The 72089-nt window shown below is 41.8% G+C and overlaps 1 protein-coding gene across 1 annotated transcript; it reads left to right on the forward strand.

The window, feature by feature from the left end:
* The first annotated feature begins 2557 nt into the window (after positions 1-2557).
* On the forward strand, positions 2558-40314 carry LOC138789294 (17-beta-hydroxysteroid dehydrogenase type 2-like). Its single transcript, XM_069967898.1, has 5 exons — positions 2558-2828; positions 28021-28233; positions 29926-30111; positions 37821-37958; positions 39594-40314. Exons 1-5 carry the CDS (start codon positions 2558-2560, stop codon positions 39956-39958), a joined length of 1173 nt encoding a protein of 390 aa, XP_069823999.1. The 3' UTR covers positions 39959-40314.
* Positions 40315-72089: the final 31775 nt, after the last annotated feature.

Here is a 72089-nt window from a genome sequence, read left to right on the forward strand (position 1 = left end):
ATGAAACTAGAGAGGAAAAAGCACACAAAGCATTAAGGTTGTAGTCACACAGTGCTTTTTAGAAAACAAAACAAAAAAACACTATCAGGGTACGTTCACACTTAACGGATCCGCAGCAGATTTCATTTAAATAACTGAACACAGCATCAAATCTGCACCATCAAATCTGCTGCGGATCCTGTAGGTGTGAACGCACCCTCAAGCAGGATATGGTGTTAGTTGAGGGAACAAGCAAGCTAAGCAAGTCCCTCAGCAACGGCACACACAAGCCTTCATAATGAACATGACTGATATTAACATTTGTGCCAGACAAAAAAAATAAAATCGACAAAGTTATAAAGGTATAGTACACTCGGTACAGTGATATCATGTGAGAAAAATAATATTACATTACATCATTTTTACATTTTTGCTCGGCCCAATCTTTCAATGTGAACTTTAAACATGTTCTCAAATCGTCGTTGGTCGTTTGCTAAAAATCTGCAGATTGCTTCGTGTAAACAGTCTCATTGGGATGAACGGCCACTGGATCTTTCATTTTGATCTTTCAATATGTTCTCAAATTGTCATTGGTCGTTCGCTAAAAATCTGCAGATCGTTTCGTGTAAACAGTCTCATTGATATGAGACCCCCCACCGGGTGGTATTTGTATTCCCAGATGGCCTTAGCCCTTTTGTGGGACAATGCCCTCCCGAGTGATCAATGTGATTTGTAACTTCACAATCCGCTGCGGATACTTGCCCATTCACTTCAATGGGCTGCCGTACTCGCAACGGCATTGCCATCATGCTGCGAGTATGTCACACTCAGTGTCATTAACCCCTGCGGTACCAGGTCCCCACTCTGGCTTGCTTTGGGGGCTCAAGGCATCCAATACCGTTGCAAGTATGTAAGCCCATTGAAGTGAATGGGCAAGTATCCACAGCGAGAAATGTGCTGCGGATACGTTATGTGTGAAGCTACCCTAATGGTGCGTTTACACAGGCAGATTTATCTGACAGATTCTGGAAGCCAAAGCCAGGAATGGATTTGAAAAGAGGAGAAATATCAGTCTTTCCTTTATGACCCGTTCCCTGTTTATAGTCTGTTTCTGGCTTTGGCTTCAAAAATCTGTCAGATAAATCTGTCTGTGTAAACGCACTATAAGGCTTCTCTAACATATTTTTTTTTATTTTGACCATTTTTTAAGCAGTGTGAACCCAGCTTAATCTTAGCATTTCCAGTTGGTTCACCAGATTTGCCAGGTCTTCCATAAAGTTTGCGTCCATACATTTATTTTTTCTTTTAGGCTATGTTTACTCATAGTATTTCCATTAGTCTTTGGTTTAGTATTTTTTTTAACTCAAAGCAAAGTTTTTTTTTTTTTAGAATACATTAAGGGTATGTGCACACTAAGGAATCCGGGGGATCACCCGCCACGTATTCCGCAGCTTGCCCCCCACCCCCCATCCATCTCCACCTGTGCCATAGACTCCATTCTATGCACAGGCAGATTCTGACATTTGCCCGAAGAATGAACCTGTCTATGGGACCGGCGGAGATGCATGCGGGGGTAAGCTGCGGAATACATGGTGATCCGCCCGGATTTCTTAGTGTGCACATACCTAAACTGCAAATTATATTTTGCCCTTTAATTTCCACTCCTTCTTTATGTTGCAGAAAGACTGAAGGAAATACCGTGTGAACATAGCCTGATGCTGTGTTCCTCCTATTTAATTTGATTACAGACAATGTTTTAGAACAAGGGACCGAAATACTGTTTGTGATTATTATTGACGTGCGCCATTTTGAAACAACAGACTTTCATTTATTTATTTACTTTTTTTCTTTTAAAACAACCACAAACATTAAAAGTATGGCAAAACAGCCTTTAATCCTCACAAAAACGTTATGTTGTGACGTCCCTGGAAGCCATGAGTTGATTCCCTTACACCCCTTATTTGCTGGAATAGTTGCTGGGAAAAGCTTCGCTCACACATACAAGATGAGCAGGTGTAGTGCATTTCTGGGAGTTTGCACTGCCTACACCACATGAAACTAGTGCCAGACATTAGTGTAAACTGCATGCTAGTGTGAGAGCTGCTCACCAGAATGAAGGATCCTGCACCACTTTCATAAATACACCGACGTAAACCAAGCCAAGATTAGTAAATGTGGGCCAATGTGCAGAATCCTGAATAGTCAGCAATGTACCTTTATCAGCTGGGGCTGTTTCAAGTGTCTGCTACTGTCTGAGAAACTTTTTGTTGCTTTTCTCCAGTTTTAAGTGATCACTCCCTTGTCCTGTACCTCCTATCCTTTTGCTTCTTCTCCTGCCGTCACATCTTAGTAATGAATGGGTTATTTAAACTTCCAAAACAAGTGAGTGAAGTGAGGGAGGAGTCTGCATGTCAAACAAAGGGGGGGGGGGGGGTTGTTAAAAACATACACATAAAAGAGGTGGAAAGGCAATAAATATTTATGGCAGCAAGTTACTAACAACTCCTGCAATTTGTCCCATTGAGTGAAGTATTCCTAAGTGTTATCACAACTGGCTGCGTTACTCTGGAGTATGGAAATGGTCCAGTGTGACTCTGCGCTCTCATACCTCGTACTTAGTGCTCTCTTCAGTGGATTAGTCATTCACAAATTAATCAGAAACAAGGTGAAGATAGAAAATGCTGCTGTGTCTTGTCTGCTGTCCCTGCTCTTACTGGAGATCATCTGTTGCTGCATCCTCTGCAGCCGCCTGGGTCTCATCCTCTTCATCTTGGCATGTGCCATCTATTACATCTCCATACCTGTGCGAATGATGCTAACACCTCAGGACAAGACGGTGCTCATCACAGGTAAGAGGATTCCAGTATACAGTACTAGAGGTTATTAATACTTGTCTTGTCTTATGCTCTTTACGAAAGGAATAGCAGTTGCTTTAGAGCCCACATTGATATACATATGAACTGCATAAATATCAGAACCTTGATATATTAAGGGACTGCATAAATAGCAATTCCCTAAGTTACCTATCATCATCCACCCCCTTCCCTGTATCCATCCCCTCCTTGTATATCCCCCTTCCCTGTATCCATCCCCTCCTTGTATAACCCCCTTCCTTGTATCCATCCTCTTCTTGTATATCCCCCTTCCCTGTATCCATCCCCTCCTTGTATATCCCCCTACCCTGCATCCATCCCCTCCTTGTATATCCCCCTACCCTGCATCTCTCCCCTCCTTGTATATCCCCCTTCCTTGCATCCATCCCCTCCTTGTATAACCCCCTTCCCTGTATCCATCCCCTCCTTGTATATCCCTCCTCCCTGCATCCATCCCCTCCTTGTATACCCCTCTTCTTGTATATCCCCCTTCCCTGCATCCATCCCCTCCTTGTATACCCCCTTCCTTGTATCCATCCCCTCCTTGTATACCCCCCTTCCCTGTATCCATCCCCTCCTTGTATATCCCCCTTTCCTGTATCCATCCCCTCCTTGTATAACCCCCTTCCCTGTATCCATCCCCTCCTTATATATCCCCCTTCCCTGCATCCATCCCCTCCTTGTATACCCCCCTTCCCTGTATCCATCCCCTCCTTGTATACCCCCCTTCCCTGTATCCATCCCCTCCTTGTATACCCCTCTTCCCTGCTTCCACCCCCTCCTTGTATACCCCCCTTCCCTGCATCCATCCCTTCCTTGGTTCAACTTGATGGACATGCGTCTTTTTTCAACCGTATAAACTATGTAGCTATGTTAGTTGGACATACCTACACTATATTAGGCGATTGCATAATTGCAAAGATATGAAGTCCCCACTGATATAGTAGAGAATGACATACTGTAAGTAACATATGCTTTTAAAGAACATAAAGTAATTATAGAGAACTGAATAAATCCCATTGCCTTTTGGTAAACTGATGCTGGTAGGAGAAAGAATGGCATAAAAACCAATTACTTCTGATTACCCCACACCATTAGTAAATTAGAATAAGCAATATCTGATAAACTTATGTCATACACTATAATAGGAGGTAGTTGGCTGCATAAAAAGCAGTTCTCTTCAGTGACTTGAGTATAACTGCATCACCACCACAGTATTTTAGAGAACCTATATAAATGTACATTATAGAATAGCATAAATGACAATTCCCACTGGCAAAATGTACAATGATATATTAGAGCTTTATGGAAGTAGCAATACCTTTGAATGACCCGTGACCCTGTCTTCCAGAATTGCATGACTAACAATTACCTTTAGTGAACACAAGCATATTGAAAAGAAATAAAAAGAAAAAAATCTGAAATTAGTAACTCAAATTGAGTTTGCTTTACTAGTGGCTAGCTGAGACAGTTTGAAGTGCTGTGGAATCTATTGGCGCTATACAAATAATAATTATTATTATACTATACTATACAAAACTATACTATACAAATAATAATAATAATAATTATTATTATTATTATTATTATTATTAGATAGTACACTGAAATTTCTTTAATCCGCCATCCAATAATTTAGAAAATTTGAAATGAGACAATAAGCATTTACTCTCTGCTGATGGTAACATGTACATATTAGCATTCTCTTTGAGCAGTGTTCCTAGACCCCTATTCTTACAAGTAAATGCTATTTTCTTTTCTAGCACTGTACAATAATTCATAAAATCTATACATCTGGCACCCATTTTACACTTTATGGGTATTCACAGATACATAGAAAATGCTATACCTTATCTGAATCCGGAAAACTGGAGAGAGAAAAAAATAAAATCATAGAACAGGAAACTGGGATAAAACTGTGTGTTTTTCCCTTGTAAAAACTGCATCACCGAACAGACTAGTAAATTCTTGTCTTGCATTCTGATGTTTCTAAGGCCATGTTCACACAATGTATAAAACAACGTCTGCTGTTCACAGTGGCCATCAAATTAATGTTGGTGTCATTGATTTGCAGCTGTTATTTAGTGAACAGGGGCCATAATTTTACGTTGTGTACGCATACATTTTTTTCACTGTCCTTTCACTGTATTTTACATACTTTACACCATAACAGTGTTAAATAGCGGCCCTGTTGAACCGAAACTTGAATAATGGACCAGCCAAAATATGTTAAACAGAAGCTATTATTTGATAATCAAAACAACAACAGTTATTTCGAGTATCAAATAATGGCAGTTGAAGATCGTAGTGTGAACATGGCCTAAACCTGTTTAAAAACCTAAAAATGTTTGTTATTTAATTAAATAAATCGAAATACAGATTATTAAAGAGGGCTTAAAGAAATTTATATATAAGGGTAATAAGGGTAATGCACCATGGATCAGAAATAGTATTTCTCACAGCTTTGTACCCATTTCTAGGTGACATTGCTCCTTTTTTGTGGAGCTACCTGGTTCTCCTAGCCTGTAATTATGTTGCCTGGTCTAGGCCGCATATTGCGGTGATATTGTTATGCTGCCCACTTCTGGCATCCCAGGGGGCCTAAAGCCCCCTGGGACTTTGAGACGGAATGGCAGGTCAGGGAGCCTACAGCTTCTTGCTGGGCCATTGGATTCAACTATGTCTGCATTCTGAGTAAGGCAGGGTTCACACTACGTTTTTCCTATCCGTTTAACAATTTATGAAAAAAAACGGATGCAAAAAAGGATTCCATTGTATGCCATCCGTTTGGATCTGCTTTACCATCGACTTCCATATTAAAAAAAAGTATCGAAATGTATGCGTTTTTTTTTTACGTACACAAAAATAGGGTTGACTACGTATTTCTGTCCGTTAAAAGTAATCAAATAAAAACGGATACGTTAAACAGATAGGAAAAACGTAGTGTGAACCCAGCCTAAGTGGATATGTCCAATGCTAGGGAAGATGAAGCAGGGGTCCGCTCTAAAGGACAAGCACTTTTAGCATCCAAGGATGATCCTTTAAAATACTCTCCTTAACCCTCAATTTAGTATGATAGATAAACAAAGGAGAAATAGTGGGCAGTTCATGTGATATACAGTGCAGAGGATTTTCATTCTGACTAACCAGCTTTATTTGTCTCTTATACAGTAGTGCAGATTAGTTGATACGGGCAAAGTAATTTACACCATCAGGTAAAAGGAAAAAATCCTAAACCATCTGTCCTTTATAACAGTTTACCTCATCTAGGTAACAGACCTAACTACCCACTACTTCAAAATATACATCTGTCCACACCAATGATCCTGACCCCACAGGCTGGCTTTACCTATTTTTCCGCAGGATGAGAGTAAGGGCTCTATTAGACAAGGTGATTATTGGGTGACTAGGCTGATTTTGTTTTGTGCAACAGGCCCAGTAATACTTGTTTGTTGGCTGATCACATTGTTTTTGCAGGACTAAAAATTGTTAAGCAGCTGCTTATTGCCCTGTGTAAAGAAGGGATGTGCTGCTAACAATGATGAAAGTGGAGGGCTGCACGAACAATCTAGCTATTAGTCATGTGGACCTGCCTGGCTGATAGTTGTGGTGTATAATGGCTTCTTAAAGCTGTGTTCACGCATTGCAGTTTCATTACAGTACTGCATCATTTTATTGTGGTATTGCATCATTTCACAACATTACTGCAATGAAAATTCAACAGGTGTGAACATAGCCTAAACAATCGCTGATCTACAATATAATTGTACTGCATGGACAATTACTGTGTAGTTAAACCACATGTGTTTTTACCTTAAAATTGCCTCAAACACATTTAAATTTGTTTTGAGATGCAACACAAGGGCTCAAATTTAGGAAGATGTCAAAGAGGGATCTGGGTACTTACATAATATCAGGACTCAGTTTGGGTACATCAATTTGGAACAGGGCAGATTTCAAAGGTCTTAATGTTAGAGATCAAAATTTAAATATTGTAGGTGGGTTGGAGCAGTATTTGAGGGAAGAGTGGATTTTAACACTCTAGCTGAAGTGAAGATCGATATTCAGGACATTTACACGATCGCTGCAGATTTGCAGAGTATTCAGAAATTGGTGAGTGCACTGAATGATTGACTTAATTATAATAATGTGCCCAAAGCGATGACTTCTCAGTGAACTCCTAAGCCTAGGTCTTCAAGTAGTAAAGAGAGGAGAATGGCCAAGAATATTGGACTCTAGTTTGGTGCTCAAGTTGGTGAGGGAAAATAGACTGAGTTGTAAAAAGCTCGCCTTGGCCAGGATAAGAGGCCTCCAAAACATCTGTAACAAGAAACAAGTCTGGAAGAGTATTATACCATTTACTGTTGACATTCCTGTATGGACATTACCACCCACCCCTGTCTACACAGTCATTGTGCTTGGAGAATTGGAGGTGAGTAATGGCACGTCTGTGATTAAACAACTTATTCCTCAGAACAAAGTTCTGATTAGAGAAGAACGAGTGAGGAAGTCGATAGATTCTAACTGCTGTGACCAATAGGATCGAGCCTGGTTGTGTTCCTGTACGCCAGAACCACTAGAGAACATAGATAGTTGTGCTGCAACGCATGCTGGAAGCTGTCTTGTTCAAGTACAGTGCCAGGTACCTCTGACAGGGTGGGGTGGGAATCTGACAAGAGGACTGTTAACTATAGGAGGGAAAGACATTAAAGCTGACATCAAACTGGATTAAGTTTCTATGGACATTGTTCAAGACGACCTAGGTGATTGGAAGGCCATGAATTATGTTTAATTTAATTATTGTTTAAAAACATTTCACCTCTACAAATCAAATTAGGCACATTATTTAGAAGGGATGATAGACAAATTATAGAATTGGAGACATTAAAGAGGATGTACCATCAGGTACACCCTCTTTAATCTGACCCAGGGATAGAACGGCGCTGTCACGGGGAAGCCGGTGCCGCAGTCCATTTTTTGAACCGCGGCCTGGTTCCCGTGTACGGTTCCGTTCTATCCACGGGTCCCAGGCCGGAGCTGAAGCACAGGAGGTGTGCTTGCCCGCCCCCAGTGGGAGGAATAGGGCTCCATTGATTCTAATGAAGCCGTGTCATAGAGGGAAGGGAATTCCCTCCTGTGCTTCAGCTGTGGCCCAGGGCCCGTGGATAGGACAGCGCCATACGCGGGAACCGGGCCGCGCTTCAAAAAACAGACTGCGGCACTGGCTTCCCTGTGACTGCGCCGTTCTATCCCTGGGTCAGATTAAAGAGGGTGTACCTGATGGTACATCCTCTTTAATGTCTCCAATTCTATAATTTTTCTCTTTAATGTCTCCAATTCTATAATTTTTCTATCATCCCTTCTAAATAATGTGCCCAATTTGATTTGTAGAGGTGAAATTTTTTTAAACAACGGATATTTAATGGCCTTCCAATCACCTAGGTCGTCTTGAACAATGTCCATAATATTCCCAATTCTAAAAAAAAATGACAAGGAATTTCGAGAGGCTTGGTGGAGTATCCCATACAATACCTACACTCACCCATTATTATCGCTTCAATTTGTGTTAATATGTGTTTTGTTTGGACTGTTTTATTATTGGAAGAAACAGATTAAGCGGCTGCAAGAGACAGAAAATTTTTTACATTGGCAGCCATGATAAATCATAAAGTTTGAATGTTCTGTGTTGTGAATCGATTCTGGTAAGAACAGATTCAAGTGGGGGAGTGTAGGGGGGAAAAAAAAAAAAATAAAAAAAAAAATATATATATATATATATATATATATATATAATCTATATCTGTGTAAAGTACATAGGGGTACAACATTGGTTAAATGACATAGGATAGCATTTTATTATACTTCAAAGACTGGATGGGGCCTTCCACATTCATGCATTTTATGGCTCCTTCTAAACTCTGATGTGTAGATTGGAGCAGGATAATATGGAAGAATGTAGATTTGATAAACATCACACTCCTTGCTGATAAGCAGGATTTGGGGCATTTGGTGGAGGTAACTTCAAAGATCACTCTTGTTTTCCCTGGTAGGTTTTATTTTTTAGATAACACATCACTAAACAATTGGCCAACCATGGAACCTTCCCTCAAAAATCTTTAAAGGAAGGAAATCTGCATAGTTACTGACACACCAGATTATCCTGCTCCTGTCTAATCAAATGTTCTTCAATGTTAAATGGCATAAAAACTGGGTGAAAATCTTCTGGGTATTGTGGTACATTCATTTATAACCCTTTTTATGGCAATTGTGTAAAATAGCACTATTTTTGCAGAAATGTTATTAAATTTGCAGCAAACATAGCGCTGTTTGATCGCAATTGTACAATTCAAATCAATGCATAATTAATGCTTATTATGATAATCCAGATGGAAGAAGGGCACTCGTCCAAAACAGCTGTCCCAGGACACATGCCCACACCTGTCCTCCCGCTGTTACTCAAGGTGAAATAAACCAAATTACTCTATGTATAAGTGGATAAGTGCTGGATTTACTCTGATCTTTACTATAATAAAGTACTGGTTGCAGTAATATTAGTGGTAAAGTAGTAGTAGTAGTAATATTAATAGTAGTGGTAGAGTAGTAGTACCTGTACCTCCCAACTTGTGTCATTTGTTACTTATAATTATGTAAAATAAGGATATCCTGATATTTAGTGCTCTTACATTTTAGATGAAGCTTCTTAGACTAGGTATTTTCCATCCGATTAGTCAGTGACTGACTCATGGTTAATAAATATGTCTGACCAACGATTATTAAAGAAGCATTACTACAGAGAGAACACTATGTACTATAAGTAGGGATTTTGTAGGCCCCATTTAAAAGGCATCCATATTTGTTCATTTGAAACCCATTCATGGATGAATGCATACATTGATAGACTACATTGATAAAATAAACCACAGGAAATTCCTGCAAATGGAAGTCTTATATTCTACCATCTCATAAAACAGCCTTTGTTCTAAAATGTTACTCTTAGCTATGCACACGTTTGCGTAACCTATATGTGAAAAATGTTTCCTAAAGGTTAAGTTTCATTGGAGAAATACATTACAGTGTCTGTCGAAAACAATGGAAAACACATGAAAAATGTGATGTGATGTCATGCAGGAAGTGTTTTCTTTTTTTTTCCAGACACAGTGCTCTCTGCTGACATCTCTGTCTGAGACAGGAACTGCCCTGAGCAGGACAGGTTTTCTATAGGGATTCAACAGAGAGCACTATGTCAGACTAAAAAGGAAACAACAGTTCCTGCAGAACATACGGCAGCTAATAAGTACTGGAAGACGAGATTTTTTAAAAGAAGTAAATTACAAATCTATATAACTTTCTGACACCAGTTGATTTGAAAGAAGGAGGGGAAGTGCACGTGGGGACGTTCACGCTGGCCTGATGGAGAGCAGGCAGGATCGTGGACAGGTTAAGGACCTGAGAGGCCTGAGATTGCAGCGCTGGACCCCTGTACATATGCTCCAGCGTCCGCCTGTGGCACACAGGGAGAAGAGCAGGTGCAGCGGCGTCCCGTGCTCAGCCCTAACATATTTATTCGGAGTCCATCACAGTTCCACATACATTGTCCATTACAATGCACCCATATCTTCATATAGTTCCCCTTTAAAAGATCATTCAGCCATCGGTTATCTCTTCCGACTAGCTCCCATCCTCAACATACATAGAATCATTCGACACGGCCAAGCATTCCAGTTTTCTCTATAGGGAGGGTAAATCACAGTAAGAGCGCTCTCGTTGCTGCATTTTTTCCCTCAAAACAAATGGGCCAAGTGGTTAATTTCCATCATGGCCCACCACCATCTCTACCCACCTCCATCATCTGCTGGTGGACGGTCAGGAAAACCCCATTATACCGTATGCCAATAGCCGAACCTGATGTGGGTGGTGGTTATGGGCGACTAAAGTGTATGGGAACCTTTAGGCTAGGTTCACACTTTATTTTTGCTGTCCATTTAACATATATATTAAAAAGAGGAAAATTGATCCAAAAATGGATAGTAGGAACAGGCGGTGCTGTAGGCCATACTGCTCAATCTGTTTCCCATTGACCTACATTATAAAAAAATGAAATGGATCTTTTTTTTTCTTTTACGTACACAAAAATGTGGTTGAACATCTTTTTCTGTGCATTAAAACTAAACTTACTGAAACAGATAAAGTGAAACAGATGGCAAAATGCAGTGTGAACCTAGCCTTAGACATGAGTACTTATCGTAGATGTGACTTCTGTACATACATACAAGTATGTTGTGGGTCTAAAAACTTGAAACCTCATTTCATTATATCACAACATGAAATTTATGACAACATGAAATTTATGCTAAGTCACAAGCCATGTGTTTTTATGCTGAGTAAATTAGGGTGGAGGACTATGAGAAGATAAAGAGTTTTCACGTGCAAACATCTCTTATCTATGAAGAGTAGGCAAAAGGGTGCTGAGAGTTACAAAAAATGCTTTGTTTTTTTTTTCTGTGCCATAAATACTGGAGAATGGCTTGCAGTAACATTGGTTAATGGCCTTTTTACGTGGCAATTATTGGCCATTTGTAAGAATGTTCATTCTCTGTTTCAGTGTTATTATTAAATTTTCAGTAAACAATACAAACCAGTGCAGTGTAATGGTTGAATATAACATCATATAAAATACATTAAAGCGTACAAAACTAGTACAACAATACAGCTGCTGGCGGAGCAATACAATATTTGACACTTGTAAACCAAAGAAACAGAAGTACCACAATAACAGGATTTACTAAGGGAGTTATTAAAGTACTATACTGTGAAACATGGGTTAGGGCCCTATTTCACAGAGCGATAGTCGACCGAATTATACTATTATTGCTCTGTGTAATAGAGACAACGATGAGCCGATAAAACGATCATCAGCTGACGGGCGTAGCTAGGATTCATGGGGGGCCCCACAGCAAAAAACTGTACGGGGCCCCATGAATCCTGTATGCTCCCCCACCCCACTGCCAAACACAGACAATGACGCACATATATACACACAGCGGCACCATTAACATATATACAGATACGCCACTGACATACACACATACACTCACCGGCCACTTTATTAGGTACACCTGTCCAACTGCACGTTACCACTTAATTTGTAATCAGCCAATCACATGGCGGCAACTCAGTGCATTTAGGCATGTAGATCTCCTGCAGTTCAAACCGAGCATCAGTATGGGGAAGAAAGGTGATTTGAGTGCCTTTGAACGTGGAATTGTTGTTGGTGCCAGAAGGGCTGGTCTGAGTATTTCAGAAACTGCTGATCTACTGGGATTTTCACGCACAACCATCTCTAGGGTTTACAGAGAATGGTCCGAAAAAGAAAAAACATCCAGTGAGTGGCAGTTCTGTGGGCGGAAATGCCTTGTTGATGCCAGAGGTCAGAGGAGAATGGGCAGACTGGTTCGAGCTGATAGAAAGGCAACAGTGACTCAAATAGCCAACCGTTACAACCAAGGTAGGCAGAAGAGCATCTCTGAACGCACAGTACGTCGAACTTTGAGGCAGATGGGCTACAGTAGCAGAAGACCACCCATTACTAGCATGGTGTACCTAATAAAGTGGCCGGTGAGTGTATATACGCTGTAATGTGATTACACTAGTGCTGATGTATACACCATGAGTAGACTGTGCATAGGGAAATCATCTCAGTGTAAGGGTGCGTTCACACCTACAGGATTCGCAGGAGATCTGCAGCAGATCCGCAGCAGATTTGATGGTGCAGATTTGATGCTGTGTTCAGTTATTTAAATGAAATCTGCTGCGGATCCGGTAAGTGTGAACGTACCCTAATAAGAAATACTGAACCAGAAATAAAAGAAAATGCAGCAGATATTAATGGTGGGTTCTTTTATTAGAGCCCAGCTTTAATAGAAGCTGCTGCAGAACATTTTTGGGAGCAAATCTGTCAATCACTTGAGACACTGCTGACATACACAAACACACACATATACATCAGTGTTACAGACACTACTGACACACACACACACACACACACATAACCACAGATGCATACACATACTGACATATAAATATATATACAGATACATATATATACACACACTGACATATACATATATACCCACAGATACATACATACATACACTCACTGACACACATACACAGCACTTATAGCTCCCAGGCTTCCCCCCTCCTCCTCCTGTAGTCTGGGCTGATCTTCACATAGAAGTATTCAGGACCTTTGGGTCATGTGACCATAAGGTCCTTCATCCCTCTCCTGTGCCGTGCAGGACCTGGCAGGTTCTGCTACTCTGTTCCTCTCCTTTTGATGTTCAGCCCGCTCACCCGGCACTACAGTGAGGGGACTGAACAGTGCAGTGGCGTGTTCCTCTTCCTCTCTGGACCCCTGGGAGAGCGGGGTACAGTGGTTGGCTGTCAGTGGCATACAGTACCTACCATGAAGGCAGGGCAGGCTTCTTCGGGCCCCCTTCCTGCAGGGGCCCCATAGCAGTCGCCTTTCCTGCCTTCATGGTAGCTACGCCACTGTCAGCTGATCGTTTCTTTAGGCCAAACAGTTTACATTACCTGTCCACATTTCTGGTGTTCTTCTGCACTCTGCTTTCTTTCCGTTCCCGCGCTGCAGCTTCAGAGCAGCCTGCTGACAGTTCGCTCAGCCACTGGCCACAATGGTTCTTCTCAGACAGGCTACTCTGAAGCTGCAGTACGTGGGACCGGGGAGGGGAACGTAGACAGGTATTGTAAACTGTATGGGCAAAGGTTGCACTGACATCACTAACGATGTCCGTGCAGTCCTTGCTAAACGATTATCAGGCCATGTAATAGACCCAGTAAACGAGCGCCGATCTAGCAGATCAGCGCTTATTTACAGTATTGATCACTTTAATAGTACCCTTACTGTAAAAATAGTTTCCAAATGAGTGTCAAAGCCTGTATTTGCACCTGCAATTCCATACCTATAATCACATGTCCTAAATCAGTAGCATACCTGAATGGGTGTAAGAGGGAGAAGGATATGTGCTTGCATTAATTTGATGGGGGAGGGTTGTTACTGAGGCAATGTGTCAGCAACGCCCACAATTTCCAATTATCTTGGGTATTGTCATATAATACCTTGCTCCTCTACACTGTTTCCTCATAAATATAAGTGGTATTTATCATACCCACTAATTCTTCATTAGGAGGAGTAAAGGGGGACTTCCTGTAACTAGTCAGTGCTAATATCCCTTGAATAAACTTTGGCAAGTCAGTGCTCTTTATGGCTGTGGGATTTCATTACAGCCTATAAAAATCAGAACCAGCTATGGTGACCAGTTTATTGGAAAGGGCCATGATAACAAAAAAAAAAATAAACAATAATAATAATAATACGAAATGTAAATTGCAGAAATGCTTTATTTCACATCTACTGTTGATTTAGATTTAGAAAATTATAACAGTGACACTTTAAATATTTGTGATTGATGCATATAGCTGTCCCCCATTCTTTCAAGGAGAATGAATTGATGAGTTCTTTCTCCCATGTTTAGTATGGGTGTGATTTATGGAGGGATGTATAGTCACAGAATTCATCATATATTGGCCGTAGCTCTTTCTGGTGTGCGTTCAAATATCTAAAGACTGACCTGACTGCACGAAGTCCAGAGGGTCTCTGATTATTTCTTAAATGTCACAGCTGAAGATACTTATAAAAGCCTCCCCAAGACAGAGAGTATTAAGATATAAAGTATTGAAATGAATCAATGAACATTACCTTTTATTAGATGGGCAACATTAACTATACCTTTTCCGAGCCAAGCCAAGGATCAATATCCAGGATTTGTGCTTGGAAGAAGGACGACGGTATAGATTCCAGAGGTTACCACTCCCTCCCCCATGTCTGTGTAGGGATGATGCCAGAGCAGCTCTCCCTCCCCCTTACACGGGAGCACCCCTCCCCTGATCCGGTCTGCTCGCACCTTCACCCCGGATAGAGCTGCCCCAGCTGCCATGGTCAGTGATTGCCTCACAATGTCCTCTTGTTCCGCAGCTCCTGAGGTTTTTTCTCGCCCAGCCGAGCCACAGGAGCCCATTGCTACATCTGTGAAGGAACATAACCCGCAGCGCGGGGGTGGGATGATGCTGTCAGAGGGGCCTGGTGACTCAATGTGCACCTGCAGGTCTCTCTGACAGCACTCTTCCCCCCCCCCCCCCCCACGCTGTAGGTTATGTTCCTTCACTGTATGTTGCTGGGTCTCTCTGACAGTAGACGAATGACCGCTCACCCCCCTGGTGCCCCCTCTATTGATCAATGTGTGACCCCCTTCCCCCCCGAGACTGATCAGCCCCAGGTAACTCACAGTGAGACTGTCAGAGAAGTCATCTGCAGCAGCAGGCTCCTGTGGCTCAGGCGGGTGGGAAAAAACCTCAGGAGCTGCACAACGAGATGACATTGTGCAGGCAATCACTGACCATGACAGCCGGGGCAGCTCTATCCAGGGTGAACGTGCCAGCACAGCGGATCCAGGGAAGGGTGATCCTGTGAGGGACAGCTGCATCATCAATACAGTGAAGGAATATAACCTTTAGCGGGGGAAGGGGGGGGGGGTCTCGCACCAAGTCTCTCTAACAGCATTTTCTTTGCAGAGATTCTAATTTAATCCTATTTATTTCATACCACCCCAATTACCGTGATCGATCTACCAATTCCAGCAATCGCTGGTGCTGGACCCCTACTGGGAGTCCAGTGGCAGTTACATTAAACTGTCAGCTATAAGCTTCAGCCCCCAGTCACTGCTTGTGTACACTGTGAGCAGCGGGAGCTTGTCAGTTATAGTATGTCCTGGTGCTAAAACTAACCTCCTACCGGGACGTATTATTACTGACTGGTGCAGCTAGGGGTTAAAAGGTCAGCGATCTGCTGCAAGGGTTAAAAAGCCTGAGATCTGTTTGCTGTAATAGGGTGGGTTCACACTACAGAATTCCGCCGGCTCTCCGCGCCTTTCCGCCGGCTCCATAGACACCATTCTATGGGCCGGCGTATTTTGCTATCCGCCGAAAGAAGTGACATGTCACATGCGCGGACAGCCGACGGAATTCCGTGGAGTTTTTCCGCGAGAATTCCGTAGTGTGAACCCACCCATACACAGCCGGCAGCCACCATGCATGGACCAGGCTCAGCTCCTGAGCCTCCTCCATACTTCTTACCTGAAATTTTAATGTAGATGTTAGAAAGGTCAAAGGGTTTATTTTTCCTCTCAGCTCTCCCTGGGCTAAATATAAACTAATAGAAGATCCTCTATTGCTTGACCACCATGGCAACATATGGTTAGGCTGGTATGGACAGTGTTTTAGTCAATACAGTGGGGGGCTGAGGTTAAAGGGGTAGTGCGGCGGTAAACAATTATTCACAGAATAACACACATTACAAAGTTATACAACTTTGTAATGTATGTTATGTCTGTGAATGGCCCCGTGTCCCACCACCCCCACCCGTGTACCCGGAAGTGTGGTGCGCTATACATACCTGTCACGTGCCGACTCGTCTCCGATCTTCAGTCAGCGATGTCGTTTTCGGGCGGCCGGGCCGAATCCCTCCAAGCGTCCTGAGTGCCGGCCACCCTCTTCAGCGTCATCAGATGCTCAGTCGCGATTGGCTGAGCACAGTTATGCTCAGCCAATCGCGGCTAAGCAGCCGATGACGCGGCAGAGGGCGGCCGGCACTCAGGACGGACGGAGGGATTCGTCCGAAGACGACATCGCTGACTGAAGATCGGAGACGAGTTGGCACGTGACAGGTATGTATAGCGCACCACACTTCCGGGTACACGGGTGGGGGTGGTGGGACACGGGGAAGGGGGGCATTCACAGACATAACATACATTACATTACAAAGTTGTATAACTTTGTAATGTGTGTTATTCTGTGAATAATTGTTAACCGCCGCACTACCCCTTTAAAAACCTACACTGATATTGCAACATACATATTTAAAGGTTTATCTGTAAAATAGATGTAACACTTTCTTCACACATATATGCGATGGCTTTCTTTCAAAACGCTAAGCCGAATATGTCATACCCAAGTGGGTCCCAAAGGACCCTGATCACTCAAAATTACCTGTTGACCATCACGTCGAGGGGAAGCCGGTGCCGTGGTCCGTTTTTTGAACCGCGGGCTGGTTCCTGTGTACGACGATGTTCTTTCCATGGGTAACGGGCCGGGGCTGAAGCACAGGAGGTGGGCTGGCCCGCCTCCAGTGGGAGGGAATTCCCTCCCCTCTATGACGCGGCTTCATTAGAATCAATGTGCTTCAGCTCCGGCCCTGTACCCGTGGATAGAACGGCGCCTTACACAGGAACCGGGTCTGGCTCCGGCTTCCCCGTGACGGCGCCGTTCTATTCCTGGGTCAGATTAAAGAGGATGTACCTGATGGTACATCCTCTTTAAAATGGTTTTTGTCATATAGTTTGACCATACTGACAATGTAGATTCTCGAAAAACAGACATACAGTGGAAGAGAATAGATTTTAATGGAGCCGCTTCACAGAGGGGAGGAAGGGGTTTAACTTCAGCCCACCCCCAGTGCTTTATGCCTTGCCTGGTGCTCACGAATAGACCAGTGCCATACGCAGGAACCAAGCGACGTTTCAAAAAAAGGACCGTGGCTGGTCTGTTCATGTAAAAAAAAAACACCAAGCGATGTACCTAGTGGTACATTCCCTTTAAATAGTTCTATTATGCTGAAGCTTATAATTCAGAATCCGTCAATACATTTTATATACATGATTTACAGTCCGGCAGTTTTCCTGCATTTGAGTGTAATCTTGGTATTTGTATTAATCAGAACCTAGAGCCATGATTTGCAATACAGCTCATAAATAACTGTTGCCAGGGGAGCTGTCTACAAGTTATAAGTTCCACGTGTGCTGATCTCCAGTTATTTGATTAACAGTGGAAGGGATTACTGGAGTGTCAGCATTAAATTACACCGCTTAACTGAACATGGCTCATATCACAGATGCCAGACAAATTTAACCCCATGGATACTATAAGGAATGCTTCACCTTGTGGATTAACACTGATCAAAAGAACCTCGCCCCCCATCTTGTGCCCTAAATAGCTCTAGCTTAGCTACATCTTGGGATCACCAGGTGAAGTAGTGCCATTTAGGTGGTAGTGTTCTTTCTCTTCTGCATTTCCTGACTGTTTGACTCCATCTATAACAGTGCTCGGCTGTCTTCAGCACTCGTAAAGACAATAAATACAGTGTGTGTGCGGATAAACCCCTTTATTAAGTTGTAAAGTGATAAATGATTGTCATTAAACATCGTATTACTTGAAGTAGGAGAAAGTATAGTGCCCCGATTTATGATCAGCCATGGTTATTAAAGGGGTACTCCAGCAAATGTTTTTTTCTTTCAAGTCAACTGGTATCAGAAAGTTATATAGATTGGTCATTTACGTTTGTTTAAAAATCTACAGTCTTCCAGTACTTATCAGCTGCTGTAATCCTGCAGGAAGTGGTGTATTCTAGTGTAGTCTGACACAGTGCTCTATGCTGCCACCTCTGTCCATGTCAGGAACTGTCCAGAGCAGTAGCAAATCCCCATTTAAAACAAAAAACCTCTCCAGCTCCTGTTCCTGACATAGACAGAGGTGGCAACAGAGAGCACTGTGTCAGACTAGAAAAAAATACACATACAGCGGCTGAAAAGTACTGGAAGACTGGAGGTTTTTTAAATAGAAGTAAATTACAAATCTATATATCTTTTTTTGGTACCAGTTGATTTTTTTTTTTTTTTTTTTTGCTGGAGTACCCCCTTAATGTCCCTCCCTACTAATACTTATAGAACAAGTATACAGATGGAAATAAGATTGACCTATTGTTTAGTTTTTAGAATTAAAGTGGTACTCCGGGCTGGGGTGCTTTTTACTGTATGGCAGGGGAAGGGTTGGATATAGATGCCGCCGTCCACTTACGTAGCGGGGTCCCCCCTTGGTTGCTGAATGGCTGAGCTGCCTTGAGACGTCAGCTCAGACCAGTAAGCGGCAGCGGGACGAGAGAACGGGGCAGCATGATCTGGGACCCGACGCTGGAGCCAGGGAGGTAAGTGGATGTCGGCGTTTATATCCAACCCCTCCCCGGCCATACAGTAAAAATACCCCTAGCCCAAAGTACCCCTTTAAGATGTGAAGAGGAACAGGACAAACTTTCTTCCACTATACTTTTATGTGTAAGGATCTGTATCAAATCTGTATTTCATTTTCTTCTTGCAGACACCTCCCGCGTAGTGAATGTTAAGTGTGTTAGTTCAGGTTGTCCAACAGTCATGACTTGCGCCTGGGTTAACTTCATCTACATATGTAGATGTAGAAACAAGACGTTCTATTTTCTTTCCATCCTATGCCTACATGTTTTAAGACTACATCATAAGGATAGAGGAGACCATGGGATGGAGAGGAGGCTTTGACTTTTGTTTTTAAATTTAGCCCTGAATAAGACAACTATCAATATCAACTCTCCTTAGTGATACTTACTTAGATATACCGTGGTAACTTGGTTTAAGAGCTCACAGTTTTTCAAAATTGTGACTTGGTTTAAGAGCATTGTTTTGGTTTAAGAGCTCCCTGTACTGGGCGGGAGGGCGAGTGGGGGAGAGGCTTGGCATGCACAGTGGGGTCTACAGCACTGTACTCTGACCCAGGAAGTCTCCCTCACCTTCCAAATCATAGCAGATCCACTTCAGGCTGGGGCTTGCATCAGGGGACAGGACTGTAGAGGTAATCTCTTCATAGCTGTAACCTCTCTCTCCCCGGACAGAGAGCGCTGCATGTATGTGCCCACATCTGTCCTGCTCATTCCTTCATGCTCCCTGCAGTCTCTGTCAGCTCTGATTGGTCCATGCTGAAAATACCCCCTTTCCCATTGCTGTCATGTAACCACACAGACCTCTGACAGCAGCCCTCTATTCTCTATTCTCTATTCTCTATTCGAGCCTGTTGTACTACGCTCCTGCATTATGGGCATCTGCAGTTCCATTCTGTATCTACAAATTTCGGCTGTTTTTCAGGTTTCTGCACTTACTCTATAATATATTATACACCACATGCTGATTTCCATACTGTACACTAACTTATATATCACATATTCAGCTGTTTTTAATTGTTTGTTTCATTTGTTTTACATGTTATTCAGAATATAAATTCACTATTTTTGGGGTGTGGAACCAATTGTCTGCATTTCAGTGATTTCTTAAGGGAAAACTTGCTTTGGTTTAAGAGTGGATTTGGATTACAAGCACAGTCCCGGAACGAATTATGCTCGTAATCCAAGGCACCACTGTGTGTATATATATATATATATATATATATATAATTTATTTTTTATTTTTTTTATTCTGTGTTTTATTAAATTTTATAAACATTAACAACAAATATAAGTAACATCATAATGAAGCTGGGGGGAACAGATCACTCATATCAGGGAGACCACACTGTTGGCTGCTGGTTAGAGTGCTCAGTACAGTGAAATCCTAGGTGTATTGCTCTGTGGGAAATGCAAGCATGCAAAAAAGCACCCGTGGAGCCTCATTTAAGAGTCTCAAAACACAGGACTAGCCACAAACAGCTGTATGTGGATGGATACCTGGCCTTGGTTTTTCCCTTGTCATTACATTGATTTATAGGACCACTCCCTACAGGAGCCACCCGCTGGCTGGGCCCTTCCCAGAGGGATATCTGGCCAATCCTGTGTTTTGAGAGTGTTAAATGAGGCTCCCCTGAGATCAGTGATCTGTTTTCCATATGGCTCTACTAGGCATTGCTCCAAACTAGCCAGAATCCTGCTCCACACTGATCAGGGGCAACACCCCAAAACAGCTGTCTGTGGATGGATACCTGACATTGTTTTTCCCTTGTCATTACATTGACTTATAGGGCCACTTAATATGGTGGTTTTGGTGGTTTCCCTACAGAAGCCACCCCTTGTCTAGGGTAGTCCCTTGTTTTGAGACTTTTAAATGAGGCTACAGAAAATAAAGAATATTTGGTACAAACTTGTGCATAAATAAAATTGGAGGGGAAAACATTTTCCAGGGGGTGTCGGGTGCCCGACAGAGAGAAGAATATAAAAAGAAATAGAATAGGAAAGAGAAGGTAGAGGAGTAGGAGGGGAGAAAGAGGTAAAAAAAAAAAAAAAAAAAAGGTAGTAGGGAGGTGTGTGCCATTACTGAGGGTCTTGAACTTGGTGGAGCCTGTGAACTGGTCTCAATAGTTCCACGTCCAGAAAAGGTGGGCTGAACAGTCATGGAACTGATTGCTTAATATCTTCCACCTAATGTAGCCACATATTGATGAGAGGGGGTCTGGACGCCTCCAAAGAGCAGAGAGCTCTCACTGCATTGAGTGTCGCATTGAGGAGTTGCAGTTTTAGAAAGAATGTCGGAGATGTGCAAGAGAAAAAACGCTAGGGTAAAAGGCACCTGGTAGTCCGGAAAGGTAGAGGCTATGAGCCAGACTACTTTCCAAAAGGAAAACCAACTTAGGGCAGCTCCAGAATGTGTGTCAGAGGGCACCCTCCTTCTCTTAATCCCTCCAGCACAATGGCAAGGTGTCTGGGAAGACCAAAAGGGAACCAACTATGGGCAGTTCTAGAATGTGTGTAAGAGAGTGCTCTCCTCCCCACGATCCCTCCAGCACAACCGCAAGGTGTCTGGGAAGACTAAAAGGGAACCAACTAAAGACAGTTCTAGAATGTGTGTAAAAGAGTGCCCTCCTCCACGCAATGCCTCCAGCAAAACGACAAAACCCATATTTCTACATATGTGGCCTGGTTTGTCAAACAGTTGACACAGCTGGGTGACAAACATATAACCTGTCGTGGTATGCATATTGGTATTTATTAGGCTTCCCCATAAATAGTTTGGACCAAGAAGCTGATAAATAGAACATTTTAGCAGAAAAGGATGGCTCAAACAACAATATTTACTTGTGGATTTTTATTTGGGGACTAGTTCCATTTAAGGGTTAAAGAAATGGCTGCAGTTGTCAGCATGGAGAGATGGTATCCTGTTGGGAGAGCAGCACAAAATATATTTTTACAGACCGTGTTTAGATGCCTCAGCAATCCTGCCAAACCTTATTCTCCTTGCCACAGGCCGTCAATGACTCCCAAATACAGAGATTGTCCATAAATCCCAGGCAAAGTCTATAAAAACCAATGTTCCCATACACCATAACTAAAGGAAATTGTATTTCTCTTTAATGTACTTTTGAAAGTTCCACCAGCTAAACCATTACATCAAATTGTCCTTTGCTATTTGAATATGTTAGTCCTTTGCTATAACAGTTACTCTCCTGCCCGGCCGCTCTCATTTAATGATCTATTATTTAAAAAGACGTTTACAGTTTTTTATATACAGTAAAAAATAAGCATCCGGACTTGTAAAAAAGAAGGAAAGGATTCTAGGTCAAGAGCTTATTTACAGTCAAGGGTGAACTCCACTGTCTCAAAAATCCAGCAATTTTGCAAAACTTGCCAGTTCTTTGAAATGTCTGAAGCCCTTTAGCCTCCCGCACACATCCCTGCTCTGTAATGCATAGTAAGTGATTGCAGGTGACCCACAGAGGTAAGTTATCCTCCCATATATGTGGAAGCCCCCTGTAGGTACATATTGCACTATTAGGCCCCGTTCATAGTGAGCAAAAACGTCGGAATTTTGTGGCAGAATCCCGCCGTGCTCAGTGTGCTGCTTTGAGTGAAGAAAAGGGCGCATGCTCCTCCGCTGCTGCTGCTCTCCGCTCAAAGAAATGACATGTCCCACAGAGGGATTTTATTTATGTGTGTGTGTGTGTGTGTGTGTGTGTGTGGTCTATTTTTTTAAAAATAAATAAATAATTTTTAAAAAGCCTGTAGGGTTCTTCCCCATTTTCATTTCAAACCAGGTAAAAAAAAATCCCATCAGCCGCCAAGTAGTACCAGTGTGGGAAAGGCCATTTAGTTTGGCAATCCCCAGCCTAATAATACCAGACTGCCACTGTCCGCCCGAGAAGTGCCATTTTTGACTCTCCGTGACTACTGGTACCTGGCTCTTCCCAGTACCCCTGGTGCAATAATTGAAATAATAATAGAGGGTTAGTGTTAGCCATGTCCGGGCTAACACTAAGCCCCAGCTTAGTAATGGATTCTATCTATTAGATGACTTCCACTACTAAGCCTAAGTAAAGTAAATAAAATAAAACAAAAAATAACATTGAAAATTTATTTTTTTTATAAAAACAAAAGACAAAAACAAAACAGCCACCCCTCATTGAACCTTGTTTATTAAAAAAAAAGCCGCTGGTCATCAACATAGTCCAATGATGCCAATTCTTTGTATACTTATATCTGAAAAAAAGCAGAGAAACAAACAAAAAAATGCAGGAGCAGAACACCCATCATTTTGACAGGTGTTCTGCTCCTTACAGTATGCAGCATCTTTACAGTCTGGCACATAAGGGGTTACATGAGGTTGCATTGCATCCCCACTTGACCCTTTGGGTGCCACACTGAACAATGTGACCCCCGGAGGGGTCAAGTAAGGATGTATTACTTTCCCACTTAACCCTTTGGGGGCCATACCGGTCGCACACTGCACCCATACCAGCAAGGAAGAGGGTTAAGAGCCGTGCAAGGGAAGAGGGTGGGGGTGTCCATATTCACTTCTGATGTCTGCTCTCTTCACCAGAGCTTGGCTTACTGGGCTTGAAGTTAAACTTACTCCCTTCTCCTGGTGTTTTCCTAAATGAGTCAATCAGCAGCTAAGGCAGGACATTGCTGCCTCCGCTGTTTGTCCAAAAAACGCCATAACATCAGAATCCTGTTTTTGGTGAAAACTGCCACAAAGCCTCAAAAATGCCAAAGAGGAGAGCAAAACACCACACCAAAAAAACGCCATGTGTGTAAGGCATACCATAAACTTCCATTGACTTCCAGCCAACATCTGTCCGCTTGCATTTGTGCAAACATTTTGTTGGCATTTTTTCACTATTTTAAGGCAGAGTGAAGCCAGCCTAAGGGATATGAGACTTTTTTTTTTTGTTTTTAGTGGGGTGGGTGAGGGGATTTAGGCCGGGTGATTTAAAAAAAACAAACAAACATATGTCCTGTATTAGACTATTTGGTTGAATGCATCTTATCCCATATGTTAAACACATAGCAGGGCTATAAATAATATGCAGTCCCATCTGGACAACTTAGACATTTGCGACCTCAGTTATAGTTTAATTTGATAGAGAACGTCTTTAAAGCTGTCTGGTCACTGGGTCCATTAATCTTTACATAAATCATTCTTATTTTATTTACCACCAGAGACTAAGGCTATGGAGAGATTTACAAACTATTTGCTCCGTGAAGATTGAACAAGTCACATGGGGTTTCATGGCCAATAACTGTTATAGTCCAAAAAACCCTGAACAAGGTCATACTATCTTAATGATCAGCACCTTAGATAAAACAAATAGCAATTTTCCCCTAGGAAAAGGACAGACTAGCAACTAATCTGAACTTTTTCATAGGCTATGTTTGGTGTTGCAGTTCAACTGTGTTCACCTAAATGGGGATGGACTTCACTACAGCCAGAGCCCTATAGAGATGTGGTACTGTTTTTGGCGTCAGGAGCTGGCGCTTGCCTGCCCGACACGGATAAGCAGCAACAGCGGAGTGCGTCCATGGCTGCAGCAGCCGACGGCTTTCTTAGCGACTAGCCCAGCCAGTTGCTGGGGACGCTGCTGACGGTGTCCCTGGTTACCAACGCCAGGGCCGCGGGCCCCCCAGCCAGGTGTTTTTAGCTGAATGTGTTTTTCTGTAATAGCTGACTGGCAGGTGCAGCTGCCAGTCAGCTCTGGGTGTTGTAGGGAGGCTTGGAGTCCCCGCCCCAATCAGGACCTGGGGCTCCCTTAAGTATCAGTCACTACCTACTCTTCTTGCCTGCTATAGAGCCTAACTTGTTAGTGCCTTGCTCGTGTTCCTTTGTCTTTCTTGCTATCTGGTATATTTATCTTTGGCTATTCCTTTTTGACTATTCTCCTGTATTCTGACTTTGAATTGCGACCTCCGAATGTGTTTTTACCGGGCTAGTTGACCCCTCTAATATTGTGTTTTGTCTGTATATATAGTACAGTTTGCACATATATCATACAGTTGCAGTCTTCTGGTTGGGGCCGGCCTTTTAAGGAGTCAGGTGCCCCAAAAGACAGGGACAGCTTGGTGGGCATAGTGCCAGGGCTTCACCATTGTCCTTGTGTTCGTGGGTCTTTGACGTTATAATGGGACTTATCTGCAATATCAGATATAACCTGTGGACGATTATAGCATTCTTTTAATTCAAGTAATTGTGTACAATCCCTTTAAGATTCTATTGGTCTATATCATATAGCCACATGATTTGTTACCAATAACCACTACAACTGTCCATTGGTTAGTGTTTGGTATTACAGCTGTCTTATTGCAGTAACGCAATGAAAGATGACTGTACGGCAAATAAATAGTCAATTTCTATAATGAAAGGATGCAGTACAGCAATAAAATGATTAATTACTGAGATTAAGTAATGCAATTGCATGTGGGAGCACAGCCTTACTACACTCAACCTGTGGACAGATGAGGCACTATCTCCTGTAGAAAACAGCCATGTATTATTAATCCTTGGCAATCCCTTTAAAGTGTATTATCCTTAATATATGAGACTGATTTATATTGCTTATTGAGAATGTCAGTGTCAGGCAACTAAACAGAATCAAAGCGATGTAGTTAAGACTGTGCTGCTTAATATGATCAAGTATCTTTTATCTTTCCTAAGGTCTAGTTTTACATTTGCTTATCAAATAATGATGGTGAGATCTCAGTCTACATAATCTATCTCGACACAAATAAACAGGGCTGATGTTGGAGAATAACAGGAAGTGTATTGACCCAGGCACTTGGCTCAGAAGCCTTTGAAGTCTGTGTTGATTAACTTGCCAACCTCAGATCTGTGATCAAACGGGTGAGAATGTATGTTTTCAGAAACAGTGCCACTCTTGTTTTTAGATTTGTAACCCATTCCCATTCACACGAATAAAGATAAGTGGTAGACACCATAGGCAGTGCTAGACTCAACCTATGGTCAGGGGTAATGCTGTTCCTAGACAACCCCCTCATCTTAAATTAACCAGGGCAGTGTATTCTACAGTCTGTAACATAAGCTATCTGATCTGGCCTCATATCAAACTGCCAGTCAAAAGAGGGTACTGAGCAAAATAACTGTATTATTTTAAGTAGTATGCTCATCTTCTCCTCTTTACCTGGAAAGTCTTGTATGGGACATAGTCACAGTCTTATTGTAAGGCCTTGTGCACACAGTCTTACTGTGACTCCATATCAGTCTATGATCATTCCGCACATCTGCATAAATTCAATCTCATGTCAGATTTATCCAGGAAAAATAACTGTGCCGTGCTCCATTGAAAGCCATATTAACAAAATATTCTCTCCAAAAAGCAGTTCTTCCAGTAGAGAATATCTTTGTAGCACACTGCTGTACAGGGGCACCATAAGGTGGCATATGTTTCTCCACAGTATGGAACTGTAGTCTCCACTTACAAGGTTCACACAATGTTTTTTCAGCTCTGTTTAAAATGACATCCGTCATTTTGAGTCTAAAGGCCCTATTCCACCAACAGATCTGATGACAGATTATCTGCCAAAGATTTGAAGCCAAACCCAGAAACAGACTATAAACAGAGAACAGGTCATAAAGGAAAGACTGGATTTCTCCTCTTTTCAAATCCACTCCTGGCTTTGGCTTCAAATCTTTGGCAGATAATCTGTTGTCAGATCTGTTGGTGTAATAGGGCCTTAAAATAACGGACGTCTTTTAGCTGTCTGGCCTCCAGTAATTGGCCTTTGGGTGTGGCTTAATTGAATTAAAGGCCCTATTCCACCAACAGATCTGACGACAGATTATCCGCCAAAGATTTGAAGCCAAACCCAGGAGTGGATTTGAAAAGAGGAGAAATCCAGTCATTTCTTTATGACCTGTTCTCTGATTATAGTCTGTTCCTGGGTTTGGCTTCAAATCTTTGGCAGATATTCTGTCGTCAGATCTGTTGGTGTAATAGGGTCTATTGAATTTAATAGTAAAAACTGAGAAAGAACGGTGACAAAAGAAAAACTGTGTGTGAACAACTAATAAAGAACGCTGTTTGCAAAATTTGTCTGAAAATAATGATCATGTTCATTATTTTGACATCCATGGTAAAAACCTTTGTTATTCAATACATTATGTGCAGTGGACGTCCGTCTTTCCATTGACTTCAATGTATTGGCATTGCAGTCAGTTAAATCGCGGCAATAACAGACGTTTTTTTAATATCAAAATCGTCCACCTTTTCTCTATTTATATAATTATGTAAACGTAGCCTAACATTGTATTTAAGTGGTCAAAAGCTAGGACCATTGGATTCTACTTCTGTTTCCTGTGAGTACAATATGGGGGAAATTCATCAAACATGGTGTAAAGTGAAACTGGCTCAGTTGCCCCTAGCAACCAATCAGATCCCACCTTTCATTTTCCAAAGAGTCTGTGAGTCTCTGATTGGTTGCTAGGGGCAACTAAGCCAGTTTCACTTTACACCATGTTTGATAAAGCTCCCCCTGTGTGTTCAGTTATTTGAAGACAAGTGTGTTTCTATGTTGGGTAGTAGGTCTCTAGAGTCCTTTTGTTTGTCTTCCTCCATTCCTCCATATTGTACCAATATCTAGAATACTTTAACACTGTAACCTATTTACCTTGGAATTTTCTCATTATATATACAGATCAATAGGAGAGTGGAGTGTTTTTTTCTTCTGTGCAGACTTCAGACGTGCAGACACAATTCCCTCCCTTGGAATGTGAAATTCAACCTCAATAATCTGTCAAAAGGTGTTTGGTATTTTGTTAAATGAAAGGATTATCTGTAGCAGTGCCTCCTATAATTTACCAAGCCTTGGGCAATGGGGTTACTGATGTGGAAGTCTCTAGTCAGTTAAAACTTCCGTAGAGTTTTATAGACTTTAATCAACAAATGTCATCCCTGGCTGATATGGGGAGAAGTGTTTGCATTGGATGGGCTGTGCTAAATGTTCTTCCTTTTCTTCGTTTAGGGTGTGATTCAGGACTTGGATATGCACTAGCTAAGCACTTGGATGAACAAGGTGTTCTTGTCTTTGCTGGTGTTTTGGATAAGAAAGGCCAAGGTGCTGAAGAACTTAGAAGGGTTTGTTCTCCAAGACTTTCTTTAATCCAACTTGATGTCACAAATCTGGGACAGATAAAGACGGCCTACAATGAAATGAGCAGTCAGGTGAAAGATGCAGGTACTCAACATCAAGAGAGTTGCCACCAATGAGGTTATGTTCACACATAGCATTCACTTAGTCATAGTTAACACTATTTTGCATTGAATTGCACAATTCACAGTAAATTGTCCCAGAGATGTCAAAATAATACCTCACCAATCTTTAAACATAGAACCTTGCCACTTGAGCTGTCTTACGTAAGAGATGGACTCAATAGACTTAGGGTGGTATTACACGGAACGATTATCGTTCGAAAAAATCGTTAAATCGTTCGGATTTGAACGATAATCATTTCGTGTAATAGCAGGCAACGATTAAACGACCAACGAGAAATCGTCGATCGTTTAATAGGATCTGGACCTATTTTTATCGTTTGATTGTTCGCTCATCGTTCGCACATTGTTCGCACATGGTTCGGTGGAATAAGAATTCACAGCTGAAACGTACGCAATAGCGACGACTAAACGACTGCAAGAACGATAAATAACGGTTATCGTTTCTTGTACTTGGGCGAAAGATTTCGGGTCGTTTGCCTTAGGGGTCGTTTACGATCGTTTATTGTTAATCGTTAGTCGTCGGAAAATTGCTTGGTGTAATAGTACCCTTACAGTGGAGCTTATCACCTGCCGTGAGATAGTAGACATCTGCAAGCTTCTTCCAGCTATATTTAGCGGTCTTGGGGGGGGGGGGGGGTCTCAGCACTGGGACCCTGACTAATTAAAACATTTGACAAGTAACACTTCAAAGTAAAATTGCATTCAACACGGGTGGAGTCCGGCATACAATTGCAAGTGGTAACCACCACTAACTACTGGTAAAAACTTACTGTACATCCAGGAATCACAAAGCATTCTAAGCTATGTTCACACTACGTATATTTCAGGCAGTATTTGGTCCTCAAGTCAGGTCCTCATAGCAACCAAAACCAGGAGTGGATTGAAAACACAGAAAGGCTCTGTTCACACAATGTTGAAATTGAGTGGATGGCCGTCATATAACGGTAAATAACTTCCATTATTTCAATATAACAGCCGTTCTTTTAAAATAACAGCAAATATTTGCCATTAAATGACGGCCATCCACTCAATTTCAACATTATGTAAACAGAGCCTTTCTGTGTTTTCAATCCACTCCTGGTTTTGGTTGCTATACAGCCTCAAAAATACAGCCTCAAATATACGTAGTGTGAACCCAGCCTAATTAATGTGTATACTGCATATCTGATGGACAGTTTATAATTTTTTACTGATTTGGCCAGTTATGGATAATAAATCCATAACTGGGCACAGGAGTAAAGATATAGGAACTGCATAGATATCAAGGACTAAGGATAACTGTATCACCAAACTGGACCTAAACAACCATGGTCCATCACTGTCAAATATTAAAATGCGATCTTTATTGGTCATGTAGTATGCTATTAGGTTGTTATCTTTCAAGTTTAAAACCAACCTGGCAAAAGGATGCAAATAACCCGAAGAGGTGGCAGTTTGAGCATTTTTGTGTTGTTCTCTCAATTGCGTCCATCATATACTGCAAATGTTGTAAAGAACGTTAGATGCTGGGCATGATTGTTCACCACTAGGTTATCTCTGATGCTACAGTCTATCCTTTATAGCAGATTGGTGCATATAATAGTCTTATAGAGCTTCTCTACATCCCTACCATGAATTTTAATGCTCACTTTCCTTTTTGTGTTTATTGGTCTAGGTCTCTGGGCTATTGTGCACAATGCAGGTGTTCTTGGCTACATGGCAGATGGAGAATTGCTGCCGATAAGTGTCTACAAACAATGTATGGATGTGAATTTTATTGGAGTTGTTCAAGTCACTAAGATGTTTATGCCATTACTAAGGAAAGCCAAGGGGAGACTCGTGACTATCTCCAGTATGGCAGGTAAGTGGTTTAGAATACGATTGATTTGGTGAGAATAATAGAATATCAAGGTGTTTCTAACTTTGCCTTGTTCTTCTGATTTGAATTAACTTCAGGTCAATAGGTACAGTAAGGATAGTTCACACCATTCTAGGATAGGGGGCTTGCTAGTGCTTAATTTGTGTGGGCTTGACATTTTTTTTAAGTAAAAGGGGTAGTTCAGCAAAAAATATTTTTCTTTTAAATGAACTGGTGCCAGAAAGTGACAGAGATTTGTAATTTACTTTAATTTACTATTAAAAAATCTTCAGTCTTCCAGTACTTACCAGTTGCCATATGTCCTACTGAAAGTGGTGTATTTTTTGCAGACTGGAGAGCAGGAGAGGATTTCTATGGGGATTTGCTACTGCTCTGGACAGTTCCTGTCATGGACAGCAGAGAGCACTGTGTCAGACAGGAAAGAAACCACTTCCAGTAGGACATGCAGCAGCTGATAAGTACTGGAAGACTTGAGATTTTTTTAATCTCACCATTTGGCACCAGTTGATTTGAAAGAATTATTTTTTTCTGTGAATAACCCATTTTAACTCATGTTAGGCCCTACAATTATTCGGCCTCCAGATGCCAGATCCCACACTTTAGATGCCAAGAAAATTAAGACCGTTTAGGTCCTTCCTCTGATATTCTCATAGCTCCCTGACCTCATAGATCAAATCTCAGTGTGAGATTCCCTCACATGACACCCTAGTACTGAACATATGATGAAAGTGAGATGCAGCAAAAATGGGAGTGAGTCTGGAGGGTCTCATGATGGCTTTTTTCACTGCACATATAACTAAATAGAACCTCTGCAAAGTAACAAGCACAAATCTACTCTGAAACAATGAGCAGTGCTCAAAACCCCTTTTTTGGTGGTAAAAACTGACTATTTATTCTATGCTGTATGGATTAGCTCCATTGCTTCAGGTGTCGAGCACCTACAAATGCAGTTTGCCTTTACAAACATTTGTGAAAGAATGGGTTGTTCTAAAAAGGTCACTCAATTTTAATGGCGAAGCTAACTTTTCCTACACCTGAGGCAAAGATGTAGTTTGAACATCCCCCTTTCTGGATTTGTTCTTTTTCTTCCCCATCTGATCAAGACTGCAATGACTTTTTTCCATGTATGTCTTGATAGAAAAAAATCTTTAGCAGATCCTCATCCTCAGACTAAGAAAAGCTCCTCTTAGTGCCACACACTACACCTTGTAAATACTGCCAAACCCCACACCTCCTAAATATAATACTACTTTAGGCTATGTTCACACAATGTCTTTTTTTTTGGACATCATTTATATAAAACATGTTTAGCAAAAAAATGATGGCCGTCCAAAAAAACAGCCGTAAAACCAGCCAAAAAAAAAGACGTAGTTTGAACATAGCCATATCCGGCACTGCATCTGAATACACAATAAATTCCTCTAAATTTTATTTTAATATACACTTTGCCCTCGCTATTAGCTATAATGCACTATGCCTCCATTAAAGCGACTCTGTACCCACAATCTGCCCTCCCTAAACCATTTGTACCTTCGGATAGCTGCTTTTAATCCAAGATCTGTCCTAGGGTCCGTTCGGCAGGGGATGCAGTTATTGTTTTAAAAACGACTTTTAATCCGGCAGCGCTGTGTATAACGGCCGGGGCTTACATTAGTATATGCATTAGGCTGGCACCACCTCTTTGTCCTTCCTCCCCACCCTCCTCATGATTAGGAATGCTCCAGGCAGATTGCTTCCTATTCCCCAACTTTGAGCATAATGAACATGGGCTGGATCGTTAAGACACCTGTGCAAAGCTCAAACAGCAGTAAATGTTCCTGGATCATTCCTAATGCTGAGGAGGGCGGGGAGGAGGGAAGGAGAGGTTGTGCCAGCCTAATGCATATACAAATGTAAGCCCCGGCCGTTAGACACAGCGCTGTGGGATTAAAAGTTGTTTTTAGGACAATAACTGCATCACCTGCCGAACGGACCCCAGGACAGATCTTGGATTAAAAGCAGCTATCCGAAGGTACAAGCGGTTTGGGGGGGGGGGGGGGTCAGATTGTGGGTACAGAGTCGCTTTAAGTATAATGCACTGCACCCACCTTTTATGAGATAAGATTCACTGTGAGCCCTTATTGAGATATAATGCACTGGAATAAATAGTGCCAACATTTTTCACAGTGCATTACATAGTTCTTATCCTTATTAGGGCTCACAATCTAAATTCACCTATCTGTATGTTTTGGATATGTGAAGAAACTGGAGTGCCTTGCAGTTAAACTTAGTGAGACTGTAAACTCAGGACCCCAGCGCAGTGAAACACCGGCATTACAGGACCCAGCAATTCAGATTGACATGTCTCCCAACAGGTGGTGCCCAGCTGCATAAATAGACCAAGATTATAAGAAATAAAGGGATTCTTTATGGCACTCAAAATATATTCACCTTTATTTTGCAGGACACACGAGGAGTGCTCCTTCACTGGCCTACGTCCGGTTCACGCCCTCCGGCACTTTTTAAGGTCGGTGAAGGAGCGCTTTTCTTGTCCTACAATGCATTTTATATAATAAAGATGAATATATGGTAAGTGCCATAAAGAATCTCTTTATTTCTTTCACACTGCATTGTGCCCCTTAATATACTGTGTCTCCCATGAGGTATAATGCACTGCTCCCCTCCTTAAGTATAATGCACTGTGCCCTCTTAATTAGGTATAATAAACTGTGCCCCCCTCTCCATGAGGTATAATAAACTGTGCCCCTGAACTCTTGAGATGTTATACACTAGACCTCCCTTCCCCCATGAGATATAATATACTTGCCCCCCCCCACTCCACCCGGGGAAATATATAAGACTTTGCCCCCCCCAACACTATTTCATACTCGCCTGTCTTGCCCCTGTGCCGCCCTTAGTGGACGCCACTCTGGCATCTGCTAGTAGGATCTGGCTCCTCGTGTGAGATAAAGGCAGTTGATTACCTAAAATCCTGCCTCCATCTGGGGGCTCCTCACACAGCCAACTCCATATAAACACAGTGCCTCTGTCAGCAGCTTTTTAAAGCGATGTGCCCTGTTTGTGAAGGAGGGTGGCGCCCCTTGCACGCTTGAACCCAGGTCTACTGTCCCCCTCTTTGTGCCCCTGTAATAGGATGCCACTGTAGTTAATAAAATTTCATCCTAGATCTCCACCATCAATTGTCAGTGGTATTATTGGAAAGTTGGGGTGTGCTTTGGGAACCATAGAAACTTGGCCACAAAGTGGTAGAACTTATAGAGTTACATAGTGAGGCCACCTATTGCTGAGGTATCTAGCGTATAAAATTCACCAATGCTCTGCTGGCTCAGTAACAGCAGGGACCCCAACGTTATCTGGTATTACAATGAGCACAAAAAGTACGCTGCTAACTTCATAGCATGGGTTTCCATGGCTGAGCAGCTGCATGCCTCACCAAGCACAATCACACTTTTATTTCTAGGAGTCTGGATTTGGTGAATGACAGGAGGACATTACTTGCCCAAATACATTGTGCCAACTGTAAAGTGTGATGTGGAAGAGATAAGACAATGGGGTTGTTTTTCAGGGGTTGGCCTAGGCCTCTTAGTTCCAGGAAATGTAAATGTTTCAGCATACCAAGACATTTCAGGGAATTGTTTGCCTTTAACTTTGGGTTCAGCCCTTTCTGTCCCACCATAACTATGCTCCAGTGTGCAAAGGAACATCCATTGAGGCTTAGTTAGGTGAGTTTGTTGTGGAAGAACTTGCCCGCACAGAGCCCTGAAATCAACTCTACTGAACACTTTTAGAATAACCTAGAATGGAAATTGATGTTGGACTAACCTCACAGATGCTCTACCGAATGGCCAAAAATTCCCACAGACATACTTCAAAATCTTGTAGAAAGTCTTTCCATAAGAGTGGAAGCTCATCTGACTTAATTCATTAACCTGTATACTTTACTCAGTAATAGACTATATATAGCACAACAGAGCACTAGAGCGTTGAGCTTTCCTGGATATATAATTAGAATGGCAGAGGGAGGCAAATGATTGACAGCAGCCATGGTATGACACCCTGCGCACCTGCAGCCCTTCTCTACTACCCTACACTGTAGACATACAATCATACTGTCAGTTATGTACAAAAATATTAGCGGGTGGATCAATCAAATCTCTGAAGCCAAGTCTGGGATCCTGGCTATTAATTAATGGGCTCATTAGTTTGTCAGAACTGCCTTGTCACAGCTCAGTAATTGGCTCTTTGATTATTTAATTAGTTTGTTATGTGATTGTAATTGCACATACATAATCTCTCATTTACAGGAAGGAAAGAAAATCCCAGCACTGGGCAAAGAGGCATCATGATTGCTTACATTGTTGCTGCATGGCTTAAACTCTGATGTGATAGTCCCCATTCACCATGGCTATGTTTCACAGAAAACCAATGAATAGCTTAAGGGGCTAGTTTGCTACGGACAAGCCCTTTTAGTTAGAGGGATCCCAGGGCAATCAGGAAGCCTATACCATATGCAGAAAAATGGACAATCAATCAGCTCACCAATAGTTCATGTGAACATCTCCATCCACAACTGAAGCACGGACCCGGTGGACATGTGCAAAGAAATGGAAGATGCCAGCCAGCTCCAGTAAGATTAAAATCTTGTAACTTTATTTAGAACATTGAAAATAAAAGCATTCATGCAATGAACGCTGTTCATTGCATTGATGGTTTTTATTAATGTTCTAAATATAGTTACAAGATTTTAATCTTACTGGAGCTGGCTGGCATCTTCCATTTCTTTGCACAAGCCTCCACCCTAACATTTAAGTTTTGAATATTGCCTATGACACATTTACACATACCTTACACTGACCAATCACTGCATTAGGAACGCCTACTCAATAATGTGTCAGTCCACCTTTTCTAGGAAATTGCAGCTTTCAGACGTTGGGTAACAGTTTCCACTCTTGTACATCCTGACTTATGTGCACTCCAACAGCTTCACCAGACGGTGCACACTTTTCAGAGTGGGGGCAGCCAGTTCAGGCATATCCCCAACATGTTCAATGGAGTTACTACATTTCAGTGAGTGTGAGGGTCCAAGACAGTGTGGTAAATTTATTCTTGTGTACCTCCAACCACTCCCTAGAAATTTGAACCTGGGGACATGAAGCACTGTCATCTTGAAAGATAGCACCTTCGTGAAGGAAGGGCTCCTGTTATGGATGTGGTGATGGGTGCATCATTACCTAACAAGTCCCTATACATTTATCATACAAGAATTGAGGTATAATGACCAAGGGTCCCAGGCCATGCCAGAAAAACACTCCCTAAACCATGACATAGCCATCACCTGCCTGATAGACGTTGCACCCACAGCATACAACCCCATTCTGTTTATGCTAAATGCGTACCCAGCTATCCATATGGTTCAGCAGGAGATGGGACTTGCCACTTCATGTTTTGATGCTGTGGGGTTGTTATTGGTACTCTTTTCAGTCTTCAGCTATTGAATCTTAATGGAAACAGGGTACATAACATGGTTATTGTGGAATTAGTTTTTCCCACTGTTGTACTGCTGAGCCACTTGATCCACTGTGCTACAATATTGATAAAGATTCATATGCACTAAAGGATTGACAGATGGCACTTAAAGCGACTCTGTACCCACAATCTGACCCCCCCAAACCACTTGTACCTTCGGATAGCTGCTTTTAATCCAAGATCTGTCCTGGGGTCCGTTCGGCAGGTGATGCAGTTATTATCCTAAAAACAACTTTTAATCCAGCAGCACTGTGTCTAACGGCCTGGGCTTACATTTGTATACGCATTAGGCTGACACCACCTCTTTGTCCTTCCTCCCCACCCTCCTCATCATTAGGAATGATCCAGGAACATTTACTGCTGTTTGAGCTTTGCACAGGTGTCTTAACGATCCAGCCCATGTTCATTATGCACACAGGTAGGGAATAGGAAGCAATCTGCCTGGAGCATTCCTAATGATGAGGACGGTGGGGAGGAAGGACAGAGAGGATGTGCCAGCCTAATGCATATACAAATGTAAGCCCCGGCCGTTAGACACAGCGCTGCCAGATTAAAAGTAAATTTTTAGCACAATAACTGCATCCCCTGCCGAACAGACCCCAGGACAGATCTTAGATTAAAAGCAGCTATCTGAAGGTACAAGCGGTTTGGTGGGGTCAGATTGTGGGTACAGAGTCGCTTTAACTGAATGATTTTAGATATAGGGTCCTACTAAGAAATGCTGGCAACCTGCTACATTAGGTGTGTAGGGAAGGTATATATGGGGGCAGTGGGGCTTCACACAAACTCCTAAAACAAAACACCCAAAATATTGAGTCTGTGGATGATAAACTGCACTGGGTAGAAAGAACTGCTCTAGCTTTATTTATTTTTTTAGGAAGAATCCTTATAGACATTAACAGCAGACTCCTTTAAGAGTTTTTAGGATTATAAGATCAGAGCATGTTTGGAGTCTTTTGTGTCTCATTACAAACCAGGACCCAGAACAGGACGGAAACAGAACTGCTTAAAACTATGCCATTAGACAATGTGTCTGTGCAGGATTAGTTAGCACGTCTTAGTCATTTTAGAGTAATACAGTGCATGCAAGTTCTAGCTTGTTATCAGATGAAAAGGTTTTTCTGCACAATGAACGGTACGTGTGGTTATATGCTCTGACTGCATGTACAACCCAATGTCGTGAAAGTGCTGGATCTGAGGTCAATGTGACCTCCAATAAGCTATTCATTTCAATTGGGATTAACTTTATTGTGCAAAATAGAAAAAGCCTTAAAGTATTTAGCACAGTGGAATCCTCCGACAAGGCACAGACAAACATCACAAATAAGCCCGGCAATAGCATGTAATGCAGCCGATATAGTGTCACCTATAGATTTTCTGGGATGTTTTCAAGTATATGTTAAAGATGTCTCGAGAGAGTGCAGGTTGGGGAGGGTGATGAATGGGTTTTGATCATCACATCTGTTTGCCCATCTCTGCGGTGTTCTGTTATTATAGGAACATTTCTCAAACATCTGTTGTATGAATTGCTTAGCATTGTCAAGGTGTAGATGGGTTTTGCAGGTCTGCTGAAACAGTATGGTGTAAAGAAATCATATTTAGGTCACACATGGTATGTTTACGGTTAACGTACAATATTACATTCTACAAGCATAAGAAGACTGCTAAATATAATTATATACATAGAACACTATAATCCTCACTATCATCTCAGATATGACTGAAGGGCCATAATACATTTCTAATATACTCTATGCATTGTGCACTCCCAACAAGATCCCACCACTGGACCTGACCATAATACCGTTTTATTATTCTCTATATTCTCTATACATTATAAACTACAACCTCCATCAGAGACAGACCACAAGACATGATCACAATACTTTATTCACTATACATAGAGCACTAAATCTACTAGCATGACCTAACCACTGGTCTTGGCTCCAATACAATTCCATTATTCTCTGTACATAAAATACTAGACCCACTAACATGACCTGACCACTAGCATTGATAATACAATTATATTATACTTAATACATACAGCACCAGACCTCCCGGTAAGTATTAGAACCTTAGCAGAATGTATCTGCTAGATTAGGACTTGCTAGTGTTTAATAGTTTACTACATTGTCTTCAGCATATCTTTATATCTTCCACAGGGCACACTCCCATTCCCGGGTTTGCAGCTTATGCAGCATCTAAGGCAGCTCTCTCCATGTTTTCTGCAGTGATGCGCCAAGATCTTTTCAAGTGGGGTGTGAAAGTATCTGCTATCCATCCGAGTGGTTTTAAAACCAGTATGTATATATTTGAATGTTTGTGTTAGATTTAGGTTAGGTTGTTTAGCAAAAACTTGGCATACATGCTTTCTTACTTTTAGGGCAATCTCATCTCAGTCTGTACCCCTTATATCGGTAGGAATTTACTTTTAATTTCCTATTATTTTGATTATTATTTTGATTATGCCAACACATTCTTCCATACTTTAAAGGATGACACTCATAAATAGGTCAATGTCTAGACTACTTTCATTGGACATGATTTATTCTACCTGCTTACCTCCCAACAGGTGCCTTTTTGCTTGCCCAGAAACTCAGAATGCAGAGGCAAATTTTGTAAAAAGTCTTTAGACTAGGCAAATTAAGGCTATGGTTTATAAAGTTCTTCAGAATGGATTGATATTGACATTTTTAAAAGCAGCCTTTTATATCTTTTTGGAGTATACAAGGAAGTCAGAGGCCACCCATATTTCTCTTAGGTAGAAAATACACCCATAGGTAGTTTATATATACAATTTACGCATGTTGTTGCATTCAAACTCCGAAGCCAGATAATGGAAGGTAAGAGTGCCAACCACTATGCTTTTGTCTCCACCAATATGATGTTTTCTGAGGAGATGGATTACAAATGGGTATGTACCATTGAGGCAGGTCATGTAGCTGTAATGGGGCTCTTGGAGAGAGGGCAAGTCCTGCTTGGTCTCATTTTAATTGCTATGAGGTGGTGGGAACTTGTGCAGGTCTCTCTTCTTTTCATATTGTCAAAAAGGGGGGAAAGGATATTGGTCTTAAGTCACGGAAGGATTTTCAACTATAAACAGTATCATAATGAGTCGGCCCATTGTAGTCTTTGCCATGAGACACCCTCTCTTCTACTGTATGTATGCCACTGCAGGTTCAGGCTATGTTCCCAAAACGTATTTTTTTCGTATTTCTACGGCTATTGTTGCCAATTGGCTTGCTGCCTATGGGGTCCCGGCCGGAGCATATACACATATTATACGTTCCGGTTGGGACCCCTAGCTGCTCCGCAAACAGCTGACATGTCAGTTCTTTGTGGCTGCTATTCATTGAATAGCGGCCATAGAAAGCTCTGTCAGGGCACACTATGAAGCAAGCGGCTGCGGCCGCAAGCTTCATAGCGTACTGTGGTGTGTTCTGATGCGGTTGCGCGCTGATGCGCCCTCATCAGAACTCTGCGGCGTGAAAGATCATCCGGCCGGTACAGTACCGGCCGGGATGATCTTTTCAGAGACCGGCCGTTCCGTGACCCGACCGGGTAACGGAACGGCCGGTCTCTTACGCCGTGTGAACATGGCCTAAAGATAAATTCATAGGTTATGGTTAACTTAGATGATCCCATAAAATTACTTCACAGTTTCATCCCCATCCTCCTTTGGAATAAGCAAATTAGAGAGGGACCCTTCTTTATTGTGGTTAAACACATGGACACCCAGCAAGATAATGGCTATGTGTACATTCAGTAAACCATACAGGAACCCTTGTATAATTCCATTCACTTCTCCTGTGGGAGTCTGTACCACTCTATGCTGAGTAGTTGTCTAGAATTTGAGTACCTGTTGTACATTCCTGTTGGAAATATACTTAATAAATTATACAGGCTCCATAACAAAACATGCCTTCTGCTTGCAGATATTTTTGGATCTCAAGAACACTGGTTAAGTCAAGACCAGAACATTCTAGATAATATTATGCCAGATGTCAAAGAAGATTATGGAGAGGAATATCTAGCAAGTTTGAAGGACCTTCGCTATACAATGTCTACAGTCACCTCCCCAGATCTGTCCCCTGTCTTGGAGGATGTGTGCCATGCTCTTCTGGCTCGAGAACCCTACTTCTCTTACACTCCAGGCCAGTGTGCATATCTCATCCCATGTTTGTTCCGCTATTTCCCTCTTTGGGTTTATGATAACTTTGCAAAACAAACTTTTCAAATCCACCGGAATATCCTACCAAGATCCCTGAGGATATCCAAGGCTAATAATAAAACAGACTAGAGCTTCTGTGATGACAGAATAGGGGACTTTTTTTTTACAAAATGACATTGATCAGCCATGATTTATTCTTTTATATTGGTCTAAAGTATATAAATATTCTTTTTTTCTTCCCTCAATATTGAACTGTTTACCATGGGTGGTGCATCATCTAGGAATTAAGGGTAATATATATCACAATACTTTTTATATTGATGTTATTCTTGTAACAAAAAAGAAAATTATTTCTGTGGACTGGTGTGGCGCTGTTTGTTGAAAGAAGCAGCCATGTTTTTCCAATAGCAATAAAATTTCCCATAATGATTTTTATAAACGTAAGCCTTAGATATTTTTTTCCTTCTGTCTTCTGTAGTTGACATGTGTTTGTAGATATACTTACTGCACGATAATAATACCAAAATGGTAGTCTTTTGTTCTGGATAGTTAAGTGGAAACACAAGTGACATGTTTTATTCTTGCTACATTGTATCAACTTCTTCTTTACTGACGTCTCCATGGTAGTAAGTGGCAAGTATCAAGCTGTGTACTCAGATATTATTGTGGCTATTTGACTTTCCAGCTGAGAATCTAAAGACCATAAATAACCCAACATTCCCTTCTTCCTTCCACCCTACATGAAACCAATAATGAGAACAGTTGAATGTTTGTTTTGTGTTGGCAAGAACGAAAGAATGAATAATGGGAGTAATAATATTATTATATAATGTTATTAAGAGTCACCTGACTGGCTAACCTATAATGAACCTATAATCAGTTTCACCCAAAATATATTTAATTTAGTCTTTAAAGGGATTTCTCTACCTTTGACAATCCAATTTTGTTAGAAGGGTCCTAAAAATAATGCTGAGACCCCCAGAGATTTGTGGGGGAAACTGTCAACAGTATTCAGTTCCCCTACTGCACCAACCAATAGAAGAAACAGAATTCTCCCACAGTTCTCCCTTAAATGGATGGATTGTCCATATAATTCACATGAGTGGGTAATGTGCCTCCTTAGGCCTCATTCACTTGTCCAGTTATTTTTTTTTTTTAAGGTCCGTGATTTAGTACCTAGCTAGATCGAGCTAGATGCGTGATCCGTGGAAAACCATCTGTGATTTCATCCATTTTTAAATCACCCCAGTATGTATTCCACTATGTGTAGGCATCATGCTGAGCCCTGTAGTCCTACTTTATGACATGATGAGCCTTGTTGTCCCCTACCCTTTCATGCTGGGCCTTGAAGTTCCCTTGTATATGACATGCTAAGCTTTTCTATATATCCTGAACGATAAATGTAAGAAGAGGCAGGGGAAGTGTGTATACTACCTATAGACTATTACCCCCCCACCCCAAGACCCCTGGCAGCTTAACATGCCATATAACAGTGCACAAGAATGCTGTTTTTACAGGTCGTCACTAAAAGGAGATGTTTCCCCACAAACCTTCTCAATCCTCTGGTCCATAAAACACCTACATGGGTCAGGAAACAATGACCACCTTTTGCCAAGGTTTAGGGAGAACTCATCTTGCTCCTGGCTTCCACTCCGTTGTCCACCAAGAAGCTGTAGGTCCAGGTTGTACTCTCCAGACAAGTTGCTTGGGTTGCAGGGAAATAAGGAAACTGGTGACTACACACATGACGCCTAAACCTCCAGGAAGGCCTTCCTAAAAGAGCACTGCTCCTGGTAAGCTCCTTTTACTTAACATATGTATATGTGATTTATAGCCCATACATCCATTTTGTATTATAACAGAGGTGAATGTGCTCTGAAGTATGTCAGTGTGCTCAGTGGGCTCGTAACCTCACAGATTTTAGGTTACCCCAAGGAACCTGTGCACTGTGGGCTTTAGAACTGCTTAGCCGAGATGGCTTAGATCAAGAGGTATGGGATGGCTACAGGCAGCTGTTGGGAGATGCAGTGCTCTTCATTGGCATGCCTGACAGAAAATTCTGGAAAAATATATCTCTCACTTTCTAAGTAGTCTTCTTGTTTGAGTTGCTCTTCACATTTCTAATCTTTCCATTTACACAGATGCGTGATTTGGTGGGATGCACATTCATTTTAATGTAATGACATGGCTTTAGACTGGTGAGTATTAGGTTCTGTGCTATGTTGTGTTTCTTTACAGAAAGAAGGACTAATTACAAGAAATGTTCTCAGTGTCAGAAAACCATTCTTATAATGTCTTAAGATGGTTGATAATTTCAGTGCAGATAAATTGATAATTAGGAAAATGATAATTGAAGCATATTTCCTTCAGATTATAATGTTGTTGTTTATTGCCTGTGAATCACTTGTTCTACTCACGACTGTTGCATACATCTGGGTATATGAATGTTATTTATGGATTACTAGTAAAACAAAGGATCATTTCCCATCTAACAACCCCTTTAAATTGATGTAATTGGCTCACAATAAAACAGGATGTAATAGGCTGCTCTATTATAAACACTGTAGAATTAGGATGGATCATTCCTACTTATTATAGTGCTAAATAAATGGCTAATTTAAAGTGGATGTTTTACATCTGCAAACAATTATTATTGCTGTTTTAGTTTCTTTTACAGACACTATAAATATTCTGTATAAATATATAAAGTTGTAACATCTTCTGAACCTTTTCTATGTCCTCTTAGAGGATATGGACATCTTATAGATGATCCTTTAACTTATTAGCCAGAACTGAGAGCAGATCTTGCTGTGGTGGTCTGTCCATCTTTTACATAGTTAGGGTCCTTTTTACATGTACAGATAAATAGCTTGAGTGCTGGACAAGCGATGATACATAAAGATAAATCTATGAAGACTAGTCAATACGATCATAACGAATTTTCATCCGTTGTTTGATCGTTGCTGCTTTTACACCAGAAGATTATCACTTAACTTGAAATGGTTTAACAATTTATGGCACAATAATTATTCAGTGTAAAAATCCCTTAAGATTATCCATAGATTATCTTTGGTTCTTTTGTGAGCAGCCCTGGAGCGTGGATAGGTAATGTATATCGTCAGTCGCCGGCCGCGCACCGCTATTACACGTAGCGATGCGCGGTCGGCGTTCGACAAATATAGGTTCTAACCTATATCAACCATCAGTCGATGACCGTTGTCATCGGCTGATCGTTTTATTTATTATACGGAGCGATAATCGACCGAAACGGGCCGATTGGGCCGATTATCTTTTATTATTGGGGGCCCAATAATAACTGTAAACGAGCGACGATCTGCTAGATCGGCGCTCGTTTACTGGGCCTATTACATGGCCCGATAATCGTTTTACAAGGGCTGCATGGACATCGTTACCGATGTCTTGCAGCCCTTGGTTAAACTCTATACATTACCTATCCATGCTGCAGGGCTCCTCTTGCGCTCTGCTTCTCCCTGGGTCCCGCGCGCTCCAGCTTCAGAGCGGCCTGTCTCAGGCCTTTCACCTCTGTGAAACACAGAACATGTGAATAGGGCCTATGCTTGCGTTGGATTAGTCTGTATTGTGTTGGTTTTCAATGTTCAGTTTCCTCTAAAGTGCCTTAACATTAAACAACAAAAATGGAAACATTTACTTGTTTTATAATTTTATCAAAATCATGGCTGCCTATGTACAGTATTCAATGTTAAAGGAAACCAATCAGCCTAAAAATTGCTTTTAACCCACCAAACCTTGCTAATACTGCACACACTGCCTAAACAAATACAGTATCTCTCCCTGTGTCCCTGCCATCCCCCATGAACCTTCTTTTATTACCTCCCACTCTGTATGTAAATCCAGCAGAACTAGGCATCAGGGCGGTCAATGTGGACAAACTAATCCCAGTCCTGGGACTCTCCAGCACTGTGTGACACAACAAGTTACTGCCCTGTGAATCACACTCAGCGAGGCATAAGTACAGAGCTGTACAGCCCCAGGACCATGACTAGTTCTGTCAGATTTACCTACAGCACAGGTGTTAATAAAGATAGCGGGCAGGGACACAGGGAATAGATATATGTTAAGGCAGTGTGTGCTTAGCAGTATTAGCAAAGTTTGGTAGGTTTATAGTGATTTGTGCTGACTGGACTATTACATGGGCTGAATAGCTGCCAAATCAGGCAGATATCCCCCATGTAATAGGGCCAGCGATCAGCCAACTAACACCAAAATGCTGTCTTATCGGTTAGTCGCTCACTTCTGATCTGTCAAAAAATAATCTGCCATCAGACGCACAGCTCTTTGTAAAATATAAGTGTGGCCAATAGCTGATTATAGCGAAGGCTCGCATGAATAATCTAGTGCTTGTTCAATCAGCCCTGGCTGCAGGACTACTGATAGGTTCACATCTACTCTCTATCTATGGTATAAGGTGGTAGGCTTACCTAAAATCTTTTTTTTGGTGCAAATGGATCCAGAATCTTGGCCAATTTGGGAGAAAATTAATTTTCACTAAAGTTACCACCTTGAAACGCGTTTAACCCATTTTAGTGCTAGTTAAAGTATTTTTATGGACAATAGTAACTAACGTAGCTCCACAATAAAACTAAACAGCTGTAACCTAAGAAATGTTGCTAAATAAGGAAAGAAATGAAAAGCTATCAAATGCAATCAAGTATATTCCAGGAATCCAAAGACGTCAAATCATTTATAGCAGCTGGAGCCAGCGTGAAATAAAACACTACATTGTATCATATAGTATATAGGGAGACATTTGGACCATCGCCACTAAGGCCAATCTATCCTAATGTTTCCTGCTGTGCACAATAAAGATAAAAATATCCCTTTCCAATCCTTGGGGATATGTGGTGAAATGAGAAAACTAGAACTCCTCTGTCTATTGTCACACTGGGCCAAATAAACCTTACCTTGGAAGAGGCTATATCACAAAACATAAGCGTATATGGCTGATTTCTGATTTATGGCTGATACGGCTGATCTAAACATAAGCATTGTAAGCAGTCAGTCTACTCAATTACCATATTCCCACAATCTGCCAATTTGCTATCCTGTAGTATACAGTAGAGTGATTCCATTATTCAGTTATCTGCTTGATTTTCTAACATTAAATCAAAAACCTGTGAAGTATACTGTTCAGCCATAACATTAAGACCACCCACCTAATATTGTGTTGGTCCCCCATGTGCTGTCAAAACTGCCCTGAGCTGTAGATCTTTGGAGTTTCCCTGTCATATTTGGCCATAAGCAGTAGAACCCCTAAAGACTTACTCCTATGTTTTAATCTATTTGTTTATACAATAGGAAATCATACATTTTTTAATATACAGTGGTACCTTAGTTTAAGAGTGTTTTGGTTTAAGAGCTCACAGGTTTTCAAAATTGTGACTTGGTTTAAGAGCATTGCTTTGGTGTAAGAGCTCCCTGTACTGGGTGGGAGTGCGAGTGAGGGAGGAACATGGCCTGCATAGCGGTGTCTACAGCCCAGTACTCTGACCCAGGAAGTCTCCCTCATCTTTCAAATCATAGCCGATCCACTTCAGGCTGGGGCTTGCATCAGGGGACAGGACTGTGGAGGTAATCTCTCCATAGCTGTAACCCCTCTCTCCCCGGACAGAGAGCGATGCATGTTTGTGCCCACATCTGCCCTGCTCATTCCTTCATGCTCCCTGCAGTCTCTGTTAGCCCTGGTGTTTCCCATCCTCTCTAATACTGTACAGTAACATATAATGTGACATATTCAGCTGTTTCGGAATGTTTGTTTCATGTGTTTTTACATGTTATTCAGAATAATAAATCATTATGTTTGGGGTGTGGAACCAATTGTCTGCATTTCTATAATTTCTTATGGGAAAATTTGCTTTGGTTTAAGAGTGGATTTGGATTACAAGCGCAGTTCCGGAACAAATTATGCTTATAATCCAAGGCACCACTGTACATATATTTAAAATCAGGGTTTAAAGCAGTTCTTTTTTAATTTTATGTTTTATACATTATTATGGGGCAGCCATCTCACCTACGCTGTTTTTACCAGCATTTAAACGTATGCTTTACAGCAAGCCCCATAAACATTGGAAACAATAGACAGGAGCTATCCTTTTGACATGACTGGCAATGGTGCCTGGGTGTGTTTTGTGTCCTTTGCAGAGGTCATCACACATGGAAGGGGAGGCTGTGCTTTAAACATCAACTCTCTTCTTATCTACTGGTGTCACCTTTTACTGAAATGTCTGACAGAATACTTTCCAGCAACCTCCTCCTTTCCATCACAGATAAAAGAGGAAGTCTCAGCTTAGTTTTAGGTTTAAAGTGTCACTGTCATTTCATTTTTCTTGCAGAAATCAATAGTTCAGGCGATTTAAAGAAACTTTGTAATTGGGTTTATTAGGCAAATATGCTATTATCTGCATTTAAAAAAGACTTCCCCAGGTTCCCCCCTCCTCTCCTTTCTGTCATCCACTGCTCATTATCAGGAAATATCGACTGTTTTACATCAGTCAAGCCCTGTGTAACCTATGGAGAGGGGAGGGGGGAGGAAGGAAGGAGGAAGATTAGTTGGCAGCAGAGAAAGGATGACACAGCAGGGAGCCGCTGAAAGCCCCTATTCAGAGGTCAGAGAGGTCAGTGCTTAGAGGAGAGAGCCTGGTGATGTAGCTGTAAATTAACTCTTTGTTGTCCTGTTTTGGTGCCTCATTCACCTCCACCCCTCCCCTCTTCATAGAGGACAATGAAGACAGGGGGGAGAGCTTCAAACTGCTTTTTCATGATAAAAATGCATTTTTCGGCTAATAAACCCAATTACAAAGTTTCTTTAAATCGCTTGTACTATTGATTTCTGCAAAAAAAAATGTAACCACAGTGACACTTTAACCTCTTAACGATGCATGACGGGTATACCCGTCATGCGGCCGTTAAGAGTAAAAAGAGAGGGCTCCCGGCGTGAGCCCTCTCTGCAGCGCGCAGTCCCCGATTGCTAAGTGCAGCCAGGGACCGTGTGTATTAGCCGGCGCGGACGATCGTCGCGGCTGGCTAATTAACTATTCAAATGCCGCTGTCAAAGCTGACAGCTGCATTTGAATAGCAGCTGTGCCCCCTCTCCCTGGTGTCCAGTGCGGGATCTCCCCCCCCCGCGATGCGATCGTGGAGGGGAGATCCGTTCTAATGAGCCGTCCGGGGCTCAGTGTCGGAATGACGCTGATCCCGGCTCGGCAATCTATTCAGATGGTCTGCAGCAGACCATTATAATAGAGCACCGATCTGATGGATCATTGCTCTATTATATACACAGGATTGATCTCAATGGGAGATGGGAGATCAGTTCTGTGTATATAGAAGTCCCCCAGGGGGCTTCATATTACTGTAAGGGAAAGTTAAAAAAGTGTTTTTATTAATAAAAAATCCCCTCCACTAATAAAAGTCTGAATCACCCCCCTTTTCCCATTTTACAAATAAAAATAAATAAATAAATAAACATGTTTGCTATCGCCGCGTGCGTAATTGCCCGAACTATTAATAAATCACATTCCTGATCTCGCACGGTAAACGGTGTAAGCGCAAAAAAATCCCAAAGTGTAAAATTGCGCATTTTTGGTCGCATCAAATCCAGAAAAATGTAATATAAAGCGATCAAAAAGTCGCATATGCGCAATCAAGGTACCGATAGAAAGATCACATCATGGCGCAAAAAATGACACCTGAGACAGCCCCATAGACCAAAGGATAAAAGCGGTATAAGCCTGGGAATAGAGCGATTTTAAGTGACGTATATTTGTTAACAATGGTTTTAATTTTTTACAGGCCATCAGATACAATAAAAGTTATACATGTTATATATCGTTTTAATCGTAATGACTTGAGGAACATATATAACAACTAAGTTTTCCCTTAGGACACACGGCGTAAAAATAAAGCCCCCCAAAGAAAAATAATTGTGTTTTTTTTCCAATTTCACTGCGCATATAATTTTTTTTCTGGTTTCGCAGCATATTTTATGGAAAAATTCAGCCTGTCATTGCGAAGTACAATTAGTGATGCAAAAAATAAGGGCTCATGTGGGTCTGTAGGTGTAAAATGCAAGTGCTATGGCCTTTTAAGCACATGGAGGAAAAAACGAAAACGCAAAAACGAAAGTTAGCAGGGTCCTTAAAGGGTTAAGGTGCCCATAGTTTTTCACTAACTGTCTAATGACAGTCTATCTCTGACAACGGATGAATTTTCTTGGGATCCCTATAGACACATATAGACACTTAGAGACACTAGAGACACCTTTTATGAATTTATTAAACAAAACAGACTATATATTTGGAGTTTAGAAGGACCACAAGTCCATGAATAACAGTGACTGAACTGTCTTTACCGCAAGGAGCGCAAACACAGCCGATAGTGGCCTATACTAAATGAATTCAAGGGTATGAGTATTGAACAATAAGATTGTGCATCTTGCTAGCACCCAGCGGTACCGCGCAGTTTACAGAGACCATTTGCAGTTTCCTCATCTAATTCACTGGTATCCATTTGTCAAGTGATTTTATTGTTACATCTTCCACCATGCTTTTTATGTTATATTTCAGCATTCTATGTGTTGATCCTATATGTTGATTTTATGTGTTGATTTTATGCATTTTTTATTTTTATCTACTCTTAATTAACTTTATACATTTGTTGATATCAGAGACAGATGAATTATCACTATTAAGACTGTTAGTATCATCTACCAAAGTTAATTAACTTTGTTTATTACCTGTCATCCACTTACTATACTGTTAGCAGAATAATATAATACTCAGTTGTTTCATTGAATCTAAAACACATGCTATATACATTTATAGAAACACCGCTTAGGAGACATCGCGCAGGACTGATCAAAGCGTCATAACAGCAATGTGCTGTAGATTAACTCATCCACACACTGGTAAAATATGGCCCCAACTGGCTTCCGTACTATCTACCTTGCGTTTCATGGACGTGATGCGCTCCATGTGATTCACGCATGGATCGCCTTGTGTTCCACTAGTGGAACGCACCCACTCCACTTCCGCCGAATGCCGGGCACGTCATGTCTGGCTACAGCGGCATCACACACGCGCATACACACATGTAAGTAATGACCATACTTTCTTATAATATATATATTGGCATATACACTAGGTATGTTTAGGCTTGAGAAAGGTGTAATAGGTACACCGAAACGCGTTGCCCAGAAACCTTGTATTGTTTGTCAAATACGTGGAATAAACGTGGACCTCAATTCACTGACAGGCGTCAGTTTTATTACCGTGAACCTGGAGGGGGCTAAGATATCTCTTTGAGACCTTATCCCCCATTCGAAGTAAGTCACATAACCCTATTGTTCTTACATCTACCGTTCCTTGCTTGGTTGACCATTTGAGCGACGGATATTTTTTGTCTTTTCATTGCATGCTCCTTTATCGGTCACCGTGGGTGGACCCGAGTTAAGCCTGGCATCCAGTTGGATGAAGGATCAACACTAATCTGTCTCTTCAATAATATGTGAACGTGGCTCTTAGGTGTTGTGGGTGGATTTATTCATCCACATTCACCGGGTGAGCTAATTTACTATTGTTTCTTTGAATGAGCGCTGCCTCTGCGTTGCTTTCTTCTGGATCTACCTATTATAATAATTCTTTTGAAGTAGGGCTGATTATTGGCCTCGCGGACTAAATTCCTCTATTTTTCATACAGTACTCTTTTTTGCCCAGTTCTAGGTTAGGGCATTTTTAGTTAAACCTCAGCCAAACCAGAACTTCGATTGTGAGCTGCACCTACACTCCTTCTATTTTCTCCAAAAATGTGTTTAACATAAAAACTTAATTTAAAAAATATATCATTTTGTAATGACACATTCCCTTCAAAAGGAAATTCCAGATGCCTGAGAACTTCCCCAGGCCACAGACATCAGACTGATCATCTCAACACACCAAAAGCAAGAACAGGCAAGTTATTAGTAGAGTTGATCAAATTCGGGAAATCCTAGGTTTGAGCGAACTCGAACATTCACGAACCTGCTGCATTTGATTGCTGAAGCCTTCCTGGTCCGTGGGGAAGGAGGAGAGTGCCCGGGGACCGCATGGAATTCTGGGATTCAGCCTATTACCTAGGCTGAATCCTGGAAATCCTGGCACTCTGCTCCTTCCCCACGGACCGGGAATGCATCAGCAATCAAATGCGGCAGGTTCGTGAATGTTCGAGTTTGATCGAACCTAGCATTTCCTGAGGTTCGATCAACCCTAGTTATTACAAACATTAATGGGACATCATGTGGGAAGCACTTGGAGCACTCCTAGTCACATTTATACTGTTTAGCTGGACACTGCATGTCTGCATTTGGATGTTATAATATTCTCAGAAAAATTCACATAACACTATTTATCTGGGCAATGTATAGCATTAACTGGACACTATAGGTATTAATGTTCTATATAGCAATATTTATCTATATATTGTCTTATCCTTGCAGGGCAGTATATAACTTGAATCTACTTATCTCAGCATATTTTCCTTTGAAATAATTCACATTCTTTATATGTTATCACTGCAAGTTCTGATCTGTCACGCCAAACATAAAAGTGTAGCCCAGAGCATTATAACCTCAACATGCCTGAACCCCCTTATGTCAGATAAACTGATTTATTTGGCCAGCTCAAACATTATAATGGAAAAGGTACCTAAGAAATAAATCTTCATCCGGCTTCTGTGCCTCTGATTTATTTGCTAAATTTAATCATACAAAGCAATATAACCATGTACAATACATAGTCATCCACAGACAATAAGCTGAACCAAAAATATTCCCTGTGTTGGGCTATCACCTGCTCAGCTCTATTGGTTTAAAAAATAATACGCAAAGAGTATGACAGTAAAACAGGAACTGGTACAAATCAATGGGACATGTAATATAATATGTTGTCTCCAGCTTGGTAGCGCAGACAGGGTTTGAAGTGTTGTTTCAGAGCAGAGATTCAGATATGGTATGACAGCTCTGGCCAGGAGATATTTCCAACATGGAGCATTTGGGAAAGTGACACGCTATATTACAGTTATTATCCGTGTCGTTGTTTTGGACAAGGCTAAACAGAAACCTGCAGGTTTATGGAGGTAGATATTTTCTGCCACACATCACAATTATTTGTGATTCACTTACCAGAGATGCAAGTAAATGTGTTGTGTCATTTGTAAAAATACAATGATAACTGATAATGGGGGGTAATCTTTATGGACACAGAAGGGTTATCATTCATTGTCCACTTTATAAGCCAACTATGGGAGTGTAATTTACTATTAGTGTTAGGACAGGGCATAAAAGAAGTGATTTTAGACCTCTTTTACCACCTACGCTTTACTGTATTTAAAGGAAAACTGCATTTGAATAAGATTTTATAACATTTAAAGGCAACCAATCAGCATGATTGTGCTGATATGGTTCCCTGCAGCAGTGTATAGAGCTACTGTGCAGCTTGCAGCAGTAGCTTTACTAAGGAGAAAAAGATGTTTAATCAAGCCACGCGAGACCAGGAGAGGGGTGACAACTAGTCATTAGGGTTGATCGAACCCTGGAAAATCCTAGGTTCCATCAAAATCGAACATTCACTAACCTGCCACATTTGATTGCTGATGCTTTACCGGTCCGTGGGGCAGGAGGAAAGTGCCCGGGTACCGCCTGGAATTTCAGGATTCAGCCTAGGTAATAGGCTGAATCATGGAATTCCATGCGGTCCCCGGGGCAGTCTCCTCCTTCCCCACGGACCAGGAAGGCTTCAGCAATCAAATGCGGCAGGTTTGTGAATGTTCGGGTTTGATTCTACTAGTCCTCTGGGTGGAGAGACGTCTGGGACTAGACACCGCTTTCTCCCTGTCAGGGCGCAGTGCGGGATGGTTGACAGGCCACTAATGGCAACAGTAGATCTACAGTATAGACTCCTGCAGGGAACCATATCAGCACAATTGTCTTGATTTGGTTCCCTTTAAAGAGACACTGTCTCAGAGAAGTATAAAATAGTGACAGAGAAGCTGAACAGAATGATATATCACTTACATTGTTCCGTGCATCTGATTCTGAGATATCATTCTGAATAACATGGACAATAAGTAGTTCTCTCCATTATGTGCATGAGCCCAGTAGTCCTCAATATTCATGAGAAGCAGAAAACTCCACCCACCAGCTTCTGATTGGCAGTTATTTATCCATGCTGTGTATAGGCAGTCAACTGTCAGCTGTGGGGGGGTGAGGGGAGGGTGTGGCAAGAATCCTATTCTCCTGCATATTAGGAGAACTGCTGAACAGAATTATGTAAGTAATACACCGATCTGTTCAGCATTTCTGTCACTAGTTTATAGTGCCCTCATTTTAAGCTTACATTTCTATGCTAGCTGGGGAACTCTCAACCTAAAGACAGATGTGAGTCCCATAAGCAAGATGTGGCATCTAGGGGACATTAATGGATATTTCATCGTAACGGACAGCAAGTGTGGACCTGCTGTGCTAATCAACTTGGTTGGCTTTGGGCCACACCAGGGAGCAGAGTCTAAGGGGGAGATTTATCAAACATGGTGTAAAGTGAAACTGGCCCAGTTGCCCCTAGCAACCAATCAGATTCCATCTTTCATTCCTCACAAACTCTTTGGAAAATGAAAGGTGGAATCTGATTGGTTGCTAGGGGCAACTGAGACAGTTTCACTTTACACCATGTTTGATAAATCTCCCCCTAAGTGCCCACTAGGTCTTCATCCTTTATCCTGTTCCAGGATGTGGAAGCTGGATTCTGCTGCTAGAAGACACCAGGTTGCTCCACAAGTGTGTTCCTGGTGTGAGCAGCAACTGGTTCCCAAGAATCAGACAGAGCTGGTATGCATAGTCAGCAAGCAGGGTCTTAAACAGGAGAGTCAGGGCAGTACCAGGGATGAGACGGGTATCCTAGTCAAACAGGCAAAGGGTCAGTGAAGGCAATCTGAGTCAGCAACAGAAGGGTCAGGCAGAAAGTATAATCCAAACAGGCATGGGTCAGAATACACAGGAATACAGCAGACATCTTTGCTTGGAATGCTAGAATCCAACAATGCTCAGGCAGGGCAGGGCAGAGCAGGTTGAGCTGGTTTAAATAGGTACAGATGGCTCTGCATTGGCAACAAGCAGTAGCAGGTGAAGACAAACTGCCTTTATAAATCTAGAGCAGTTGGCCACCCTAGTGGTCAGATATGTCATTGTAGTAGAAGGACGTATTCCTTTTTATACTTCTGTAAGTTTAGCCTGGCATGGGTGCCCTGTGCTGGGTGCAGAGGGTTCTCCGCTGTTTACCCAACTCTGCTGTTCAACCACTTAGATGCTACAGTCAGAAGTGATTGCAGCCTCCAGTTGACTTCAGGGGGACAAGACACCCTTTGGACTCTCCCTGCATTATGGGTTTCCGGTGGCTATCCCTGCCCATCAGGCCACAGGCCCCATCCATCTGTTGATGGGCAGTCTTCTCTCTATGCACAGTAATTGGGATTAATCTGCCAATTGCTAGTGGATGGGTTGGACTGGGTTTAGTCACTAGGTTTATGCCACCGTGACAAAAATGCTGAACGGGGTATTACTTCATTCTGTTCAGTAGGTCTCCTATTATGCAGGAGAATAGGATTCATGACATACCCTTCCTCCCCTCACCCTCTAGCTGCTGATTGACAGGTGACTGCCTATACAGCATGGATAGATAACTGCCAATCAGCAGCTGGTGGGTGGAGTTTTTGGCTTCTCATGAATATTGAGGACTACCGGGCTCATGCACTTAATAGAGAGGACTACTTATTGTCCATGATATTTAGGGGGATATCTCTGAATCAGCTGCACAGAACAATGTAAGTGATACATCTATTTGTTCAGCTTCTCTCTCACTAGATTATACTACCCTTAGATAGGACAGCATAAACCTACTGACAGAGTCTCCTTAAGAGTACGTTCACACGAAATCCGCTGCGGATACCTGTCCATTCACGTCAATGGGATAACATACTCGCAGTGGGATTGTCATCCCGCTGTGAGTATGTCAAAGTCAGTGCCCTTAACCCCAGCGCCTAGGTACATAATTTACTGGGTCCCTGCTCCGGCTTGCTTCAGGTGCTCCCGCCATCTCCTGGCACTCAGCAGCTAGAAAGACAGGAAATTGCTCAAAATACTCAGGGGGGCTTGGTGAGTAAGACCAGTTAGCATTTTTTTAGGTGGATAACCCCTTTACGTCTCTTCTGAATACCAGTGCACCTGCTCTCTGTAGGACACAAACATCCTTTCCTGCTGTGAGCTCTCTCCCTGGAGTCAAATTGGTTAGAAAACCCTAAAGAAAAAAACAACAGTTTTTCCCTTACAATTCAACAACACAAATTTGTTTTACGTACTGTACCCCAAAATAGTGCCATTAAAATATATATTTCTTTTAGCAAAAGTCAAGTCTTTATATAGCTACTGTATGTGTATGGAAAAATATGTCAGTTACTAAATTGGTTAAACTCCCCATAGCGATTGCAGCAGTCAAACTTTTATCATTTACTTCTGTATCTAAGCAAGGGATCTGGCGCTCTGTATTAGAAAAATGAAAATTCCACAGCTATAAAGAAATATTAAGAAATGAATCAGCTGTTGCATAAAATGACATGTTGTCAGACGGTAGAGATTCACTGGGAGCTAATTTTACAGTTGCTAAGGCCTAAATACCTGGCAGCCCCTATTTAAAGACCATAGCTTTAGCACATTATAATAATATTTAGTATTTTCTTAATGATAAATATGCCAGGTATATATTCAGTATCATTCCTGGCATATGACATACAGTAAGTTAGACTTGTAGGCTTATAGACTGTGACTAAAAGTTTCTCTAATATAATACATGTATAGCTGGAAGATACTTTAACATTTCTCATCTCAGGACCTCTCATGATAATCTTGAGACAAGCTTTCCCCTCTTCTACTTTACAGAATATCTGAACTATCCGCCCCTGGCCTGGCAACTCTGCATATTCCATAAAGATGGCACCTTCATATTTAATAGCTGCAAATACTTTTCCCACCCAGTTCAGTGTGCGCAGGATCTCTGCCGCCGCTGGGCCATTTTAACTCTATTTCTCATTGCATATTCATGGCCTGGAGCCATTGCACTGAAGCTCATGTTTCATGTATACAGAGCATCATATTGTGCTTCTCCAGGATAAGAGACAAAAAAAATTCTGACTGCAGCCGTTTCTCTCTATCTGGGAATAAATAAATATATCTGGATAGAGGAGACATAGAAGAGAAGACGATATGTTAAGGAATTTTAAGCACCAGGGGCTTTGTACTGGCAATTGACGAGGAATATTGCCGATTAATCATAGGGCTCAGAATATGCATTGACAGGAGCTCCTGGCTTGGATTTTGTGTTCATGCTCCGCTGAAAGAAAAACCTAGAAAAAGTTGTGCCAGAGGAAACCTTGATGGTTTCTATAGAAGTTTCCGTAGAGCAAAGAGCACTGTCAATCACTGTCCTGTGCATTCTAATTCAGGATGATTGACAGACTATGCTGCATCGGCTACAACTTTTACTCATCAGGATATTGTGAGCTCTGTATCAGAGCCAAGATATTAGGATATCAGCCCCAATGTCACTGTGCCCTTGTTGTTAAGTTATTATGATAATCAGCCTGGAGATCCACTATGGAGGCAGAGGCCTGAGCACCAGATCCAGCAAGAGCTAAGAGAGAAATTGCTTAGTTTTGCATGCTCATTTTTAAAGATCTTTGTAATATTAAAAAATATAAGGGTGCCAGAAAAGCACTTTAGTTAGAACTAAAATATTGTTTTCTAAGACAGGCATACCCCCATTTGGTTTTGTCAGGGCCGGCTCTAGATTTTTGTGGGCCCTTGGTCGAGAGAGCCTCAGCGGGCTCCTTTGTATAGCAAATTATGTGGCATCATTGTTAGAGGGTCTCTATCTCTCGATTCTGTGTAGCGGATCAGCAGTGTATTATATACTTATTATCCTCCTCCTGTATGAGTATGCATATATATATATCTCCATTCTGTGTAGGGGATCACAGACTTATAACTGACTATAGTGCAGTAACTCACAGGAGGCGGCTTTTCTGTTCCTTTTCTTCTCCATCTGGCTGAGCCCATCATGAAGATTTCTCCGGCCACGACTTATCCCCACAGGATCTGTCAGACAAACATTTTAGGCTCTTTGCTCCAGGATCATCATCTCTATACAAACTCGCCATGTATTGCTCCACACACTAACAATGCCACCTCTGTGCCCCCATATAAGCTGTTATGCCCAATAAATGCCAGTATAATATAGTATTCAGACTGCTCCGTGTCCCCATATGGTAAACATAATATGCCTTCATATAATATAGCTCCCTCTGTGCCCCCATATACCAACAAAATAAAAAAAATATATATATATAATATGGACACCCAAAACTTCCCCCTATAGGTATTCCCGTAGTTAACCCCAACCCCCCCCCCCCTTCCAATAGGTATACCTCTAGTTAACCCCAAACACCCCCCTCCCGGAGTAGATCTGAGATATTACAGAGGAGGCATAGTATAAAAAAACAATAAAACCACATACTCACCTGTCCCTGCAAAGTCCCCCATGTTCTCTGAGCTGCCACTCTCTCTTCCCATTCACCAGCGCTATCATGCTTCAACGCTGTCATGCTGGGGAGCAGGGAGACAGAGCGGCCTCTTGTGGCCGAAGGTATAATGCTGCCTCCGGCCACAAGATTGACTAGCAAGGCTGAGGGCCAACCACTCCCTGGCTCTGTCAGTGAGAGTGCGGCCGGACCATTTAACTGTGAGCATTCACCATGAACGCTCACGGTTAAAGGGCCAGGGCAGGGTTTGCGGTGCCATGCACCGGCCCTCTTTGTCCAGTCTATATTTGGTTCTTCTCTGCTTAGTTAGCTACTACAGGGGTGTCTGTGAAATCAGGGGGTCCCTTCTCCGTGGTCCCTATACCTGCCAGAATTACCTATGTTTTTTCTAAAGCCAATTATTACAAATAATATAGGGGTTGTCACAAAACTTTCCAGGCGTCTAAATGGTGAAGGTATACAGTAGGGTGAGAGTAGAGGTTGCATCATTTCATAATATGTCTTGCCATTTAGGAGATGAGAAAAACTGGATGATACCCACGTTGAAGTTGTAATGGTAACCATAATTATTATCATCCAGCTTTTACAAAAACAAAAATACCTTTGAACCAAAAATTAATACTGTAGTAGGAGATTTTTTATTTTGTACCCTTTTCAGGTCTTTTTTTTTTTTTAAAGAGAGAATCTTTAGAGATTCATAGTAGTGTAGAAGTGTGACCTTCCAGCTGCCTGTGTGATGCCCAATGCTGCAAACATATCATTATACTATAAAATCACACGGGTTGTGCATGCCAATGTTTTCTTGCAGCCACCACCAGTTTGCACAGCTGCCTAATTCCTTTGATGGCTCAGAGATTTGGGAGTTATGAAATATTATTTCCAGAATTGAATCATTTCCCAGTGTCAGGGCTTCAAGCTTTGCAATCAGAATCAGATAGCAACACATCTGTGCCTGCAGACTTAAAGGAGCAGAGGCCCAAGGAACCTTTCAGAAATGTTAACCAATCTTCTGGCAAGAAGAGGGTCTGTGTCAGCCGTAATCTGTAACCAAATGCAACTCTTAGCTCTAAGGTGCCCAATTAAAGAGTAGCCAGCGGGAACATCTGACCAATTAACATGCCCCACTTCTCAGGTAGTCCTAAGGTTAGGCACTCTCCACGTAACTGAAGAACCCAAGAGGTTACGGCTATTTATCCTGGTTAGACTTAAACTTTTCAATTCCAAAGGAGCCATTAACTACTTCTTAAAAAGAATTTAAAGAGCCTTAAGACATGTGACTTTACACTACTAGGGTCGTCAACCTTGGCTTGGAGATATTCTGAAGAGTGAAAGAGCTCAGAGTTTTAGTAATCCAACTCATCATTCACCAACAAAGCAAACAAAAGATCTTCAGTCTCCAACCTACTGATACTAAACCATATAGTGGAAGTAGTCCCCTCTGCTTCAGCCACAATGTCTTCAAGAGTGTCTTCAATTTGGCTCAACTCTTTCACAATGAACAGTTGACAAGGCTTTTTTATGTAGAGAATCCAATGAATGTAGAGAACCCAGTAACTTTGAGGCTGCTGCATCTACCTCAGCTCTGGAGCAGGTGTAGCTTGCATGCTTGCAGGTGTAAATCAGGCATGGGAGGAGGCCACACCTTCTCCGGACCCCTTTTAGATGAATTGGGCATATGACAGTAAAAAGTAGCAAAAAAAATCTGTGACTATTATCTGACGTACGCCGGGCCCATGGTTGATACATCACCCCATTGTATCTAGAGCTCCATCTCACAGAGTTTAGAAATGATGCAGGATGACCACCTTAGTCCTCCCCTTGCCCTTTCCTATGCCATTAAACACATAATTACACCTCCATGCCCCATGGCTTCATATTCACACCCACTGAGACTTATTCATGCCCCTCAGCTTCATATTCACACCAACCTGAGTCTGGCATTCATGGACTTTTTAAAAAAGAGACCAGCTTACATCTGTTTGAGTAGACCATCCTTCCTAAGAAAACCATGTTTCAGTGCAATTTTCGGTGGTCTTAAAAATGTTGCACAAATATATATTGAAGCATAATTCTTTATGAGAAACACTAAGAGCCCACAAGAACACAGAATTATATCCTAGATTCACAAACAGTATGCGTTTTAGAGATTGGAAGAATAAAGAACATTTTTAATTGTCCATGTCTGGTGTGTGACAGGAGACCATAACAGGGACTGGGCAGAAGGGTAACCCTATTCTCTTAATGCAGCATAGTAGTCACAGAGGAAAGAATTATATAGAGCTCCGTGAATAAGAGCCTGGACTCCTATAGCTATAATGATAGGCCTTGGTACTAGGAGGTGAAAGGAAATTGCCACTGATTAAGTGAAATGGTTTACTAATAGCTCATGTTAAAGCTGAATTATGGAGAGCATGTTCATGTGAGACATGACCACAGCATAGGGTTACTCTCGAAATTAGTCGAATAACATTCATAAAAATTCAGGGAGAAGAAATGTGACATAAATGTAACATAGATATATTCTATTATAGAAATATTTAAATTTAAAGGGTGTCCTGCTATTGGAAATCCCAGCATTTGTTTAATAAGCCTTTACACTGCTGGAATGTTTGCTGGATCCTTTGTGCAGCCCTTTAATTTTATCATTGTCGGCCACACATCTCCTGTTTACACTGGTTTATGTGTAGTTGTTAATGATGATTTTAATGGCTGCAGAAAATACGAGATTAGCAGACCAACAAGTCATTTCCTCTATGTTGGCTGATCACTGGCCTTTTAACCTCTTAGGGACATATGACGTACCGACCCCGCTCTGAACCGCCGCGATCCCGGGTGCCGCGTGTAGCTAATCAGGTAATCGGAGGCAGCTGTCAAAGTTGACAGCTGCCTCCGATTACCGGAGGCAGCCGTTTCCTGGTGTCTAGTATACAGCAAAGATCTCAATGAGAGATCAAAGTGTATATACTAGAAGTACCCCAGCAGGTCCTGGCAGTTCCCATACACTACATACTTGCTGCGGTCTAAACGACCGCAGCGAGTATGTAATTATACCGCCCTTAACCCCTTCTGCTCCCCCGCTGTAAGCATACATTACCTGTCCTCGCTGCACGGGTCCGGCGTCCTGCTCTCCCGCCCGGCCAATCAGTGGCTGCGGCTGGGCAACACACTGATTGGCCGGACAGGAGAGCAGGACGCCGGACCCGTGCAGCAAGGACAGGTAAAGTATGCTTGCAGCGGGGGAGCAGAAGGGGTTAAGGGCGGTATAATTACATACTCGCTGCGGTCGTTTAGACCACAGCAAGTATGTAGTGTATGGGAACTGCCAGGACCTGCCGGGCTCGCAGCGAGAATCTTGCTGCGAGCCCGCCCGTGTGAATATACCCTTACGCTGATTTCTGCTATTAATGATGGATTTGCACGAACTGTAGCTGCGATCAGAGAAACTATTCTTGTCGTAGACCAAAGAATACACCGATTGGAAGTTACGATGGGCGAAGTTATTGGTAAATATAACACTTTATTGGATGATTACTGGGATCTAAATTCAGAAGTGAAACACCTGTGTACCATGTTAGCCCAGATTGACGATTGCTCCCGAATTAATAACATAAAGATAAGAGGGATTCCGGAATCTATTTTGGCCCCTGCCTTGCCTGAATTCACTCGGACCCTTATCAAAGACCTTCTACCTACATGTTCCCCTGAGGAAATTACTATAGATTGGGTAAGGCGCTTCCCCCGACCTAAACGGTTGCCTACTGATGTCCCCAGAGACACTATTGTCAGACTACATCACTTCAACACAAAAAAGGCAATCCTCGCAGCTACTAAGAAACGCAATGGCTTCGCAAGAGAACAAGATGCAATATCGGTTTACCCTGACTAGTCAGCAGCTACACTCGAGTGCCGCAGGTCCCTGGCCCCTTTTACATCGGCATTGAGAAACAATCACATACTTTATAAATGGGCTTCCCCGGGACGTTTGCATGTATCAAAAGGATCTGACACTTTTATTGTTGACAACTTACAGGCAGGCCTCCTTCTTCTGGATAAATGGAACATAGCGCATGGACAAAATCGAACCTCTAAACCATCGCCGGCTGAGAGGAGAGATTCTCTTGATTAAGAACTCTTGTGACTAACATTGTGCCCTAACATTACAGCGACCTGCAGGTCTGCGGAACCTGTTATACCATCTACCCCTCCTTACTCCTCGGTTTCAAATCGGACTCAGTGCCCCATACCTTTATAACTCATTTTCCATCTAGAGTTGAAATTGTTTGTTGGTGCAGCGTCATAAAGACGCTTGTTTAGTTGTCTGCTTGCAGTTTGTTATACTGATGCTTCTGTTGATGTTTGCTGCGTTAATGTCTTTTATTCTTGACTTGCTTATACACAGTGATATTTTCCTTCTAGCTGTCCCTATAAAGCGATGCTATAGCAGTACTTCCCTCTCTTTGTGCCCACCATCCTATAAAGCCATAATACTATATGTTGGACCTTAGCTGTGCTGCAGCTCCTCCTGCAGCCAGATTCTATTTTGCGTTGCATTTATTATTCTTCGTAGCCCTCGGCTCTGTAGGGGTATCTTCAGCCTAGCATGATCCACATTTTGTTATTTTATTAGCTTGCTGCGCAGAGGCTGCATACAATGCTCGGTTTTATTTAGTGGAAAGTATCACTATGCTCACATTTTTTCTAGATTAGCAGCTAACATCTCCTGCAAATAATGCTTGTTATTTTAGTCTTTTGTTGTGTGTGAGTATGAGTGTTCTCATTGCTTTACCCTGCACACTTTACACTGCATTTTTTAATTGCTCGAACTTGTTGTAATGTGTAAAATTCCCCCAAAAATTTGTCAATAAAAATTATTGAAACAGATAGGCTATGTTACCACTCTGTAAGTCACGGAACAGCTGATCCTGGCCGGTACTGCGGTACCGGCCAGATGATATTTACTGCGCGCCCGCATCCAAATTCCCCGCTCCATTGTGTGAACTGACAGGGTTTTCAATGAATAGCGGTAGCAAAAAACTGAAACTGAAATATGTGTATACACTCCATTCCTTAGAAGGCAGCACTACGTGAGTTACGTAGTAATCACGGCTGTTGTTACAATTATTACGAAAACTTACAAATTATTACGAAACTTAGTAGTGTGAACATAGCTATTTATGATGATTCTGTATACATCAGGATCAATTCCTGTCTATGAGTAGGTCGGAAAAGATTGCAGCCATGTCACTGTTAAGTCAGTGGGAATGAATATATTTTTCTTTTCTTTCAGATAAGCTGTACTGTTTCTTTTAGCAGCAATAATATATAAAGTTTTATCCAGGGATAAAAATAGTTAAATAACAAAATAAATCTTAACTAAAGCTAACAAAGAATATTGGACACTGGATAAAATCCTGTGGAGCTGAGTAATTAAAAAATATTTTGACATTTCATTGACCTGGAAACATACCCTGAGTCTTGAGCGCCTAGGATTATCTTTAGCCAGTCCCTCTTCCCCGATCCCCTATGGCAGGGGTAGGGAACCTTTGCTCTCCAGCTGTTACAAAACTATAACTCCCATCATGCTTGGAAAGCCAAAGCCTTGGCTGTCCCTGCATAATAGGAGTTGTAGTTTTGCAATAGCTGGAGAGCCAAGGTTTTGCTGTTCACTTTCTGTACAATGCGGTGTAAAATGTCACACATAGAGACAGGTAACTTGTGCAATTTACTAGAGAAAAGCTCTGACTCCAACTTGTTTAGTGCTGGAAAATCTGTGTTACTTCTTGCTACGGCTGTTTTTTACTTGACAAGCATGAAATCAATAAATCTGCTTAAGACGGATTGTGAAGTCTGCTTTTAATTGAGCAAAAATCATTCCTGGATATACAGGGGCAGGAGCATAAAAAAAATCAATGACGGTATACAACTTGTGGAGGACCTCTACAAACAGACAACAATTACAGCCACAAATATTACTTTTGGCTTCCCCCCGATGTTTGGTGGATGTGTTCATTCCTGTAGCTGGCCATATATATTGTTATATTCTATTTAAAAATGTTTGTTAACTTGGCTGCTGTTCATATGGAAAAGTATATAACATACTACAAAACACAAGTACAATAAGCATAAAATAAATGAGTGGTAGACTGGTTCAATGGAAGAGGGAACCCTGCCTGCAAGGGCTCACAATCTAGGTGCATCTGTCCATACTGCAGTGTAGGGGCTGTAAGGTTATTGTAGTATATATGCATTTTTGAAGCTATGCATTTTCTTTCTTTTTTTCCCCTTGGATTCAAATATTATGCCAACACATTTTACCATCATACTGTTATCAACCAACTCCAGTATACCAAGACCAACCATTTACAACAATACCAGTATACAATACCCCCATGCCATGACCAGGGCACATTTAATACTCCCATCCCATGTGTAAAGCATATGACATAGCCAAAGTACAGGGGCATTGTTGGTAAAACCACATTGTGTAATAGTGGAACCTCAGTAGACTCTCCATGTAGCAATCCACACCTCTCCATCCTATTTAAATGACTTTATTTAGTACATTTATATTTTTTTTTGCTAATAGCAAAGGCATTTTCAGATCTAAGGTCTATAGTACACGGCCTGACATTTAATGCAAGCGAGTGCAAATCTGGTAGATCATTGCCCGCTAACTGAGCCTATTAGACATCTCGATGGTGAAGCAAGGCTGCATAGACATGGTTAGCAATGTTTATGCAGCCCTTGCTATATAAAGCATATAATAAAGTCTATACGTTACCTCTCCAGGGTCCCTGTTCAGGCTTCTCTCTGTTCACTGCAGCCACAGCTGGCACTGCTGAAGCCTTTTCTGAAGTGACAGGCCGTGTAGCTAATCACTGGCCAAGACGGGACAGTGCCGCAGCCAGTCACTGCACAGATGGCTTTACCCGTGTGGTAAACAGAGAGAAGCCAAGGGAGGGGCAGGTTTAAGAACTATTTAGGAAGTGAACTAGCCAAATATTATTATAATAATTATAATTTTTTTCGGTAAATATACTAGCTTTTTTTTTCTTACACTGTTTGACGCACTATATATATATATATATATATATATATATATATATATATATAAATAACACGCAGTGTTGCGGCCCTGATGTGGGTAGTCCCACTCTCGGCACTCCTGTAGCACCCTGATAGGCTCTATAGTCACTAAAAAACATATATACTGTATGTATATATATATATATATATACACAGTATATATGTTTTATATATATATATATATATATATATATATATACATACATACAGTATATATGTTTTTTAGTGACTATAGAGCCTATCAGGGTGCTACAGGAGTGCCGAGAGTGGGACTACCCACATCAGGGCCGCAACACTGCGTGGCAGGCAGGGCCAACAGTGTAGGGAAGAGTTAGGGCATGCCCCAGTTGCTCTTCCTTTATACCTACTGCTGACACTTTATCTACTAGTATCAGCATTTTTACTTTGGTGATGGTTATCAGATGTGAGCACTTTCTGTACAAACATTCTCTTTTTATATAAAATTTTAAATTTAAGGTTAAGATTTAAAGCAACTCTGTACCCACAATCTGACCTTCCCAAACCACTCTGCCCCTTTTATTCCAAGATCTGTCCTGGGGTCCGTTCGGCAGGTGATGCAGTTATTGTCCTAAAAAACAACTTTTAAACTTGCAGCCCTGTGTCAAATTGGTGTGGCCTAGAGTACCCATGCCCTAGGATTGCGACACCCCTCCGCCCCTCCTCCTCACCCTCTTCATCATTAGGAATGTCTCTAGAACAATTTCTCTTATTCATCACCTGTGTGAACACTGCACATGTGCTGGATCATTAAGGCACCTGTGCACTGTTCAGACAGGTGATAAATAGTAAAAACCCTACCCGGGGGGGCATTCCTAATGATGAGGAGGGCGGGGAGGAAGGACGGAGGGGCGTCGCAGTCCTGGGGCATGGGTACTCCAAGCCACACCAATTTGACACAGGGCTGCAAGTTTAAAAGTTGTTCTTTAGGACAATAACTGCATCACCTGCCGAATGGACCCCAGGACAGATCTTGGAGTAAAAGCAGCTATCCGAAGGTACAAGTGGTTTGAGGGGAACAGATTGTGGGTACAGAGTCGCTTTAAAGACACTTTTTCCTATTACAATGCAGTCTATTAAAGTAGATGGTGGAGTAGGGAACTGACAGTTCCTGCTCCGCCATTATACTAGACCCACAGATGCAGTTAACAAGGGGGTCGTTTAGAGACTTGAGGCACTGGGTTAAAAATTGCCCTGCCTGCCCAGCACTAGCAACATCCCTGCTTGAAAAATATCACTTATTAAAGGGGTTATTCTAGACTTAAGGGGAAGGTCAGCGAAATTTTTCTCTTTCAAATCAGCAGGTGCTAGAAATGGCCAGAGATTTGTAACTTCTATTAAAAAATCTCCAGTTTTCCAGTACTAATCAGCTGCTGTATGTCCTGCAGGAAGTGGTGTATTCTTTCCAGTCTGACACAGTGCTCTTTGCAGCCACATCTGTCCGTGACAGGAACTGTCCAGAGCAAATCTCTATAGAAAACCTCTCCTGCGCTCCAGACAGAAAAGAATACATCACTCCCTGCAGGACATACAGCAGCTGATAAGTACTGTTAGACTTGAGATTTTTTAAATAGAAGTAAATTACAAATCTCTGGCACTTTTTAGCACCAGTTAATTTGAAAGAATTTCTTTTTGTTGAACTACCCTTTTAAACACACAAAAAGGCATAGTTACTTTTTTTAAAATTAGAATTTCATCTTGGAATGGGTCACCTCTCTTTACGGGCTCCATAGAAGCCACATGGGCCACACTTATGGTAAATGTGCCTGTGCACTTCTATTGCTATGTGTTCACTGTAGTTCTCAGATTATTCCTGAACCAAGTAGCTGTCCTTATAAATGATATTTCTTGATCACTGTCACCATATTTTCCTCTGCTGGTGCTGAATTGCAGCTGCATACAAGATTTAGACCCTACCTCTATCTACCATTACTGAGATGGTAAAGATGAAAGCGTGAATGCTGCAAATAATTGACTTTGTCAGTCATGTTGTATCCAGACAAGCTGAAGTTGGAAGTAGAGGAAACCTCAGTGCTTGTAACAGCAGATCACTGTCAGCCTTGAAAATGTGCCCAGTATATATTAATAATGGTGATATTGTGACTTTAAATTGTACCTGGGCTGGTGTATAAATCTGGTGTCAGACATATTTCGTCTTGGGCCAGTGACAGATTTATTTCTGATAAAATAACTGTGGTTTTTAAGTATGGTGAGCAGGTCATTGTAACCCAGCAGTCAGATCCCACTCGTCCGTGTCTGCTGCTCAGTATGTATTGGCTCACAGTCTAAAGAAAAATGTTTTCATAAAAGTTTATGTGTGGGTAGTGCTCCTTCTTCCTGCCCAGCCATGTGCCGCCATTGCCTAAGTACAGTACATCTTTGGGGGCCACCTGCTGTGTGGAATGTCTTATTGTCTTTTAATATTGGCAAATTTTTCCTCCCATTTAAAAGGAAATTACAAACTGTCTTTTACGTAGCAGTTTAGGAGTGGGTGTATTACAAGTGCAGCTACAGGAGTAATGCTTCATGCTTCTGCATGTGTCTGCAACCATGCTGCCTTGCGTTCTCTGCAATGTTGCCAATACCAACAACCTGCAGCAATTAGAGAACACAAGGGTCTTTGGTTTTGGAATCATTTGGGTATGCAGCCTTGGGCCATGTTCCCACAGTGTAAAAACAATGGCCGTTCCACATGAGCTGCCGTTGTTTAACGCTAACTACGGCCACAAGTAACTGCCGTTCGTGCAGAGCGGCAGTTGTTGTTGCACTGTAGGAACATAGCCTTAGGGCTCTAATACACCAGCAGATTATCTGACAGATTTTTTTGAGCCAAAGCCAGGAGCAGACTATAAACAGAGAAAGGATAAAAAAGAAAAAACTGAGATTTCTCCTCTTTTCAAATCCATTCCTGGCTTTGGCTTAAAAAAATCTGTCAGATAATCTGCTGGTGTAATAGGGCCCTTATACTAGAGAAACATAGCTACTTTCTTCACAAAACAGTGCTACATGTGCATGATATGGCAGCTCAGTCACATTCACTTGAATGGGCTGCAAAACCAGGAAAAATGAATGGACAGGCGTGGCACTGTGAGTTTTCTACAATTGTATCCAGTCTAGAAAATCTTTTTGGGGGAACTTAGACCTGCATTTTAAGTGTGGGGGGAGGTGGATGGCCTCTATGCCAATTGAGCTTAGAAGGAAAACATGATTTTATAACTTTGCAAACAGCAAAGAGAAACATATTATTTGTTTTATCTCCCTATCAGCCAGAGGAACACAGAGGAATTTTACTTGGGTTCACAAAAACTGTGATAGGTGAAGCATGCTATGTAATGTATCAGACTGGTTTCAGTACAAATAAAAGTGATGCAAGCAATTCATTCCTAACATTGCTGGGGCAGCTTTTATTTCCATACTAAACCGCCATGGTGACCTGGCACATAAATATACTTGCCAATTTTTTAGAAGGGACATAACAGAGATACCTAAGAAGGACTAATAGCACATCACATACTGCTACTGAACTAAATGCACCAAACACAGAAAGTTATAATGCATTTAGAAGGTCTTCAAAATCTTTCACTTTTTCATATTTTGTTATGTTCTGGCCTTTTGCCAAAATAAAAAAATTAATGCAAGTTTCCCCCATCAATCTGCACTCAGCACTCCATAATGAGAATGTAAAAACAGAACCTTAGAAAGTTTTGTAAAAATTGAATCTGGATGTAAGTATTCAGACCCTTTCTTATGACATTTCCCTCCTATTTCTCTTATCATCTTGGAGATGTTTCTGCACCTTTGATTGGAATAACTTGTAGTAAATTCAGATGATTGGACATGATATGGAAAGACACAGCCCTGTATATAAAAGGGCTGCATATTAAAGCAATAACCAAGCCACGAGGAGGAAAGAACTACCTGTAGAGCTCAGAGACAGGATTGTGTGGAGGTACAGATCTGGAGAAGTGTAATTTTTTTTTTTTTTTTTTTTGCTGCAAGGTACCAAGAGTACAGTGGCCTCCACTGGAGTTTGGCCGAGAGCACCTAATTTAATCTTCGCCAAGATTCTAAGGGGCCATTCACAAGTCCACAATATATGGTATGTGCACGAACTTTATACTGTGTACAGGACCTCAGGACTTCCAGCATCATCTTTCCTTATGATGTCAGGAGCTCTGAGACTATTAAATCTTCGTGCCATTGTTATGACACAACATGTCAGTACAGTAACATGAATATTTAAAAAGTTTCGGAGCTCCTAGTAATATATTATATGATGATGCTGGGAGCTCCAAGGTCGAGTCCACAGTATACAGTCTTTGCACGGACTGCATACAGTGGATGTGTAAATGCCCAGTGTCACGTCAAGTACTGCTAACTGCCTGCCCAATACCATCCTTAAAGTAAATCATTGTGGACGCAGCATCATGCTGTGGGGGTCTTTTCCAATGTTTGGGTCAGGGGACTGGTAAATGTTGAAGGAAAGCTGAATGTAGCAAAGTACGGAGATGTTTTTAAAGGGGTTCCCCAGGCAAAATGGACTGATGAGGTACACACACTCTTCGGGGTGGAGACACCTGCGGCAATCAGCTGTTCAGTTGTCTCCATTCACTGTGTAGTGGTGTCAAACTGTAGCACAGGTCCGGAGCTGCAGTTACAAGTCGCCGCCGCTACACAGAGAATGGCGACAACTTCTATTTACTGTGTAGTGCGGGTGCTGAACAGCTGATTGCCGCAGGTTCCAGGTGTCAGCACCCCGCCGATCAGTGACTGATGAGTTATCCTGTGGATAGCTTATCAGTACATTTTGCTTGGGAAACCTTTTAAGGGTACAAATACACAGGGTGGATCCGCAGCGGATTTCTCTCTGCGAATTCACAGCGCCCCCATCCCCATCCCTGGCCTGTAGTTTTATGGGAAGTCCGCTGTGAGTATGTATGGAGACTGCCCCATTAACCTCCTGCCAGACGGAGCATATACTGTACCTGCTCCACGCTCCGGCTTGCTTCAGGGGATTCCGGCTAGATGTCCCACTCAGCCAATCAGTATGTAAGGAAACCGCCCCGTTAACCCCCTGTTAATGGGGCGGTCTCCTTACATACTCACAGCGGGATGTCTATTTCATTGCGAGTATAGCTTCCCATACAAACTACAGGCCAGGGACCCACAGCGAATTTCGCTGTGAATTCGCAGCGAGAAATTCAGTGCGAATCCGCCCTGTGTGTTTGTACTCTTAGGCTAGATTCACACAGGACGGCTCCGCAGTGGAATTCATCCTGCTGCCATGTAAATGCCAGCCCCCTTAACCTGCTGCCGTCGGGAGCATCCAGTACCTGGTCCGCACTCCGGCTGCATCTAGGGCCCTGCACTGATTGGCTGAGCGGGACCTACAGGGACTGGGAACCTTAGATGCAGCCGGAGCGTGGACCAGGTACAGCTGGCTTAGGGACAACTCTGTAAATGTTCCGTAGCTTCCATCCATTTGAACACCTCTAGAAACTTTAGTATTGCTATCCACTGATGGAAATGGAGAGAAAGGAGCTGCTACACCTCACACTAATGCCTCTCAGCTACATTTAAAAACCAACGCCAGGATGTTGGTATATAATTTGATCAAACCATATTGCCTCATGTACAACGTGCAGGTCCCCTGGCCCACATGAGTCTCTACACTAAATCAACACTGTGTCGTTCAGCAACCGCCAACCCCGCAAAGTGAGCGCAAGCAGGAAAGGGAGGCCACGAAATGGCCCTGCAACTTCACTGTCACAGGACCAAACCCCAAGGGCACCCCCAAACCCAGCAGGCGCCGCCGGCGGAGAAAGCGGCCATTAAGCAGCACAAGTGTGAACAAGGTCTTACTACTCACCACTGCACCGAAGGTAGAATGGGAGAATTAGGAGGTACTAACCATGTGTGCACAGGTGCTTTCTGCTAATTGGGGTCACATGGGTCTTATCAGGAGGAGTGCTAGCCACTCAGAAAAGGGAGAAAAGTAAAATACGGACATGGAGCTATCCACTGATAGTCCCCATCCAACCTGACAGGATCTGCGGAGAAGAATAGCAGAAGACTGGGGACTGTAATCGCTGCCAAAAGTCCTTACACTAGGTACTGAGTAAAAGGTCTAAATACTATGTTTTAGTTTTATTCTTTTTAAGAGATTTCTAAGCTTCTGTTTTCACTTTGGCATTATAGGGTACTGAGTGTAGAATACAGTAGGGAACTTAATTTTTCAAATTTTATTTTAGCATTAGGCTGTGCACCCATGCCCGACCACCTGTTAATCAGAAGATCCCATAAAAAAATCACAAATTTTTGCACAAGCACTACATTTGTGAGAAGATTTACAGCTGTTTGCCAGGTCTGCGGCTGGCTCTGTCATGTCTGATTCCCTCCTTTTTATATTTACGTTTTTTAATTGAGCAATCGTACACATGTAGAAAGATGAATGAGGAATACTTTGTATATACTGTGCACACTATTGTTTCAAGCACCGACCCTCTGGAATTGTACTTTCAACACCCTCTACAAAAAAAACACAACAGCTCCAGAACATTGTGATCCATCCGTGGAATAAACATTGGCCCGATTTCATGTAAATTCTGGGGAGAATAGTTTTGACTAGGGACACTAACAGGAAAGGGGTTTTAAACAGAATTAACAATAGGTAGAGGTTAAAAATCTAATACAAGCTGCAAGGCAAGAAAATATACAGAATAAATCCTCATAGGGAGGGGATGTCTTGTAACAGAGCAAATTGTTTAACTTGTTCACTGCTGTAGTCTGCAGAAAGTAAGCTACATAAAGTAGTTAGAGTAGTTGGAGGTTTAGCTAAGTGGATTTATGATATTCTGAAATGCTACTTTGCATAATAAGGATGGGCAGAAAATCTATCATGTAACATGCCACAATACCCACTGCTGACAGTATCTGGATACACTGTTTAATACAGCTTTTGATAATCCAGAATTTCTGATAGTTTGCTGTTTATTTCCACAAGGAAGACACCCACCCTAGACATTCAAAGGGATTATTAGCCCACATTTTGCAACCATGAAAAAGACAACTGTGACACCTGAAAAAAAAATCAGTTCCCATACTGATCAGAATGCTAATGGCTTCTAGGAATAAATCTATACCAAGTAGTATTGCCCTTTAAATAGTCCTTATTTTACAATCAGCATGTGAGTCATCTACACATGACCAAGATGACAATAGTCAGCTGCAAAATGCGTCTAAAGCAACCACATATCCTCTACTCACATGTCCAGTCTAACAATAGTCAGCTGCAAAATGCGTCTAAAGCAACCACATAACCTCTACTCACATGTCCAGTCTAAAGGTCTCATCCTGCAATTTCCTAATAACTAGTAATGGCCGCTGTTCATTTCGAGTCATAATCTCAGTCTATCTCTTTATTCAAGTCAGCAGAAAATGGGATGTGAATGTATGAGGAGAAAGTGCTTATTAGTTCTGTCAGAATATACATAAAATCACTATCTTCCATTTTATGCAGGTTCCTCAAATTGCACTATATATTTTATCTTCTGGTTTTAAGCACTTTGAGTCTTTATGTGTTTATTACTGTTTATTACTAGTATCTCATGATGATAAATTATATGATATAATATGTACATTTCTAAGATTTCTTAATCAGCATCAATGCTAATTCCTAACAATAAGAGAATTTGGAGAGAAAATATTGCCCTCTAGTGGTCAACCTTATATTGCAGGCCTGTGTTTGCTTTGATATTAATGCTAGTTTTCTCTTTACTGTTCACTCAGTATGTTCACACTGAGGAAAAGAGGCTGAAATTCCGAGTGGAATCCCTGCTGTGGACTCCGTTTGGAATTCCACCTGCCCCTCTGTCTCAATGTTAAGTATAGGGCCCTATACTTATCATTGAGACACTGAGGCAGGTGGAATTCCAAACAGAGTCCGTGGCAGGGATTCCACTCAGAATTTTTCGCTTTTTTTCCTCAGTGGGAACGTACCCATAATGTGGAAACAGATAAGAGACAATATATCAATTTTCCGGCATTAGAAATGTCACTGATGCAGAAAGAGATCAGCTCCACTATTAGAATCCTTTGCTGGGTCCTATCTTATGTACGGGGCCAGCAATGACTGAAAATAGTAGTTTGGTCTATTTGACCAGTATATCTTTATAGGCTCTCTTAGGTCACCACTAGGAAGAGTTTAGAAATGTACTGCAAAATGTTTTCCATTGAACTCATTAATAAAACACTATACAAGAAGCTCCCTCTAGTGGTGACTTCAAGCAGTTAGAATTATATAATTTATGCAGGGGGGTTGGAGCTCTGATTACTGTAAAAATCCATTAGGAACAGTGAAAGATGTTTGTACTGTAGCAGCCTATGGGGAATCATATTGCTTTGTTAAATAAAACCTGAACTGTGATTGGGTTCTATAGACAACAAAAAGAATCTTACTATAAAACTGCTTGATCAATCTCCCCCATGTGTCTGTCTAGGG

This window comes from Dendropsophus ebraccatus, chromosome 4, assembly GCF_027789765.1.
Source record: "Dendropsophus ebraccatus isolate aDenEbr1 chromosome 4, aDenEbr1.pat, whole genome shotgun sequence".
NCBI classification, from domain to species: domain Eukaryota; kingdom Metazoa; phylum Chordata; class Amphibia; order Anura; family Hylidae; genus Dendropsophus; species Dendropsophus ebraccatus.

What these genes read in the sequence shown, in the direction of transcription:
- LOC138789294 (XM_069967898.1), top strand. Translation starts at nt 2,558, where the DNA reads ATGGTCCAGTGTGACTCTGCGCTCTCATACCTCGTACTTAGTGCTCTC. An exon ending in CAAGACGGTGCTCATCACAG is followed by an intron (nt 2,829 to 28,020) that starts GTAAGAGGATTC and finishes TTCTTCGTTTAG; the next exon opens with GGTGTGATTCAGGACTTGGA. An exon ending in TCCGAGTGGTTTTAAAACCA is followed by an intron (nt 37,959 to 39,593) that starts GTATGTATATAT and finishes TTCTGCTTGCAG; the next exon opens with ATATTTTTGGATCTCAAGAA.